General features: G+C 41.1%; 4 protein-coding genes across 8 annotated transcripts in view; all 4 read right to left on the bottom strand.

Moving 5' to 3' along the window:
- Nucleotides 1–3,301, bottom strand: part of LOC140577558 (uncharacterized) — a 24,742-nt gene extending 21,441 nt beyond the window's left edge. The window contains exons 1-2 of one of the 2 annotated variants that reach the window (XM_072716589.1): nt 865–3,301; nt 611–744 (exon numbers count right to left, since the gene is read on the bottom strand). In XM_072716589.1, coding sequence (XP_072572690.1) covers nt 611–744; nt 865–895 — 165 coding nt within the window. In that variant the 5' untranslated portion in view covers nt 896–3,301. Of the gene's footprint in view, nt 1–610 lie in introns of both variants that reach the window. The other variant, XM_023804239.2, reaches the window with a different exon arrangement.
- A 29,890-nt stretch (nt 3,302–33,191) lies between these two features.
- On the bottom strand, nt 33,192–38,780 carry LOC111840616 (claudin-10-like). The gene is made up of 5 exons (XM_023805615.1): nt 38,345–38,780; nt 34,125–34,286; nt 33,957–34,038; nt 33,523–33,630; nt 33,192–33,435 (listed from the first exon to the last, which is right to left on the bottom strand). The coding sequence occupies exons 1-5, from the start codon at nt 38,574–38,576 to the stop codon at nt 33,297–33,299; spliced, it is 723 nt and encodes a 240-aa protein (XP_023661383.1). The 5' UTR covers nt 38,577–38,780; the 3' UTR covers nt 33,192–33,296.
- A 2,597-nt stretch (nt 38,781–41,377) lies between these two features.
- cldn10l2 (claudin 10-like 2) lies at nt 41,378–43,968 on the bottom strand. 3 transcript variants are annotated; one of them, XM_023805613.2, is made up of 5 exons: nt 43,530–43,968; nt 43,147–43,296; nt 42,966–43,053; nt 41,980–42,090; nt 41,378–41,882 (listed from the first exon to the last, which is right to left on the bottom strand). In XM_023805613.2, the coding sequence occupies exons 1-5, from the start codon at nt 43,759–43,761 to the stop codon at nt 41,681–41,683; spliced, it is 783 nt and encodes a 260-aa protein (XP_023661381.1). In that variant the 5' UTR covers nt 43,762–43,968; the 3' UTR covers nt 41,378–41,680. The 3 variants fall into 3 exon arrangements, with proteins under 3 accessions (XP_023661381.1, XP_023661380.1, XP_023661382.1); XM_023805612.2 differs by having other exon boundaries at nt 43,147–43,308; nt 43,530–43,949; XM_023805614.2 differs by having other exon boundaries at nt 41,378–41,864; nt 43,147–43,308; nt 43,530–43,939.
- Nucleotides 43,969–44,188: 220 nt separating this feature from the next.
- On the bottom strand, nt 44,189–49,926 carry LOC111840614 (claudin-10-like). 2 transcript variants are annotated; one of them, XM_072716573.1, is made up of 5 exons: nt 49,591–49,926; nt 48,461–48,622; nt 48,284–48,365; nt 47,644–47,751; nt 44,189–45,084 (listed from the first exon to the last, which is right to left on the bottom strand). In XM_072716573.1, the coding sequence occupies exons 1-5, from the start codon at nt 49,820–49,822 to the stop codon at nt 44,781–44,783; spliced, it is 888 nt and encodes a 295-aa protein (XP_072572674.1). In that variant the 5' UTR covers nt 49,823–49,926; the 3' UTR covers nt 44,189–44,780. The 2 variants fall into 2 exon arrangements, with proteins under 2 accessions (XP_072572674.1, XP_072572675.1); XM_072716574.1 differs by lacking the exon at nt 48,461–48,622.
- Between the last annotated feature and the right edge of the window lie 21,908 nt (nt 49,927–71,834).

Genomic DNA, 71,834 nt, shown 5'->3' with positions numbered 1-71,834 from the left:
ACAATGAATATTTGTCTGGCCAAAGCTTTATTTGATCATTTATTGTAATATCTGAGATTACTGCTTTGCTGGAGATGGCAGCATGACACACTTTATTTATAAGCTTAATGTGATTAGAACAGTGTGAATAAAAATGCTGCATGTATTTCATGAAACTCATAACTTCATGTTCTTTGGCTTTTTATGAAATGGCCTTCCAATTAAAAAATACTTTGTATTTTTTGTATACTGTAATTGTTTCCCTTTACTTGTAAAAGTCTTACTTGTGGACCTTATGCATGAGAGAGGTCTCTATAGCTTCGACTATGAATGAAACATCTTATTTGAGTACAAATAGAGAAAAACAAAGTGACGTTACTACTCTTCATGAAAGACGTTTAAAACGCACATGAGAATCCATATGTTTTTTTTCCCAAATGAGCACAATTGTGGACTACCTAAGGTACAGAGTTTAGTTAGGGACTTGCGAAGGATGTGTAGATAGGCTCATATTTAATATTACATGCATGGAATCAATTTTCATTTAGCATATCTTCTGGCAAATTAAGAAATTACTCTCACTATGAGAGCAAACTGTCAATATTACATAAAGACCTATGTATCCACTCACCAGCCTGGCTTTTTTAACCTGCACCTCGTTGGTGTCCAACATTTTCTTTTTGACGTGAACACCCTTGCTTTCATTCCATATGTCCTTTCCCAAAAGAAACAGGTTTTTCTTTATGACGAGGTCTTTGAACGAATCTGATAACAAGTGTACAAAAAGTTTAGCACAAAAAAGTTTTACACATGCTACCAAAAAAAAGCGACACAATAGCGCAATGAAACACTTAAAAGTGTATAACAGAAATAAAAAAGACAGACCTCCAAAAAGCAGGACTTTTGCAGGCACCATCTTCTCTGGTTCTTTACGTGTAGGCCACTTTATTTCTAGCCAATTATCGTCTCCGTCAAGTACTCTCCACTTTTAATGACTTGTCAAATAAGTAATAAATTGCAAATTGGAACGGCATCGCGTCTTCGTAATGTCTCCTGCTGCTGACCTTCGCGTAGCGCGGGAGCAACGAGCGATGTGAACATCATCTGCTGCTCTGATTGGCTGAATGCACTAAGACACTTGATTGGTCACATAACTTTGGCGCCGATTTTCTGAAAATCAAAGCTGCAGAATCCAGAAGACTAGAGAATAACCTGAAATCATCATGGCATCAAAACGACAGTATAAGACATTTTTGAATTCCGACGGGACTCAACCAGATACACCCAGAACTTCAAAATACAGAAAACTTCAACAGAAACAGGTAAACAAAACTTTTTTTTTTTCTATTGCAGTATCGTCCTGAGACCCAGAAAAGTTTATTATTATTATTTTTTTTAATGTAGTACTTTTTTTCCATATCATTACATTGTTTACAGCATAAAAAACAAATGTAAAAGAGACCACTTTTGGAAAAAAAAATTATTCATGTTGTGTTTACTGAACTGGACACCAGGAATTATTTTATTTTTTATTTGTTTTGATCACCTATCAGTTTGTAGGTTTCAATGTTGTTGTTTTTTTGTATTATTATTTATTTATTTTATTTTTTTAGAATACTTTGTATAAAACTGATTATTATTAATGTTATGAAAGACATAACGGAATGACTTGATATACTATTTTAATATATGCAATATGTGGGCAAAATGGCTATAAATGGGCAGACCCATTTAATAAAATGTATCTAATTTGCATATTATTGTGTTCTTGGGGCAACATGTAATTAAACATTAAGTTTAATATTGGGAGTAATAATTTCCAACATTTTCAAAATAATATGCAATATTTCATAGGAATATTGATATATAATTACTTTCCCTATTCACTTGTTGTGTCCTGGTTAGTATATTTGCCTATTTTGAGTGGTATTTTGAAAAAGAAGTACTGGAATCATCTTTTTTTATTAGTTTTTTCAATGCACACTCTTCTTCATGATGCCATCAAAGCAAACCATGTGGATATGGCAGAACAAGCTCTTTGAAAGTTTGTGTGCAACTTTGAGAAACTTTATGGTGCTAGTAATGTTTCTTTCAATGTGCATTTGTTGGTGCACTTAGCAGCAAGTGTTCGCAACTGGGGACCACTGTGGGCAACATCCACATTTCCATTCGAATCGTTTAATGGAACATTGCTTAAGTTTCGCAACGGAACAACGCATGTGCTTGATCAGGTAGTTAAGAGATTCCTTAGGTGGAGGGCTCTCTCAGCAAAAGCAGGCACTACAATGGGAAATGCAAATGAAAACATACAAAAGTTATTTGACAAACTCCAATGTAGATCTGGCTTAACACTGAAGTCAAAGAAGTTTCAAGACAATGTCAGAGGTTTTGGTTGCCCAAAGAAAAGTACCACATCTGTGCTGCAGAGGATGGCTATTGAAGACTTTACTGGTGACACAGTTAATTCGGGTTTATTTTATGACCGTTTCACTTGTAGCAGTGTGCTTTATCATTCCTGCAATAACACGACTCTGAAAAAGAGAAACAATTCAGTTGTACAGTTACATTCTGTGAAATTATGACCCTGGTGGATTTTACGCGTGAGGATGGGGCATCATCTGGATCCACCAGCAACAGATTCTGTGTTTTAGTTAAAGAACTTGCCAAGAGTGGAGGAAAGTTGTATAGAGATGTTCAGCTGAATATATCCTCAACATTTATATATGAAGTGTCTCACACCAATAATGTGTTTGCTGTCGCTCCTCAATCACTCAAACGTAAATGTGTAATGATTAGGTCTAAGGACAAACTGTATGTCATTCCACTTCCAAACAACATTGAAAGACACTAAAAAAGACTAGAAAGAGACCAAAAGAGACTACAAACTGACTCCTGGGGAACTACTTCTGTAGCTTTACAGATATCAGTGCCAATTGTTGTTTTTCAGATTTATTTCCTAAAATCAATAATGATATGTTGAACACTGATTATGATATAATCTGTTAAGACAGAGTTTCAGTGAAATTCAATTTTTTGGCCATGCAATAGTGTTTACTTGGCTGTACTTGTGACATCACAAACTAGTAGCTGAACTTCCTGTCCAGTAGAACAATTTTTCTTGTGTTCGTATGGTGTGCTGTTGGTATAAAATTATAAATGCATTGATATACATGGACCTCTCTGTGACATTGTATAAATTTATTAAAATACTTAAATCACAATTACAAGAGTAGCCTTTTGTATGCATACACTTCATTTAATAATGTTTTAAATGGGCTTTAAATGCATGTATCATATGTTTTATTACTTTCCGTTGCAAGCATGAAGAAGTACACTTAAAAATTACTCCAAAATTTAACTTAAAGCATACTAACAAGTTCTTTAATAATGTACTTTAAAAGTATACTTTCAATGCATTGTTACATTTCAGCAGACAGTTAAAAATAATACTAAAATATATTTACATAAGGCGCAAATAAATACGCTTTTAAAAACAAACAAAACTACATTTCAAGTATATTTTTAGAAAATATATTTTTTAGAAAATATACTAAATTACAATTATTTTAAAGTGTGTTAAAAGTTGTATTGTGAAAATAGGTAAAAGCATGGTGGTAATACACTTTTTATATATTTAAAGAAAGTACAGTTTTTGGTTAGTATATTTGCCATGTACTATTGAAACAGGAAATATATTACAAATACAATAAAGTATACTTTTTTTTCACTAGGGTAAAGCCCCGGGCAACTTAGCTCCTGGGATCACTGGAACACGCAAACCCCTCCACCACGATAAGGTGTCGGCTCCAGGAGGAATATATACTGTGTATATATATATATATATATATACAGTATATATATATATATATATATATATATATATATATATATATATATATATATATATATATATATATATACACATATATATATAAATAAATGTCCTATGCAGTTTCATTGAACAATATGATTACATAAAAGGACAAGTTGTACTCTATAATAAAATGCATATAAATAAAATGAAATAACTAAACACCATTAACACACTTGTCACGCCCGGCTCGTCCGATCCTCGTGTGTGCCACGGCCACCTCGTTACCCCGTGTTACTTCTGGAATGTGATCACCTGTTGCTTGTTCAGTTCAGCCTTTCTTTCGTATTTAGTCTGTGTTTCGGTTCAGTATTCCCCAGTTCTGTCATGGTATTGTCCGGATGTTTGTGCCTGTCAGTCCTTTCGTGACCATTAAACCCCATTTACCTGTCTATCCGGCTGATCTCGCCTGCTTCCCCGCTCGCCTGCCTGCCGAACGTGACAACACAGGGTGTACCTGTGTCCATAATGAGCGTTGTGCACCCGCATGTTTCTAAAACATTCTTAAATATAGTTTAACAATGCACTACTGACTTTAGATGAGGTTTTTGCTGGTCAAAAGCGCAGTGTCATTTCATTGCCTTAAAATAGCACTTTGCATCACGCTTTGCACCAGTGGAAAACATGGCTCCTTTACTCCCTAGCTAATAAGTTACTGGGTCCTCAAACTACCAGTTCAATCTGAATCCTCTACAACAAAAGTACAACTCTGCATTTTGAAAGCAGACAATTGTACTAGTAAATCCTTGTTCCAGATTTTTTATTATGTTTGTATTGTAGTACCTTTAACAAGCAGAATTAAGTGTGGAAAATCAATGCTGAGATCTTAGCTAATTTATGGATAAAAAATACTTTGACAGTTGTATGTTTCAAAGTTTTAATCTAGAGGTGAAAGCTGGCCAGCTGTGGGGTGGATTTGGGTACCACACTGTAGTTCACTGTGCAATGCAGACAGGTCTCACACTGGGAGTGTCCAATCAGCACATCTGTTTATCCCATAACACCATTGAAAAAGCTAGTGGGGATCTGGTGCGGCATCTGTTCATGCTTGTCTCTCAGGACCCTGGGACACAGCTCAGTGACTGCTGCCCAAACCCACCCATCTGGCTACGCATTTTGCAAAACATATTCAGTTTCTAAGCAGCTGGTATACAATGGAGTATGTGTAGTAGGATGTTAAGGCTTACGCTCCCGACTGCATGATTGTACAGTGGTACCTCAGAACTCGAATTTAATCCGTTCAGAACTCCGGATCGAATCCTAAGAAGTTTGAGTTGTGATCGAATTTTCCTCATAAGAAATAATGGAAAACTAATTAATTGGTTCCCGGCTCCAGAGAATTACACCTAAATATGTTTTTTTTTAGCATTTAAACACAAAATGAACCGGATAAAACAAGACATACTGTACTAAACACATCTAAGCACATTTGTCAAAACAGTATTTTGTAAAGTAAGGAAATAAATGTATCCAAACAATGTGTAAAGTTAAAAAAAAACAATGTGTCCTGCCCTGCTCGTCCACTCCTTCCGTGTGCCACGCCCCCTTGTTAACCCCATGTGGGATCCCCGTGTGATCAGTTGTTTCTGGTTGTTGTCATTAGTCCTCTGTATTTAGTCCGCTTTTCAGTTTGTTTCCCCAGTCCGGTCAATTTATTGTCCGTCTGCGTTTTGCCTGCCTTACCTGTAATTAAACCATGTATTCCACGATGTCTGCCCCTTTGTCTCCATTCCGTCCCTGCTCAGCACGACAAAATTATTATAATTAAATGTATTAATGGTTATTATTAGTATATAGTTAGTATATATAATATTATTATTAATATTAAAACAATGAATAAGAAATCTTTATTTTTAAATGTATTTTATTATATAATAATAATTACTGTTACTGTCTATCATTGTCTAAATGTATTTGTGCTGTCTAAATATATGTATTCAGCTAGTGTAAACGTGTACGATGTTATCACAGTGAATGTGACTCTGAGACTGAAGCGTTACCCTTTGTTTCCACTGAGAAATGTGCCGCGTGACTCATTTCCCCACGCGTACAAGTTATCTTAGGTCGGCATTCATGATTTGACTTCTGAGATTCAGATCGAGTTCTAGGCAATTTTTTTTCGAACTGGTTGGTTCAACTTTTAAGAAATTCGAGTTCTAATGAGTTCGAGAACTGAGGTACCACTGTATCAGCATGCAACTTGCCTCAAGATTATTGACATGATGTGTCTGTTCAGTATTCGGAAAGTGAAGATGCACATGAAGAACAATGGGTCATTTCTTCCACACAGGCTCCTTAAACTTGAGGGCAAGAACATGATTGTCATTTTGATTCACTGCCATTGAGTAAGATGATATCATTGGGAAACATGGTTTTTGCATACAGTTAGGACAGGATCCCATATGGGTAGGAAGAGTAGGGAAAATTATGACTTTTTTAAATTTTATTTTCCTTTATTGGGAATCACGTAACAAACACAGTGTATACAGTCTTTATAGTTAAATGTTTGCAGTGGTGGAGGAAGTACTGAAGCTTAGTACTTAAGTAAAAGTACAAATATCCTGCAAAATATGTACTCAAGTAGAAGTAGAAGTGCTACATCAACAATCTTACTTAAGTGAAAGTACTAAGTACTTACTTTTAAATTTACTTAAAAGTATTTTTTTAAGCAAAAGTACTCACACAATGGTTTGTCTCAATGTCTCGGGTGTGCCATTTTGTAAAAGAATAGTAGATATACTGACTTACGCCTCTACCGATGTCATTGCTCGTAATAATTACAAGGAACTATACAGTATTTGTGTATTGGAAAGTTTGGTGTGCTTATTGTGCGTGCACTCTGCAATACTGTGTGTACCCTAACTTAGAATTATGTGGATGACAAGTTATCTACTAGGTATTACCCACTAATATACCATTAAGATAAATCATGTTGAATGGGTCCATGTTGAATGTCTCGTCTTCTTGAAATCAAGTCAGTCTACCAGCTCCTGCTGCTAATTGACGCACGCTTTGCCATCATTGGAGCTAATAAAACCACCTGAGTGGTAGGAAATGGCAAACAACGCCAGAACGCAATAGGCTAACAATTTTTTCATGCAAGATTTTGAGGAAATTGTGTTCATAAAATTTAACGACTAATGGCATAAATTGTAGAAATGTAGTGGAGTAGAAAGTACAGATAGTTGCTGCAAAATGTAATGGAGTAAAATAAAAAGTATGCATTATTATTTTTACTAAAGTAAAGTACAGATACATAAAAATGTACTTAAGTACAGTAACGAAGTACAAATACTTTGTTACATTCCACCACTGAATGTTTGGGGGGAATATATTTCTTGCACTTCTTCCAAATTTTCTCAAATTTAGTTTCCTGAAGTCTCATAGGGAAAGCAATTCTTTCCATTACATATATTTCATAAATGATATTGTGATCGTCTATGGGAGTCTGGTTTACGCCATCCATCCATCCATCTTCCCAAACTGCTTATAAATTATGTCTGTATTCATATAAATTGCCAATGTGTGTTCACCAGTGTCAAAGAAAGAGGCCTCGAGGGGAGGGTGGTTGCAAAGGCCCTAAAAAAAAGTTGGGAGAACCTTACATCCAAATACAAGGTGAGATATGCACTATACTTGCCCTGGTACAGTAAAATAGTCTAAATATGTCACAGCAATATGTAGGTATGGTCTAAATATGTAGTGCATGTTTTCTCTGGCTGTCTTTTATCTACAGGACATTAAGCATCCCCTTACTGGGATGAGCACAGAGGGGGGTGGGGTGACTGCCGCTTCGTGGAAGTGGTATACCCATATGGATGAGGCAATGAGGAGCAGGCCATCAGTGACACCTCCTGCCCTCTTTGTCTCATCCAGCCGGGAGGTGGCAGTGACCCCACCCCCTCCTATAGAGAGGGGCACTACCTCCACCTTCTCTACCCCAAAAAGACGGCGGGTAGACAGGGTGAAGGAACTCCTTAATGCCTTGAGGGAGAGTGATAGACAGCATGAGGAGGCCATGCAGGAGATGGAGAGGGAGCAGCAGAGGAGAGATGAAGCTAGGGAGAGAGAGGTAAGAGAGGCAGTAGAACGGGAGGAGAGGAGATACCAAAAGCTTGTAGAGAGGGATGAGAGGCGACACAGAGAGGTGGTGGAAAGGGAGGAAAGGTTTTATAGAGAAATGAGGGAAGAGAGGAGGGAGAGGGAGGCAGCAGGAAGAGAGGAGCGCCTCATGGCTATCCTGGAAAAATTGTGTAAATAGTTTAGTGTAAATAGTTAAGTGTTCAATATTTTGTGTTCAGTGTGTTAAATATTTAAAAATATTTCTTTATAAGAACAATTACATTACAAATAAAGAATTATATTAAATATATAAATCCATTTGCATTGTATATCTTTATTCTGTTTACTTACTCAATCTGATGTTTTTTAAAGGGAGTTTGGTTACATCAGACTCTTTTATCCAAAATGACTTACATTTATCAACAATTTGATAAAAATGTAACAAAACACATACACAGACACAAATTTGCCAATTAGCCAAATTATTTATTGTTTGCATATTCTAAAGTAGAAATGATCTGGGGTACATTTAAATGTAGTCGTGATCTGGGGTATAACAGGTCATTGCCATCCTCTGTCTCTCATTAGCCCCAGAGACAGTTCCTGGAGGTGCTGGTGCTTGTCCTGGTGCTGGTTGGTCCACTGCCCTCCCGACATCAACATCAGCATCTGGCTCCAGCAGGTCCCCGTTGCTCATGCAGATGTTGTGGAACACAGTGCAGCAGACGATGACCTCTGACACATACTTCACATCCACCTCCAGGGCCTTGAGGAAGATGGACCTCCATCTGGTCTTCAGGACCCCAAATGACTTCTCTACAACACACCTTGCCTTTGACAGGTAGCAGTTGAATCAAGCTTGGAGGTGGTTGCGGACAGGCTGCCTGTAGGGCGTCATGAGGCAGATGGGCTGGGACAAGCAGGGGTAGCCACCATCTCCAAGGATGTAGTAACCTGGTGGGGGGTAAGACTGCTGATAGTAGATGTGGGGCTGTTCTGCAGGACTCTGGCATTATGAACTGACCCACAGTATCCCACGAGGACGTCCAGAAACCTTCCAGTGTCGTTGCAGATGGCCTGCAGCTGTACTGAGTGGAACAGCTTCATGTTAAAATAACAGGCAGTGTCCTCTGAAGGGGGCTTCACCTGGACGTGGCAACCATCAATGGCTCCTACCACTCAGTTGAAGGCTGCAGATCTTGCTAGACGGGTGAAGCAGGCCCCCAAGCGAGGGAGTTCCTCCACAGTGGGATGGCGGACCACTTGGTAGAGGAGAGCAGCAATCTTTGCACTCACCCTGTGCACTGCCTGGTGAACGGTTGACCGGGGCATATCAAAAGCCCTGGCTACCACACGGTAAGAGGTGGCGCTGGCCAGCCAGAAAAGAAACACCAAGGTGTCGATCTCAGGGCCCCAACCATGGTCACATTCAGTTCCCAGAACAGCCATTAGAGAGTTGAAGGACTCCCTTGCTAGTCGGAAGTCAACCCGCAGGTCACTGTGGCCATCAAAGTACTGTGCCAGCAGTGGCACTGACACATTCATATGGCTGTACCGCCTGGGGTTGAGACGCTGCTGTGGAGTAGAGGGGGAGGCAAGAGAGAATTTTATGTCAATAAAAGTTTGCTGCATCCCTGTGTTTTAGCATCTTCCTTACTTCATGGCACTTTTTCATTGCATAAATCATTCTAACTATGATTTCTAACTATAATTGGTTTCATTTTGCCAATTGTGTAATGTATCAGTGAAAACATCAATTTAGAACAGATGTATATTAATTAAAAGTACATTAATTCAGCCAAGAATTGCACTTTATACTAATAGGTATGGGGAAGACATGCACAGACATATGAATTTGTATGCTGATGGGCTTTTAATTATCAACTGTATAACTTGAAGTAACACACTAGTCCACGGTACTGTGTTACACAAATGCAGACCTTAAAAGGCAATTAATAGCAATAAGTGCCATGACATGCAAAAAACATATATGAACTTTATTTTGATTTGTGCATTTATTTATACAACTTTGTGCAAAGAACTTTGTTGGACAGACACTATCTGAAAAGGTAAGCCTAATACCCGCGTAGCGCTGCCATTAGGCACGCATGCAAAAAAAATATCTCATGTTCAGCCAACAGGACGAGGATCCATGCGTCGACGTTGAATGTGATGCAGTTTCCAGGTGGGGTGTAGTAGGGGGTAAACAAAAGCAAATAAAACCACAAGGAAATTCATTGTAAACAAAACACGGCAGATATTTTGGCGTGCTTGACAATTGCGATCAAATGCTAGTCCATCACTTCCGGTAAGTGCAAAACGTTAGTGTTCCATTTAGGACAGCACTTACCCATGGTAGTGTGCACTACAGAAGGCAGTGCACACTATGCACTGCATCTCGGTGCACTGACACAAGTGCGTGATTTCGGACACACCGATATATATATATGTGAGCTTCACTATAAGGGTCAATAGATCTTTCATTTCCCTATAACACTCCAATGGAAAACCATCCATGGGTTCAGTTATTAATAATTTATTTTGATTGTCTTTGATGAAATCAAGATGGAAGCCCTTTTTGACTGAATAAAATTATCCAAAGCGAGGACTTTGAGTAATTTTATTAGGTCAAATAAGGTTTCTATCTTTCATCCATTTCAGGATATGTATATAAATTTGTATAGAAAGTTTCAAATGATGCCTGAATGTATTTTAATTTACAGTGTGCAGAATTTGTTACAGGATCCTTTATAAATTGTGCTTTCTTGCTGCTTTTTCAGTTTGTAATCAAGTATTTTGGCCGATCTACCACCTACTTCAGAAAAACACTAGAACTACTATCCTGCGCAAATTTGCATAAAATCCCTAGAACTCCCTACAGCTCCTCCTAAGCCTGCGCAGGCCTTCAGCCCCATTGTCCTCCTGCTTTTGTTGTGCAAACGCACCAATTACCTGTGAAACCTGCACTGTAAAAAAAAATCTCGTAAAAAAACAGTAAAATGACTGGCAGCAGCGGCTGCCAAACAAAAACTGTAAAATTACAGTAAAATGTTTTATTTCAAATGAAGTGCAAAAACATTAAATTTACAAAAAATGTCCGTTATTCTTTTACATAAAAACACTGTTATTTTACAGTTTTACTTAATATTATTATGATCAAATACCTTAATTAAAAGGGCAATTCCAAAAGTTCAACAAATAAATACTGTTATTTTACAGTTTTTCTTAATATTATTGTGATCAAATACCTTACATAAAAGGGCAATTCCAAAAGTTCAACAAATAAATACTGTTATTTTACAGTTTTTCTTAATATTATTATGATCAAATACCTTAATTAAAAGGGCCATTCCAAAAGTTCAGCAGATAAATATTGTTATTTTACAGCTTTTCTTAATATTATTGTGATCAAATACCTTAATTAAAAGGGCAGTGCCAAAAGTTCAACAGTTAAATATTGCTATTTTACAGATATCTCCTAAATTCTTGCAACAAATCACCTTCAATAAAATGACCACACCGGAAGTTCAGCAGAGAAATACATTTATTTCACAGGTTTTTTTTTACAAATATATTATCAAGCACTATCAATAAAGCAAAAACATATCTGTAAAAAATATCAGATGACTGGCAGCAATGGCTGCCAAACAAAAACCATAAAATTAAAGTAAAATATAGTAATTTGAATTAAGTGAAAAAACTTAAATTAAGTGAAGTGTTAAAGGAAAATGCCATGTTTTTTTTTTTAAATTAGCCAATTTGCAGTCAACCTCAGAGTTAGATAAGAGGGTGCATACCCTTCTCTTAGCTGTGTTTGCAATGCCCAGTCAGACACTGTTAATCTAGTTTTGCGTAATTCACTGGGAGTAGATGTCTAGCTATAGCCTACAACTCCTAAAAAGGATGGCATCCATTTCTAGTGAATTATGCTAGGCAAATGGTGTCAGACTGGGCATTGCAAAAAGAGAGAAGAGAAGCATATGCACCCTCTTATGTAACTCTGGGGTTGACTGCAAATGAGCAAATCAAAAAGCTGGTGTTTTCCTTTAAGCTTAAGTTTAAACACTTATTTTAGAAGACGAAACCGATAACACCATAAAGAATTATAACAGTGCAATACAAGTATGCCTATGGCACTAAATACAATGCAAAGATTCAGTTTTGTCGAATTAGGCCTACAGTATTGTATAGACCTATAGTTTTTAAACATGGTGATCAAGTGTGTGAGTGGTTGGGAGGGTCCACTGCAAATGCCTCCCGCAACATTATTCAAAGTGTTAAAGTTTGCTTCTTACCTCCCTGTCAGTTGTACCACCAAAATGCAATACAAGTCCGGGACAATGTTGCAGAGGTGTAGCTTGCACAATTTTTTTTTAATAATGTTGCAAGCCCTCCTGACCAAACATACAGTGAAATCGTGAAAGGTGACAGTACATTGTACTGTACCCAATAAAGAGTTATCCTCTTCTAAACTGGCAGTAGTCCACTGGATCCTTGGTGCATCAAGGAGGGGTGGGAGAGAGAAGACAAGAACATTAAAATTTAACATTCAAAAGAATAGGTGAACTAGCATTCAAAGGTTTAAAAAAAAAAACTGTAGAAAGTGTTTCTATTTTGAGGTGAAGAGATGGGTCTCACCCAGAGATTGAGTACTCTGTGACTGAGACTTTTTATACTCAACTGGGTGGTGGAAATGAAATCTTGGTCTGGATTTGTACTCTTTGGACCTGAAATCTCCATCTCTGGTCTCACCTAATACATGTCAGGACATGATAAAAATCATCTGGTGCTTACCTGGTTCTAAAATATATCTAACCACAAGTGCACAAAAATGTAGATTCCACCATTCATTATTTATTAAAAAAAATAAACACAAAGCCAAAATGGATAAGACATGGAAGCACACCCTTGCTGCTTCCCAGGGCTGTGGAGTCGGAGTCGGAGTCAAGGAGTCGGAGTCGGAGACAATTTGGGGTACCTGGAGTCGGAGTCGGAGTCGGCAAAAAGTTAACCGACTCCAACTCCGACTCCTACTAAATTTAAATGGGAATTAAAAAAGTAAGTTGAAATGTCCCAATTCACAAACAGTCATAATGAACTACTTCTCTGCTGTAAGAATAAAGCCCAATGCATGCAGTGCATAATGTTACCACAAAACGAACATGTCAAGTAACCATGAAGCATGCTTTTCATTGACTGTATGCGTCACTATATGGGATGTAATGCACAGGTAAGGTGCGGCACCGCTTTCCATTGTGTCGTGTTCCACTGTTACAGGGAACTGTGAACCTAGCCTAAAGCCCCCCATACATTTACAGATGCATTGCCGATTTTTCGGCCGTTCAACGAGTCATCACGCGTCAAACGCCTGAAAAATCATCTGGTGTGTTCTCAGCCCCATCGGCTCCCCTTCGCTATGCGCTAGTGAAGGGGGCCGAAGGAGCCGAGAACACAGATCTCCCTACCTGTCTCCAACAGAGGCTCGTTCTGCTGATCAGCTGGCCGGTGAGTGACACAATGCACTAAACTTCCGGCTGGCTGACAGAGGAGACAGCCACTGCAGCAGACAGAGGCATCACATTACTTTGGATGGGGGCGGTGGTCGAGATTTTCGGCAAGCTGGATCTGCCCGTCCATGTGGACACCCGCAATCTGCAGCCGCCAATCAATTGCCCCAATTGTACACGCATATCGGTCGGTGGCAAAATCGGCCACGGATCGCTGCGTATTTGGGGGCCTTAACTCTCGCTGATAATTAGGTAAATGTTTTTTGCAGGACTAGAGACACTTGTATAAGTGAAGGGAATATAGTATTATAGTAGAGTGGCATTATAGGCGAGTGTTGGCTTCCTAGCCAGTAGTTCTGTGGTGAAATGACATGTATGTTGCCTTCCTTTCCTTCAATGGATGTAGAAAATACATTAGCATAGTATATACATACAGAGGAGTCGGAGTCGGGGAGTCGGAGTCGGAGCATTTATCTACCGACTCCACAGCCCTGCTGCTTCCATAGGATTTAAATGGTTAAGCAACCGGACAGGGCTCCAGAGTGTAACTATATGCACATTTATGAGGCCAGAATTATTTAAAAAAAAAAATATTTTTTAAAAATAGCTGGCTGTGTACACAGTCTAAAAGGGAACTGTGACATGTTGAAACCTATAGCCTTGTTTTTAGAGGTCTTTGTGCATCATCTGTAGCCAAAAAATAATAATAAAAAAGAAAAGAATTGGTTCAATACTGACCGAGCTGTTGTGATGGACGCCCCTTTGTACCAGATTACGTCCCAGCTGAACAGCACATGGAGATGACCAGTCAGCGTAAATATCTATGAAGATTAAGGACACAGGAGTCTGCATTTGGTCCACCCTCTCAGTCCACTGCTTTATTCTGGCTGTATACAGTTGTGAACATGCAAAGGGGATATAGTCAGAGGCATCACGCCACCTTCAGAGCGCAAATATGCGTTAAACATTCAACATGACAAAAATAGTTAAGCAAATATATAGCAGTCAGGGCTTCAGTTCTCCATACTGGGCATACTTAAATTCTCCAGTGTGTTCAGTACAATCTTATACAATAAAAACAATAATAAATTGATAAAAAAAAATATATATATATCCTGTGATCGTATAAGTGAGATACGCATCTGAATACATTTGCGAACATGCAAAGGGGAAGAAGTCAGAGTCCCCACGTCTTCTCTGCTGTGTGAGGTAACAGAATCATGTGAATACGTTCGTGCATTTACAAAATGTGAATATTTTAGTTCAGTTCGTGCATTTAACTATACACAACATATAGTGTTAGAGAAATTTGTACTGAATTCACGTTTTCAGTTTTCATTAAAAGGCACTGAAGTTCTTACCATGGAAATGCTGTTGGTCCAGGTTGTGCAGCGTACCTTACTCGCCGTCAAATGCTTAAGAGGAGCAGCTGTTCAAAATGAAGATCAGTGGCACGATTTGAAAAGTATGCCAAGGCTGCGGGCTGAGCACTGAGCTAGAAGCGGTTGGGCTGCTGTGCGCATGCACACAGACGGTTGGCTTAGATTTTGAAGCACTGACCCAGAGCTATGATAGCCTGATAGTGTTTTAAGCAATAATCAGTGCAAGTTCACACTTCATGTTAACTAATTAAAAGTTCAGCTCATCGAGGAAAAAATAATAAACTCACGTTCATACTTTACCATTTTAAGTGAGCGCTAACTCATTTTTTATGCCAATATTATGTAATACCTCTCTTTAGTGCATATAAAGAATAGCAACCTATACATTTTACATAGACACACCCACAATATGCAAAAGTTATTAACAAAAAAAAGTGATGATGTGGTCTCATTTTTTTAGATTGTGGGGGGGTGGACTAACACATGCATGGATGCTGAGTATATCAGTCCTCTATATTTACTAATTCATGCTTTTGGAAGACATGGAGCTGATGATCTACATAAACGTGAGGGGCTGCTGCTGCCTCACCTGTGCAATTCCATTCTGGATAATCTTTTTAAAAGTAATTTAAAAAAACATTGGATTTAGAAGTTAAATGTCAAAGTAATGTAAAACTAATAGGATTTACCTCAAAATTACAAAGAGAAATGCTAAATTTCTAGTATGGTCATAAATCTTTAAATTATGAATTACTTTTTAAATTACAATTAAATGTTGTGATTTTACTTAAATTTTTAAATTCCTTTTAAAAATGTGAAATATGTGTAATTTTCCATTACTTGCGTTATGCGTAAAATAAAGGTTGGTTTATTAATTCAGTGATAATTTCTGTAATTTTACAGAGTTTTGCAGACAGCTTTTAAAAAAGAGAAACTACTGTAAAGATTACGGTTATATTCTGTAAAATTACTCTTTTTTTTTTACAGTATGGCACATTTGCAAGGGTTCACAATCCAAGGCAACCCGAACCTGTGTGTGTGACATGGGAACCTTCACTGAAGCTTGTCATATCTATACAAAATATCCCACATGCTGACTGACCTGAAAAATTGAAGACACACATTCACAAAGTATATGGAAACAAGTCTGTTTTATGTATAAGAAATTAGTGAAAATTCAACAAAAGGCAATGAAGACAGAGAGAGACACCACTGCAGCTGCCCTCTGCCCTGTGCCAAGGCCTGTACAGACAGCTCAGTGCCAGGTACAAGAGAGCTGCAACAGAAATTGCAGCAAGTTTGCCTGCGTAAAGTGTCAGAAATTCACCTGCGCCAAATGCAGAGACGATGGTCACTGGGTCTGCAAACGCTGCAAACACAGATTTTGAAACAGACAAACTGTGTGGGAGAGTGGCCACTGAGACAAATGAACCTGGAACTGAGTGTACGGGCACGTCATCAACCATGACTTCACGCAGCTTATGACATTTGTGTACAAACATATATTGACAACTGATGTTTTAGCATGGTTTCAATCTATTCGTTTCAATCTATTAGCAACTTTTCATTCTATTTTCACGCTATTTTCATTCTATTTTTACAATAAAACAGACTTGTGTTTCCATATACTTAGTGAATGTGTGTCTTTCATTTTGCAGGTCAGTCAGCATGTGGGATATTTTGTATAGATATGTCAAGCTTCAGTGAAGGTTCCATGCATGTCATACACATAGGTTCGGGCTGCACTGGATGAGCTAGCAGTCTGAGTATACAAATGCAAATGTGCCAGGGTTCACAGGTAATTGGTGTGTTTGCACAACAAAAGCAGGAGGACAATGGGGCTGAAGGCCTGCAGAGGTTTAGGAGTCCTAGGTATTTTTCACCAGAAAATAAAAAGGTCAGTAGTGTTAATGTTCTTTGAATTGATTTAATTTAATTCCTTCTTTTTAAAAAGACATATGTAATGTCAGTATTAAGTAATATTCCAAAAAGATGAGTTCAGCTGCCAGAAAAAGAGTCCAACATGTTCAGCAGTGGGCTAGGAGGTACACCAAAAAGCTTCTAACCAAGATCACTGTAAACAATACTGAGAATACTGCAGGCTCCAATAATCCCATACCTGTTAATTATTTTAATGAAGAAGTAGACAGTCTCATGCAAAGCACAAATTTCTCACCAACTGAGACCAAACAAATACATTTCCAAAACATCATTGATTCAGATGGTGAAAATTAATTAGGCAATAGTGTTCCATCTACAAAATGGAACCATCCATATAGAAAGCATGCAATTGGTGAAGCTGAAGGAAAATCATATTTATCAAGTGAAGATCATACAGATGATAGTGAAGACACCGGAGTCACATGTAAAAATGCCATTGAGGAATGGGTGAATGAATGTTGCCTGCCACTTACTACAGTTACTAAGTTTCTATCCGTGCTGCGGAAGCACACAAACTTTGACCTCCCAGCTCAAGCAAAAACATTGCATCAGATTACAAAAAGTGTAGCTGTTTCCAGGGCCTGTATTCACAACGCTAAAAGTAGTTCTTAACTTGCCGATGTAGGAGAAACTCCCAAAAATGAGGGGCGTGTCAGTCCTAAATGTAGGACTTCTAATTTTTTTTTACTAAAAGTAGCACCTAAGTCTGGGAGAACTACAAAGTAGTTGAGAGGACTCCTAAATCACGAAGACCAATTCACAAGCAGCAAAATGGCTATTGTCAATCCATGTTGTAATGTCTTGGAAACATTAAACGAATGCTGAATTGCTTAAAGTATATTGCCTCAGTCGGGAGGGAATAATGATTATTGAGCTTGTGAGGGACGCAATAACATCTCCAACAATTCGAAACCACCAAATCAAATATACAGTGGAAACCACTTATAGTGATTATGTCAGGGTGAGGGGCAAGCGAGCCGGAAAGCAGGCGAGATCAGCCGGTAGGTAGGGCAAGACGGAGATTTATTTAAACGACAGCGAACATCGAACATCCAACGTGACACTACAATGATGGATCTGGGGAAGACAGACTGAGACTCGGACTAAATACGAAAGACTATCCAGAAATAACAGGACACAGGTGATCACAATCGGGGATGAACACGAGGTAACGAGGTGGGCGTGGCACACATCAGGATCTGACGGAGCGGGGCGTGACAGAACCCCCCCCCAAAGGCGTGCACACCGGGCGCGCCCGAGAGGAGGCGACGGACAAGATGAGACCGGGGAACAGGACCTGGAAGACAAAAACCAAGACATCAACGGGGCACAGGAAACAGGACGGAGACACAGAACAGGAACAGGGACCAGAAGAAAGACAAGACCTGACAAAGGACGGGGAACGCAGACAGGCAGACCAAGAAGGGAGACACTGGGGGAACACCGACAGGCGGAACAAAAGGGCCGGGAGCGAACGAAGGAACCAGAGGGGGACGAGGAGCAGAGACAGGAGGGACAAAAGGACAAGGAGGGAACGGAGGAGACACAGAGGGAGGAGGAGCAGAGATAGGAGGCAGAAAGGGAAAAGGAGGAGGAACCAGGGGAGCCCAAGGGAACCCCAGGGGGCGAAAGGCGGCAGCAGGAGGAGCCGCGGGCGACCACGAGGCAGGAGCCGGAGGGGACAACGACGGGGCAGAGAAGGAAGCTGGAGGGGGCACCAGTGAAGGCAAGGAGGGAGCAGAAGGGGAACACAGCGAAGGCAAGGAGGGAGGGGAAGCCGTAGCAGGCGACGGCGCAGCCAAAGCAGGCGGAGGCGCCGTCCACCGATGGGGCCAGAGCGGGGAGACCCGCAGGCGAGCGACGAGTCGGAGTGGGGGAACCCGCAGGCGGCCGCCGAGGCGTCGGAGGTGGGACCACCAGTGGCCGACAAAGCGACAGTGGGGGACCCACAGGCGACCGTCGAGCAGGAGCCCAGGGGACCGTAGGCGAGCCGGGGGGCAGGGCGGGCGGGACCCGACCCCTGCGCCTATGTCCTCTCCCTTTCCGGGACACCGACAGGTGGGGTTCCAGTCGGGCTTGACCGCGTCGGGGCGAGGGAAGAGGAGTCATTAGGGAGGTCCCCGAGGGGTCCCACTCGAGCTCCTCCTCCACCAAGGAGGAAGGAGCGGTGGTTGGTCTGTCCGGGTCCTCCTCGGGGACTGGGACCAGGGCTTGGGGAACTGGAGTCAGGGCCTCCAGTGAGGCAGCAGGCGTGGCCGCAGGCGGTGCAGCCAGGGCCGCGGGCGGTGCAGCCAGAGCCGCAGTCAGGACGGGAACAGGCGGGTCAAGAGCAGGTGGGTCCGGAGCAGGCTGGACCAACGAACAGGGCTGGATGGGTCGAACAGGCAGAGCCACGGGCACAGCGGCGACCTCAGGCAGAGCCGTGGGCAGAGCGGATGTGTGGCCAGCAGGGGGCGGGGCAGCAGGCACCTCGGGCACGGCCAGCAGGGGGCGGCGCAGCAGGCACCTCGGGCATGGGGCCAGCAGGGGGCGCCGCAGCAGCCACTGCTCCAACAGAAGCCTCGTGTGCAGTAGCTTCAGGCAGGAGGGCCTCAGGCAGGACAGACGAGACAGGCAGATCAGGCACCGGCAGGACAGGCGAGACAGGCAGATCAGGAGGGGGTGCCTCACTGGCCGGGAGAGAAGCGGGGCAGAGAGAGGTAGATCCCAGGAAGATCGTCGCTGTGTCATCTGGGCTTCTCTCCTTTTGCCTCCTCTTCTTTTTCCTCCTGCTTTGGCTGGTTAGCTGAGGCGGGGTGGCCTTAGAGAGAGCGAGTGGCTGGAGCCGCTTCTCTGTTACTCTCTCCACCAGCTGCTGGAGCTTGCCATGCACTTCCGCAATGACGTGCGCGTCCGTGAGCGTGGTCATCTCCTGCAAGAGAGTCCCACTCCGGCTGGCTAAGTCCCGCAGTTCTGGGTCCTCACGGACCTCTGGCATGTTCAGCCAGTACACAACCTCTTGCAGCAGACCGAGCCGTTGTTGCTCGGTCTGCTGCGCTGTGCTTTCGGCGAGATCCGTCATTCTGTCAGGGTGCGGGGCAAGCGAGCCGGAAAGCAGGCGAGATTTATTTAAACGACAGCGAACATCGAACATCCAACGTGACACTACAATGACGGATGTGGGGAAGACAGACTGAGACTCGGACTAAATACAAAAGACTATCCAGAAATAACAGGACACAGGTGATCACAATCGGGGATGAACACGAGGTAACGAGGTGGGCGTGGCACACATCAGGATCGGACGGAGAGGGGCGTGACAGATCATTACTGCAAAAGGTACTGTCGCACCACCAACATCTTTTTCACTTGTTCAGCCACAGTAATTTAAATGATGTTGTGGCTGCTGATCTGTTCCTTCCTTCATCACAACTTCAGTGCTTATCGCTTGTGTCACATGTGGCGTGCTCTGTTAGCCAAATTTATTAAGCATGAGGATACGTGAAATTTATACAGATTACCACAGTATACATCTCATTAATATTTTTCGGCATACTACTAATCTGCTTGTTGAATTGTGGATGAAAATAATGTCCAAAAGCCGGCATACATTATCTAAAATCTATCAATGTCATACAGTGTCACGCCCCCTCATTACAGATCTCCCGAAAGACGCAACGCAGCAGGACGAGGACATCTGGCTCGTCCTGCTGCATGAGGTAGCGTACTGGAGAGAGCAGCCAGAAATCCAAGACGACCCAGCTCTGTACGGCTTGGTGGAACAAAGCTGGGATCTCCTCTAAGGAGTGAACCCCCAGACAGAGGAACGCATCATGGCAGAGGTGCGTTCCCTGCTACAGCAGCTTGTCCGCCGGTTCGAGGAGAAGCGGCTCCAGCCGCTCGCCTGCGCGGAGGCAACCCCGCCTCCTCCTACAGGTTCCGGGCGGCGTAAAAAGAAGAGACGCTGGGGAAAAGGGGAGGAAGCCGCCCCGACGCTCTTCCTGAGGGCGTGCTACCTCGCCACAGCGCCTCTTCCAGCGGAGGTTCAAGAGGAGCCCCTCCTGCTTCAGCAGACCCCGGAGGTCTTTGCAACCACACTGCCCCAAAAACCATCCACCTCGCCACTTCGGGACGGCTGCCTGGAGTGTGCAGAGACCGCAGCGGTGTGGGATGCCATCCCTCGGGTCCTGCAGACCCTTAAAGGGACCTCGCCATTTCGGCAAGCGCCTGAGGCTGACACTCTGCCTGAAGTGCCCGACCTTCCGCCTACTGCAGCTGCTGTCCAGCCTGACCAGCCTGCTGCTCTGCCTGTGGCTGCGCCCCCTGCTGGCCGCGTGATGGCGGCGCCCGCCGAGGCGCCCCCTGCTGGCCGCACGCCCGCGGCCCTGCCTGAGGCCGCTCTGCCCGCGGCCCTGCCTGAGGCCGCCTCTCTGCCCATCCAGCCCGGCTCTCCCATCCAGCCCGGCTCTTCTGACCTGCCCGCGGCTTCGGCTGCTCCACCTGCGACCACGCTCGCAGCTCCAGCCACGCCTGCTACCCTGGCTCCGTCTCTACCTGACCCTGTCCCTATTCCAGTCTCCCCAGCACCAGTTATGGTCGCCGAGGAGGTCCCGGACTATGCGACTGACACTCCTTCCTCCGGAGAGGAGGATGAACTCGAGTGGGACCCCTCAGGGACCTCTCTAATGACTCTGGGTCTCTCGTCACGGCATGGGAAACCCCACCTGTCTGTGTCCAAGAAGGGGAGGGGACATAGACGTCAGGCCGGGGTCCCGCCCGCCCTGCCCCCTGGCTCCCCTGGCTGGGGCTCCGGGGCCGCCTGCGGTTCCTTCGGCTCGGGGTCGGTGGTCGCCTCCGGGTCCCCCTCCGGTGCCTCGGTGCCGGTTCTCGGTCCGGCCCTTGGCTCCGTGTCGGCCGCCTCCGGGCCCCCCTGCTCTGCCTGGGCGTTGGACGGCGCCTTCCCGGGCTCCGGCTTCCCCTGCGCCTGCTCCGGCTTCCCCCTCCTGCCTGCCTCCGCCGGTGTTCCCTCCTGCTCCCTCCGTATCCCCTCCGTCTCTCCCTCGTCCCGTTCCCTTGGCCCCTGTGTGGTCCCCTCCTGCTCCCTCCTCCCTCTCACCTGCGGCCCCTCCGGCCGCTGCCCGTCGCCCGCCTGGGCTCCCCCGGGCTCCCCTTTGTCCCCCTTCTGTTCCTGTCTGGTCTCCCCTGTCTGCTCCTCCTCCTTTCGTCCCGCCTGTGTCTGCTCCTTGTCCCTCTGTTCCTCCTCCGTTCACTCCTGGCCACTTCGTGTCGCCTGTGGGTGTTCCTTCCGTGTCGCCCTTTTCCGTCTGCCTGTCCGCGTTCCCCGTCCTTTGTCAGGTCTTGTCTTTCATCTGGTCAGTTTAGTCTGTTCCTGTTCAGTGTTTCTGTTTTGTTCCCGGTTCCCCGTTGATGTCTTGCTTTTGTTTTTCAGCTCCTGCCCCTTCGTCTCGTCCGTCGCCTCCTCTCGGGCGCGCCCAGTGTGCGCGTCTTTGGGGGGGGGGTTATGTCACGCCCCGCTCCGTCCGATCCTCGTGTGTGCCACGCCCCCTCATTACATCACGTCAATTCCTGATTGTTCCCACCTATTATGCTGCTATATACAACACGTAACAACACCACCGGGTCCCTGAAAGGAAATTAACACACTACAGTCCATGTCCACCAGTGCTGTGCAATTTATTGTGTTTGTCCCGCTAACCTAAACCTACACATGTAGGAAATAAAAGTCAAACCATAACTCCAGGGGTAAGCCAGGCCAAAATAACAAACATAATCCCAAAATATCTCCACCCCAACACACACTCTATACTTACCTAACCAAAAGAAAGAAAAGAAAAGACATGCATCTGCCCTATCTCCCTAACTACACAAAAACAAGAACAAAGGAGAAGTACAAATGAGATGGCGCTTACCCCCTTCCAACAATGATGGGCAAAAACTAACAAAGTACAATACAACACAAATATGTGCACAGTGTCACAGTCCAACACTGGGGGAAACGCTCACAACACAATAGACATAAAGTACCAAAGCACAGCAGAGAAAACAAGCACAATCCTCTCTCCTCGGTCTTCTTCTTCTGACCTTTACCATCTCTCTCTGGACTTCCTTCCACCACACCTCCAGATGTCATATCACCCCCTGCAGGACAGGAGAGGAACAGGTATCGAGGAAAAGAAGGAAAGAAAACAACGGGCAAGCCCGTAACACCACCTGTGTCTAGTTAATTCCAGCCTGTCCTGTGCACTTAGTCCGCGTCCGAGTCCAGTCCCGTCAGATCTGTCATTGACGTTAGTTGTGTGGTGTTGCCCTGTCCGTTACTGTCTACCCTGTTTACCCCCATTAACCCTTAGGAGTCGGCGGACCCGCCGGCGGGGACACTTGCATTTTTTTCTGGTAACCGTGAAAAGAACTTAAAATGCGTCGTCATGTTTGATCATACACGTAAGTGTAGTACATCATTTTAATCTGTAAATGGTCTACTTTTATTCATGTATACTCACAATATCCACGAAACATTGTGCTTTTGTCAAATAAAGAAAATAAACAGGGTGCGCTTTCAGCTGTCTCAGTCTCCGCGAAAATCTTTTTGAAACACGTCACTAAAATGAACTGAAACTCCGCGAATACTGCAAAGACAGACATGAGAAATATATCTATAGAAAGCTTAAAGTGTCTACTTTTAAATAAAGCAATTTAAATTAAAAATAAATATTTTCAGTTTATGTAATTCATGTGAAACCAAGGAGAGGCACAGAATTTCTGTCGCACTTCATTATCTGCTAATGACCCGAGGCAGGGCACGCCCACAGCCATTCACACGGAAAACAGTCCGGGCAGCATGCGTATAAGGCCACGCCCCCCGGCTTAAAAACACATACAGTCTAATGGTGCGTTCGTTTTTCTCTCGGATCTCGGAAATTCTGAGTTGAGTGACATTATGGTGCGTTCGACTATTTCTCTCCAAGTCGGAACTCGGATGAAAACGTCACGAAACGTCAAGAAAAACGTCGCTTCCCGTCGGAAACAAGCCTCTTTTATGACGTTGAAGTCGGACAAGATTTGCCCCAAGAGCCTGTCAGCCAATCAAAAAAAAAGAAAGGGTGTACACAATAGCCAATCAGAAAATAGGACTATTGTATCTGAGTAAAATACAATACAACAACCAATGAAAAGGCATCCTGTGGAATGTCACTCTTGCCTGTCTTCAAAACTTGACAGCCCTGGGGTAAGTTATTAAGTCTTATATAACTCTTATTTTGATAATATTAAACTAATATTAGTAAATATTTTCCTCACTTCAGCTAGCTTTTGTCAGCTTATGTGAAACATTGGCTTTCAATGCCATTTAGGTTAGTGTAGCATGTAGATAACTCTGCTAACATGCTGCCTTATGTAGCAAACATGTTGTTTCCTGGTGGCTAAGATAATGCCATATGGAGTTTACAGATGTTTGTAAATGTTCTAATGTATTTCACCTTGTTTTGGATAGCTTTAGATTATGGTTGCTAATATATATTTGGCTCCGTTTTGATTAGCCTATAATACTGCTATCGGTAATGTTATTTAGCACAAACATTTCGGGTGTAAATGTTTGAGATGCTAACATTTTTTTATTTATTTGTTTTTAGGAATGTGTCTGCATCACCCTTGCCTTCACCAGCACCTCATATCGGGGCATGCATGCTAAATAAACCACAAACCAAGAAATATGTTTCTGTCCTCAAATTATTTTCTTGTAGCACTTTCCTCTGTCCCATACCTGACTGAAAGGGGTAATTATACAGCTCATTATGCAGGTCTTTGTCTTCTCTGGTGTGAACTACAGCATTATTCATGAGCATTCCCACCTCCTCGCATATGGCCTTTCTAAACAAAAAGTGTCTTAGAAAATTTAAATTAATGTATTGTTTTCTGTAAATGAGTGAGTGAGATGATTGTCACATCATTTTGAAGTAAAACCTCTACACTACAAGATCCAGGTCACAAAAGTCTTGTACACAAATATCATGAATGTGTTTTGTGGTCTAATTTCAGTGACTTATTTTTTTGTTGTTTTCAATAATCACGCATAACAGTTTTTTTCTCCAATATAAAGACTTGTACATACATACTGCTCATATATTATTGTAACCCAGTTTCTGCTGAATACAATGTTATCAGACTTTAGACATTTATATGTTTATAAGTAACTGAAAAATGCACAAATGTCAGGACATGTCAGAATCTCTTCAGGGCTCCAAAACACCTTCAGACTCCTAAGGGTTAAACCCCGTTCTTCAGTTCAACCTGGCTGCTATTGCCTCTCTCACCTGCTCGTCACTAGCTGAACATTACATACAGTTTATTGTCAACTTAAACGATTTTCTGGAGGAAAATTATAATCATTTAAATCATTCGACCAATCGATAAAATAGTCAATCTATAGAAAAATTGTTGTTAGTGGCAACCATAATATGGTTATAGATCCCATTAAAGGTGGGAAAAGTTTTGAAATTATTTGCATGCTCTTATTTTTTGCATCACAAAAACCTGGCATTTTAACAGGGATGTGTAGATTTTTTTATATCCACTGTTCCCAAACACTTTCATTGGATGGAGTGGTTTTGGAGCTAGAGCCCAGGGGCCTCATGTATAACGACGAGCGTAGAATTCACACTAAAACAAGGCGTACGGACAAAACTAGGAATGTGCGTAAGCAAGAAAAAATCCAGATGCATAAAACTGTGCGTAAGCACAGATCTACGCACATTCCCTTTATAAATCCCAATGAGCGTGAAATTTAACGTACGTGAACGAGCCCACAGCCACCCCCCCGACCCGCCCATAATTATGAATATTTGCATATGTAAATCTGTATAAATGCCCGCTTTGTTCTATGTTTTTCTTAAACAACAATGAATAAACCATGTGGGAAAAAGAAGTATTTCAGTGAGTGCGAAGTGGAGGTCATGTTAACAGAAATCGAGAAAAGAAAAGTGATATTATTTGGTGGTATAAGTGGCATCAGCAATAAACGAAAGTTGACGGAGTGGCACAGCGTGGCAGAGTCAGTTAAAAGTGTTGGTTCTGAAAATGGCACGGTGGCCAAAATTAAAAAGAAGTGGTCGGACATTAAAATCGACGTGAAAAAACAAGTGGCCGCTCACCGTAAGAGTCTTAAAAGCACAGGCAGAGGTTGCGGAATTCCCGGTATCACACCCTTTGAGCAACTAGTTGCTGCGATGATTGGGGACACACTTTTATCGGGTGAGGGGGACGCCGATGTCAGCGCGGGTGATTTTTTCTCGTACCATACTTGTTTGAATTACTTGCATGTTTATGAATAACACGTAGGGCACAGATGCGGTGTTACTTTAGTTTATTCTCTTTGTTTATTCTTACAGACAATAGTACAAGAGGTGCCCCCAGTGCATTAATAGAGTACATTAATAAAGTGAAAGTGCTTTCTATTTACATAAGCATAAGCAAATTCGTTCTCTGAAGGTGACTTTATAGCAATGTGCGCGCAGTCGATAATTCGACTACATTTGGAAAACCGGACATCGCTGCGAATTGCGCTTTAATGTTTGCCTGTTCACCCAGTGTAGGGAAAATTTATATATCTCGATGACAAGCGGATTATGCCATCCCATACAGCTGGCATGGCACGACTCAGTGATGACTGAGAAATGCCTGATCGGTCCACAAGTTCACGCTGAAAAGCACCTGTGGCTAAAAATCCGAGGATGGAGAGAACTTGTACAAGTACCGGTAAGGCGCAATTTCTTGCAGTCTTCCTCCGTAAAGCTGGCTCCAGTTCAGCACACAGCTCCAAGAGGATAGCTCTTGGAAATCTGAATCGACTTAGTAACCAGTCATCATCATGAGCCAAGAAATCACTGTGATCCCTGAATACGCGCTCTCTTCTGACTCTTCCATTTGCAATGTCCTCTAACAATGCAAGAGCAGCCATGGTTGGAATATTTTTTGTCTTTCCCTGCACCGTTTTATTGTCACAGATTGATTACGATCAGGTGACCGATGGCCAATTAATTTCGGTGTATTTCATGCAGACCGCGTCATGAATGCGAGTGTGACACAGTGAAACTGCAGTAGCGCTCTTTTGCCAGTAGATGCCTCCATTTTGCCAAATCGAGCAGAAACTTGCGTACGCCTTGTCTAGGGTTGCCGTGAGAATGTGCGTGGCGGTACGCCAAGTTTAGTTTTTATACATCTCGACGTGAGCGTGGAAACGGGCGTGTGCAACATTTTTGTGCGTAAGCACCGTTTAAACATGAGGCCCCAGAGCACTCTCTTGATATTTAGATCGGTGGAGGAAGGAAGCTCCAGACCTTTTATTAGTAAATTTTACACAAAAGAAATGCTATCTTCAGCTCCCTCTTTTATCCCATGTATTCCCATGCATGCCCACATACAGTAATATACTTTTGTGGATATTTCATCAATTAAAATGCTTTGTTTTTAAAGATATCTCTGTCAATTATGATGCCTGTGTTTTTTGGTGCATTGCATATATACTGTACCTTTGTGATAACTCAGTTTGTGAAATTTCTCCCCTGCTTGATATTCCACGGTAAACTATAAATGGCATTATTGCAAAGTGGAAGTGTTTGGGAACAACAGAAACTCAGCCACGAAGTGGCAGACCACATAAAGTAACAGAGCGGGGTCGGAGAGTGCTGAGGAGCACAGTGTGTAAAAGTCTATAACATTCTTGACTCAGTAACTATAGAGTTCTAAACTTCCTCTGGCATTAATCCCAGCACAAAAACTGTGCAACGGGAGCTTCATAGAATGGGCTTCCATGGCTGAGCAGCTGCATGCAAGCCTTACATCACACCAAGGGCAATTCCAAGCATTGGTCTGTCTGGCAGTCTAATGGATGAATATGGGTTTGGTAGATGCCAGAGGAACATTACCTGCCTAAGTTTGGTGGAGAAGGAATATTGGTATAGGCTTGTTTTTCAGGGCTTGGGCTAGGCCCCTTAGTTTCATTGAAGGGAACTCTTAAAGCTTCAGCATGCCAAGACATTCTGGACAATTCTATGCTTCCAACTTTGTGGGAACAGTTTGGAGAAGGCCCTTTTCTATTCCAGTATGACTGTGCCCCAGTGCACAAAGCAAAGTCCATAAAGGAATTTGAGTTTCGTGTGGAAGAACTTGACAAGCTTTCATACAGCCCAGACTTCAACCTCACTAAACACCTTTGGGCTGAACCAGAACGGAGATTGCAAGCCAAGCCTTCATGTCCAACTTCAGTGCCAAATGACCAAAATCTTGTGGAAAGCCTTTCCAAAAGAGTGGCAGCTGTTATAGCTGCAAAGTGGGAACCAACTCCGGTTAGATGCTTATGGGTTTAAAATGGAATGTCATAAAAGTTCCTGTAGGTTTAATGGCCAGGTGCCCCAATACTTTTGTTCATATAGTGTATGTATGTGTGTGTGCGTGCACACGCGTGTGTATACATACATACAACTCTGGAAGAAATTAAGAGAAAAGAGCAAAATTTTTTGTTTCACTCATTTCTCAATTTATGGGTATGCTTCTGTGTAAAATATACATTTTTTTGCAAACTCTAGCATGGCTATTCCCTACTTCTCAGTGATGAAGGGCTTCTTACTTGCTTAAAGGGTTTTCAGCCCTGCTCTACGGAGCCTGATACGAACAGTGCACTTCACACCATTTAATGTTTCCCATTCTTTTTGAGGGTCACTTCCCTGATTCATAAGGCACTGTTGGATAAGTCAACGGTCATCTCTGGCATTAGAACATAAGAGCTATACAAACGAGAGGAGGCCATTCGGTCCATCGAGCTCACTTGGGGAGAACTTAACTAATAGCTCAGAGTTGTTAAAATCTTATCTAGCTCTGATTTAAAGGAAGCCAAGGATTCAGCTTGCACTACGTTATCAGGAAGACTATTCCATACTCTGACTACACACTGTGTAAAGAAGTGCTTCCTTAAATCCAGTTTGAAATGTTCTCCCGCTAATTTCCACCTATGGCCACGAGTTCTTGTATCTGAACTAATGCTGAAGTAACTATTTGGTTGAACAGCATCCAAACCTGTTAGAATCTTATAGACCTGGATCATGTCCCCCCTCAGTCTCCTTTGCTTGAGGCTGAACAGATTTAGCTCAACTAACCTTTCCTCGTATGACATTCCTCTAAGACCAGGAATCATTCTTGTGGCCCTACGCTGCACCTTTTCTAAGGCCGCAATGTCCTTTTTAAGATATGGTGACCAAACCTGCACACAATATTCTAGGTGAGGTCTCACCAAGGAATTGTATAATCTTAGCATTACCTCCCTTGACTTAAATTCCACACACCTGCCTTTTACTGTATATATTGCTGTCCATATCATTTATGTAAATTAGGAACAATAGTGGTTCTAAAATTGAACCCTGCGGTACCTCATTATGAACGCAGGCCCACTATGAAATTGTGCCTCTTATAACTACTCACTGCTTCCTATCTGTAAACCAGTTATCAATCCAGGTCGCTACAGTTCCTAAAATACCTGTCGCTTTGAGTTTAAGTAAGAGCCTCTTGTGGGGGACAACATCAAAAGCCTTTTGGAAATCTAAGTAGATGACAACATCATCAACTTCCTGAGTAGCTTCCTCAAAAAACTCCAACAGATTTGTTAAACAGGATCTACCTGTCCTAAATCCATGCTGGCTATCCCTCAAAATGTTATTTGAGTCCAGGTAATCTACCATTTTCTCTTTGATTATGGCCTCTATAACTTTTTTATACAAGTTAGACTGATTGGCCTATAGTTTGGCAAATTACTTCTATCCCCTTTTTTGAAAATGGGCATTATGTTGGCATGCTTCCAATCAGAAGGTACCACACCTTCAGATAAGGATTTTTGAAACAGGAAAGTTAAGGGTCGGCAAATAATATCCCTCATCTCTTTTAAGACTATAGGTAAGATGCCATCAGGGCCCTGTGATTTATTTATTTTGAGCTTAGCTAGGCTTTGCAAAACATCAGCTTCAGTTACATATATATTAGTTATAGACGATGCTGGACTAGTAATAAGAACTGGTAAGTTACTACTGTCCTCAACAGTGAATACCCGTTTAAAACTATCATTGAACTCATTTACTATATCATTGTTGTTTTCAATTATAAGACCCTTAGTATCCTGCAGATTAGTAATTTCAGCTTTTAGAGCTTTTACAGTTAAAATAGTGGAAGAAACTTTTAACGTCATCCTTAGCCTCCAATGCAATCTTCCTTTCGACATTCCTTTTAGCTCGTCTAATGTCATTTTTTAACTCAGCCTGTAGATTTAGATACTCTTGCTTTATTCTGTCACCATCAATTATTTTCCATTTCTGGAACAAAGCCCTTTTCCTCCTTACTTTATACTTTATTTCCCTAGTAAACCACCTAGGTTGCAATTTCCTAGATTTATTCTTGCTGGAAACAGGTATGAAGTCCTCTTGCACTTGCAATAATGCGCTTTTAAAAAATTTCCATGCCTCTTCAACAGTTTTGTTATTTAACTCCATCCAGTTCACAGTTTCTAGTTTTAATCTCATACAATTGAAGTTAGCCTTCCTAACATTATATATTTTTGATTTGGACTTTGCTCTTCGGGCACTAAACTTAACCTCAAATTTAACCATGTTATGATCGCTACTGTAAAGTGGTTCTAAAACGTCTAATTTACCAATCCTGTCCTGGTTATTAGAGAAAACAAGATCAAGAATGGCATCTCCCCTGGTAGGGGTGTTAACAAACTGAGTAAAAAAACAATCCTGTACTAATTCCACCATCTCCAGTTCATTTTCAGAAGAGCCAGCGACAATGTTCCACTGCATCCCCGGTAGATGAAAATCACCATAACTACCACATCATTTTTATTGCTCATAATCCTAATATCACTGTATAACAATCTGCTTTCCTCAGCAGCTACATTAGGTGCTCTGTAACAAACACCGACAATTAGGCTATTTGAGTTTTTAGCATCTAATTTTACCCATATAGCTTCCGTAGTTTTACTTATATCAGTAAGATCCCTTGCCTGCAAGTTTTCTTTTACATATACTGCAATACCACCTCCCTTCTTACCTATACGGTCTTTACGGAACAACGTGTAACCATCCATATTATATTCTTGTCCATCCTTTTCACTCAACCACGTTTCAGTTATTGCTATAATATCATAAGAGTCTGATGAGATAAGAGCCTCTAAATCATGAATTTTATTCCTAATACTCCTGGCATTTAAATACAGACAACAAAGGGTAGGCCTATTACGGTGCCCACTTATAATATGATTCTTTGGGGCTTTCCGTTTCCCCTCACTTACATACTTAACTAACCTCCCTGCCCCCCCAGTCCCTAGTGTAAACATTCCTCAACTACTCTACACATACACCTTCCCAGTACACTGGTTCCCCTCCGGTTCAGATGCAACCCGTCCGGCTTGCATCTGCAGCTGAAACTGATTAACAACCCCCTCTGCTACTTAACTGATCAGATGAATATCCAAGAAGTTTAGTTTACTTGATGCTATACTCTGATTAATAAGCATTCCTTTAATTTTTTTGAGCAGTATATATATATTATGTGTTTGTGTGCATGTATATATACACTCACCTAAAGCATTATTAGGAACACCATACTAATACGGTGTTTGACCCCCTTTCGCCTTCAGAACTGCATTAATTCTACGTGGCATTGATTCAACAAGGTGCTGAAAGCATTCTTTAGAAATGTTGGCCCATATTGATAGGATAGCATCTTACAGTTGATGGAGATTTGTGGGATGCACATCCAGGGCACGAAGCTCCCGTTCCACCACATCCCAAAGATGCTCTATTGGGTTGAGATCTGGTGACTGTGGGGACCATTGTAGTACAGTGAACTCATTGTCATGTTCAAGAAACCAATTTGAAATGATTCGAGCTTTGTGACATGGTGCATTATCCTGCTGGAAGTAGCCATCAGAGGATGGGTACATGGTGGTCATAAAGGGATAGACATGGCCAGAAACAATGCTCAGGTAGGCCGTGGCATTTAAACGATGCCCAATTGGCACTAAGGGGCCTAAAGTGTGCCAAGAAAACATCCCCCACACCATTACCCCACCACCACCAGCCTGCACAGTGGTAACAAGGCATGATGGATCCATGTTCTCATTCTGTTTACGCCAAATTCTGACTCTACCATTTGAATGTCTCAACAGAAATCGAGACTCATCAGACCAGGCAACAATTGTCCAATTTTGGTGAGCTCGTGCAAATTGTAGCCTCTTTTTCCTATTTGTAGTGGAGATGAGTGGTACCCGGTGGGGTCTTCTGCTGTTGTAGCCCATCCGCCTCAAGGTTGTGCGTGTTGTGGCTTCACAAATGCTTTGCTGCATACCTCGGTTGTAACGAGTGGTTATTTCAGTCAAAGTTGCTTTTCTATCAGCTTGAATCAGTCGGCCCATTCTCCTCTGACCTCTAGCATCAACAAGGCATTTTCGCCCACAGGACTGCCGCATACTGGATGTTTTTCCCTTTGCACACCATTCTTTGTAAACCCTAGAAATGGTTGTGCGTGAAAATCCCAGTAACTGAGCAGATTGTGAAATACTCAGACCGGCCCGTCTGGCACCAACAACCATGCCACGCTCAAAATTGCTTAAATCACCTTTCTTTCCCATTCTGACATTCAGTTTGGAGTTCAGGAGATTGTCTTGACCAGGACCACACCCCTAAATGCATTGAAGCAACTGCCATGTGATTGGTTGATTAGATAATTGCATTAATGAGAAATTGAACAGGTGTTCCTAATAATCCTTTAGGTGAGTGTATATACACTGTATATATTGTTGTGTTACAAGTGTACTTCATTATTTCGTAGAATTGAGAGGGTGTAACACTATTAGTTTTCTGCTAAATCTTCAACTTTATTTTTGCCATAAATCATAAATACCTTTTTTTTTTATTAAAATGTTTTTGCTTTTGCACAAAATACATTATATAGATAATTAATACTCTGGTTTGTATGACAACCAGTAGAAAATGTGCTCATACAGAATTATTCTTATTAGTGTTTTTCCCATCCTTCTGTCAATCTATTTCTCTTCACTGCTTTTGTGGTGTACAATTTATTTTAATTTATAATTCAAAAAACACTACTGCCTTCACGTTTTGGCTGCAGCTGAGCAGATCATTCTAACACTAGTCACATGTTTCAGTTTTGTCTCGTGGTTAGTTTGCTTGTCACCTGGATCAGAATGATACAATAAGTTCACACAGTTTGTCAATAATATGCTATTAACTAAACAGTAACAGTAAAGAATAACCTGTAGCTCAACCCCAAAAATCAAGTCTGATTTTACACTTTATTGCTACATATAAAAGGGCTAAGAGTTTTGTACACTAACATCCAAAATGAAGGCATTTTTCTCTGCTGATAGTTTTGATAAGTATCAATACATAGTGTTTATATAATTTTATTGTGTATGCCTGTTTGGATAAATATGACTGCATAGAGAGCCTTTTGGGCTGACTCAGCTGACATTGAGTGGCACCTGGAGACGAGTTACACGTAAGCATCTTTGCTGAAACAGTGATTAGCCCTGGTCTGTCCGATCTCTTCATCCTTTTCTGGCAGCGACGAGGGGACAGGCCTTTGGATGGGGGCGATAATGTAGGTGGCCGGCCTGCTTGGAGGTGGTGAGCTGAAGACAGAAGAAGACCAAATGAGTTGACAATAGCCACCTAGGTCCCAGTGACAAGTGACATCTTCTGGTTAAGATGCTCGGTACCTGGAACGCAATCCCTCTTTTCCGGCAAAGATGCTATAGATGAGGCCACCAGTGATCAGCAAGGACGATCCTCCCCAGCCAATGAAGACAGCAGCACCGATTTCATACCTGCAGTCGCAGTGAACCACATGACAGATGTCAGGTGATGACTGTCAATTGTCTGTGAAATGCTGGAACTTCTACCTGCAGGCCTAATGATTAGGGAAGGTCACGTATTCAAATCTCTAACCAGCAAGATATCACTGGAGTACCCCAAGCATGGCACCATCCCCACTCACTGCTCCCACAAAGCTAAAAAATAGTGGCCAGCTGTTATATCAAATATGGGTTATAAATGCAGAGGACATTTTGTTGTGGTGTTTCATCAATGACAATAAATCACTTTCACTTAGTGAAATTTTCTCTGCTTACAGGTTAAAAGAGTGTTCACTCACTTCTGGGCTTTGAAATTAGGGTCTGAATATTCCTCTCGTATTTTGTTTCCATAATAGGAGAAGGCTCCCATGCCACAGAGCCCTGAACAAAGACATGATGACCATAAGGAGCTGACTCCTAGACAGAACGGAACATGACTGGAAAGATGACAAGGTGGGAACACGTACCGGAGATGAGGTAATTCATTCCTGCTGCAAAGGTCACCCTTGCATTGGCTAAATCGGACCCGCCAATCTTGGTGCATTTCATACCCACCAGGGCGAGGACACTTCCAAAAAAGCCCAGGATGATGGAGATGATAACCAGGGCTCGACATACATGGATGTACACTGTTCATCCGGGGGGAGGAATACATACACAGGTTTTGTTTAGGGGCATCACTCAAACCTGTTTGGATTTTGACTAATTACTGAATCCCATTGTACACTGTAAAAAAGAAAAAATTAAGACAACTTAAAATTTCAAGGCCACTTACTGAACTAGATTTTTGAGTTTTGAGAGCAACTCAAACTTCCTTGTCAATAAAAGTTTTTAAGAAAACCATGTATTGTTATGTCGAGTAATTATTTTTCATTCAAATAATTTGTCTTTCATATCTATAAAAACTTCAAATTTTTAGTTTTACATACTAAGAATTCCTAACAAAAGTTGTTCCAACCTATTGTCTTTTCTTAAGATTTATCTTTTATATCTGTAAAGACTTTAAAATTTGAGTTTAGCATACCTAGGCTTCACCCATTGCAGTGCCCAGGGGTACAAAAACAGTGCCCAAAGATGTGCTAGGCTGGGCTTGAACTGGCAATCTTTGGGTCAGAGGTACAGAGGTTTTATCTAATGAGCTGCATACTGCCCACTAGGGTTAAGATGTGGCCAAAACTCTGAACAGTTATAAAACTGTAAACAGTGTTTTTGTGTTAGCACCTTATTCAGTGTATGTTCTGTACAGTTGAGCATGTGGCTCTGTGACCTAAGCCTCTCTACTCATTGACTAAAGGCCACCAGTTGAAGTCCAACATCAGCACCTGTGGGGGCCCTTGAGTAAGGCCTGTGACCCCCAGCTTCCTGTAGGTACAACAACTGGTAGCTGCCCTTCACAGTCATGTTTGCTGTCATTCACCACAGGGATCCTCAAAATGTGTCCACTATTATTTATTACTATCGTGTTTAAAATAAACATGCTAATTGAACTTATTGAATTTATCTTCATTTATAATAATTAGTTGGCACATATTTTGCAGTTTTGAATTCTTAACATGTTTAACTCAAATTTTTACGTTTTTACGCATATGAAAGAATCTGAACAAAAGAGAATAAGTTGCCACAACTTTTGTTGTTTGTAAAACTAAAAATCAGAAGTTTTATTAGATATGAAAGATAGATTACCTGAATTAAAAATAATTAGTTGTCACAATTATAATTAGTTTCCCCGTAGCGGTGCCACCGGCAGAGAGACCCGATATCCCCAGCAAGCTGAGAAGGAAGAGACGGGGGTGTGGGGCCGGGAGGGAGCGTTATCACCCAAAAGGGAGATGATACAGACCATCTCTCCCTTCCATCACTATGGGGAATGTAAGATCTCTCCCCAACAAGATGGGCGAGCTTGCGACGCGAATCTTGTACTAGACTAAATTCAGGCAGTGTAGCATAGGGTGACCAGATGGGTTCGGCTATAAAGGAGGACACCGACAGTCAAAAAGGAGGACAAAAATGACCAAATATATTTTCCAACTTCATAGTTACCATACGTGACATATAGCGGTTACAATTTAGTGAGCAACCTAAAAAACTGAAACTCGAATATTATCATTAGATAACATAAACAGTATGTTATGTTTTTGCAGTGTCAGAGTCTGCAAACAATAGGGTGACCAGATAATCTATGTCAGGGAGGACACTCTGAGCTAGGACAGGAATTGTAAATTACCATTTCAATTAAAAGGACCTGGATTTCACTTGAGTACTGAGTTCTTGCTGTGTGCTGATTGGTCAGTCTCCTATAATCATGCATGTGTCACTAATGCTAATATGAAACAGCTGGATGAGTCTTTCAGTCAAGGAAACAAACCAGTCAAAGCACAAGAAGAGCTGAACTATTTAGCCGAGCACAGGAGCCTTTTAATTTGAAAGTAGTTTGTAAAACCCGAAGTAGCTCAAAGTGTCCTCCCTGACATGGATTATCTGGTCACCCTAGCAAACAATGTGTGCATTAAGCCAGCAGTACAGTCTATAGACCTATAAGACTGATGATGAGCAACAGTATAAAACACTAATGTAGCTTCAGCTGCACGCGCCTTTTTGTCAGCAGTTTGAATGTTTCGGCTCAAAAAACGTTGTCATTTTGGCATTTGAATCGTACGTTCGTACAGTCTTTCAATGTCTCTCGCTTTCAATATGTCATTGTAAATCAAGCGTTCCTTTATTAGCGACGGACATGTAGGAATCGCACACCCTGCATTTCGCTTTGGTTTCATTTCGTCCTACTTCAAAAAACAGATATTTCGACTTGTGACGATCAGAAAACTTGCGTTTTCGGTTTTAGACTTTTCTGTTTTTGTTGACATTTAATTTTTACAAAAACTTCTTAGTTACCACTTTTTTTAGACAATCATTTTTAGACTAACCACTGTCCATTGTGCTGTCGGGCAGAAATAGAATATAAAACAGTGTTGCTGCTACTTGATGTTACAATTATTGATAACGTAACGTAATGTGACGCGGATGAATGGAGGATGGCTGAAGGCTGCTCATTCTCGGTATATATCATATGTAATTAGGCAAAAACGGTCAACTCTTTTCGTGATTCTGTGAAAGGAGGACATTTTAACGAATTTTTGGAATGCCTGGAGGACGGAGAAAACCATGTTAAAAAAGAGGACATGTCCTCTTTTTGGAGGACGACTGGTCACCCTAGTGTAGCATCATGTTGCTAACAGAGACCTGGCTAACACCGCTAACTACGGACATGAACGTGGTGCTGCCCGGACAAAGGAGAGCGGTAAGAGGAAAGGAGGTGGCTGGCAGTGTTTGTGAACGACAGATGGTGTAACCCTGGGCACATCGCTGTGAAAGATCAAATATGCAGTAGAGACATCGAGCTGTTAGCAGTTAGCATGCTGTGGCGAGGGGAGAAAAGACAGGAGATCACTACTGGGGCAGCAGCATCTCTGCTGGGGATGGAAAGAGACTGAACAGGCTGATCCAGAGGGCCAGCTCTGTTCTAGGATGCCCTCTGGACCTGGTGGAGGTTGAGAGTGACAGGAGAATGGTGGCTAAACTGTCATCCCAATTGGATAACATCTACCACCCCATGCAGGAGACTCTGACAGCAGCTCATTTAGTGGCAGGCTCCTACATCCATGATGTGGGAAGGCAAGATTCAGAAGGTCTTTCCTTCCAACCGCTGTCAGACTCTACAACAAAGTCCTTGCAGCTGACCACACGCACTTTGACTAACAAACACACACATTCAATACACCATGGTAGTTTCTATGTGCAATATTTCTTAGGTGCAATATTAGTTCTTGTCAATGCCTGTCACTCCATTGCATTCCTGTCCATATATATATTTCTTCAGTGTTGTACATATATTTATATATCCACTCTGTACATAATATGCATACACTCTATTTATACATACATACATATATTTATCTAAGTTTACATATACATATATATACATTTATATTTTTTAATCACTCATCCATATTGTTTAGTGTACATTTTATACTGTACTGTTGTTACAGTTTTTATTCAATTGTTTTTAAAAAATTTTCTGCTCTTGTACTGTTCACTTTCTGCCATGAGGATGCAAATTTCCCACTTGTGGGACTAATAAAGGATTATCTAATCTAATCAAACAATAGGTGGTTTTCTTCAAAACTTTAAAGTTCGAGTACTCAAAACTCAAGAATCTAGTGCAGTAAGTTGCCTTGAAATTTTAGGTCGTCTTAACTTCTTTTTTACAGTGTACTTGTACAATGACAATAAAAGTTTGTTAGTCCAGAACTGTTCTTGACAGAATGAAAATGTGGCCAGTGGAACATATAAGAAGACAAAAGTAACCACAGATATTGGTCTTAACTGACAATGTATCAAAAAAAACCCAAAGCTCTACCTTATCACCTTTATTGAGCTGTATGTGTGTTGCACTGGCTCTCCCATCTCCTGGTGTTTTCAAAATCTCTGGATATTTAGAATGCAAATATTTACCAGCTCTAACTGACTGTGTTATGGAAAAGGCAGTCTGGGTATACTATACACCTGCTGCCTAAAAGGCGAATGTCCAGTGTTATTTGGATATCTAAGATATGAAAATTTAAGGAAAGGAATTAAATATGTTTTAAAGCTGTTCCTTCATGTCTGTGAGACGGGAAGCAATCAGACTTACTTTCTAGCCCCAGCAGTGATGGGAACTCCTTGCAGTCCGACATCCCCGTGGAATCAGAGATGCAGTCTTTCCAAAGGTTGGAAAAGTAGTTGGCAGTGGTCAGCACGATGCCCTCCACTGTGGAGAAGTTCCAGTATTCTGTGGGCATGGTGGAACAAACCAGAATCCAGCCAGAGATGCACACCACGAAACAGCCGATCTCCGTGTACATCATGACCACCCTGTACTTCATGGCTGGCACTCAGATCCAGTCTAAGAGGAGCCCCTTGTCAGTGACAACCTAAAAGACCTGATAATTCAGGAAACTGGAAGAATCAGATGTGGGGTCTGCTGTCCGAGATGCTCTGAGCAGCCAAGGTGGATGATAGCTGTTGTGGTCTGAGCCCTTACGGTTCTCCTCCATGTAGTGGGTTGCCAAGTTTGTCTCCCTCGCAACCCTATTCCCCTTTATCTTTTGGCCAATCAACAGTTTGTTTTCCAAGAACCCTGTCCCTGTGAAGGTCATGTGACAAGCAAGTAATGGTATTTATTTGTGTTCCATCCTCGAAACATTCATTCGTCAGCTTTACTACATAACACTGAAGATCCTGTGGGATCATTAATGATTAATGGGGATAAGGATTACGAGGATAATATTTTTGACTCAAGTAACATTGGTCCTTGCTTCAGCAGGTTATTCCAAATGTATAACAAAGTTTAAATGTATAACAAACTATTAAACCAGCAACAATATTAAAATCTTTGTGACAATTCATTTTGGGGAACTGACATTGTCCTTTGAAAACAAATGGAATAAACCCTCACATTATTTTGTTTGTACAGATAATAATAATAATAATAATAATAATAATAATAATAATAATCTGCTGCAGATCTCAAAGGTGGTCTTTTGGTATCAATTCCCTGTACAAATGCATAAATAGAAGATATTCTCTAAATCTTTATATCATATATTTACATTATGGCCTCTATTTTGATGACCTAATGCAAAGTGTAAAGCGCAAAGTGGAACTAACAGTTATGGGCGTGTCTAAATCCATTTCACTATTTTGATGGTAGAAAAACCAGACTTTGCACCAGTGCAAGGCAAAAAAAGGTTGTCGTAACTCTCTTAATTATTCAGAGGTGTGTTTTGGGTATAACAAGCAATAAACCAATCGGAATGGTGCATCACCTCATCTCACCATCACCAGCAGCGCATGATCTGCTGCAGATTGCTATTACAATGGCGCATTTGCCCGGCAAGCCAGATTGCTTTTCGCTTGAGGAAATGGACGTGCTCATGCGTGAAGTGAAAATGCATGAGCATATCATTGAACAGAAATACCACTGTTCAACCAAAGTCTTTTGAGGTGAAGCAGGCAAGGGATAAGGTTACAGTGAGCATGTCCTCATTTTCTGGCATTTTTAAATCACTCATACAGTGCTGAAAGTAGTATCATGATGTCAGAAGATGGGGAAGCTCGCTGCTGAATGAGAGAAGTGGCTGGGAACAGGGACTTAATTATGCTAGAATGTTTTATTTTAATTTTGGATCTGCAGTTCACAAAATATTGATAAAAGTGCGATCTTTGTTCAGATAAAATACAACATACAGTTTTTAAAGTGTTATAAAATGTATGTTCAAATAAAAGGCAATAAGGCTGTTATTTTTCTACTCTCACAATTTAAATTTCTTTCCAGGCTACAGACTATTAGACTCTTCTGGCAGGTGATCCCTCCTTGCCCATGCTGCTGCCAGCGTGCAGTCCTTTGTTGGCAATGGCATATGCATTTCTGCACTGCGCCTTCTAAAGTCCTCTAATGTATCCTCATTGATGTCCAACAGACAATGATCACGCACGGTAATGTTATGTAACATATAACATGCCGCAAAGAATGCTGTGACCCTTTGAGGGCTGTATTGTAATGTTCAACCTGACTTATTTAAATATCTGAAATGCATTTTCAGCAATCCAATGTCCTTTCAATTACAGTACATGCTTTATTCTTATAATTAAATTATTTATTTTTAATTATATGGTTTTTTATTCTTTACATAATACAGCACCCTCCATAATTATTGGAACCCCTTGTAAAGATTTGTAAAAAGGGTTAGAAAAAAAAACCACCTTTTGGTAAAGCAGCTTCATGTCACACTGAAAAATTGAGAAAAATCCAACCTTTCATTAACATAAATTTATTCCAAGAAAAAAAACAATCCATGAAGAAATAATTATTTTTAACAAAAACATATGTGCCACAATTATTGGCACCCCTGGAAATAATAGTGAACAAAATTTAACTGAAGCATGTTTCCCCTGTATATTGTATCTTTATCTTTGAGTTAAGTGGAGTGAATAGGAACCTTCAAGCTCTGGATAACTAAGGGAATTTGGGCTCTGTGTCATTTTCATATCCCTGGTAACCAGGAAGTCATGGATTACAGCTTGAAGGTTCCATTTCACTCCACTGAACTCAAAGATGTACAATTTACAGGGGAAACTTGCTTCAGTTACATTGTGTTCACTATATAGATCTTTTTCATATGGTGTTTCTTTGAACAGTTTTGATTATGTGAAAAGACCAGTTGAACTCTGCAATAGAATGTATATAAATGAAATAAAGTTAAATAACTTAATATCAAGCGCGTATCTGTGTCAATAATGATCGTCGTGCACTTTTTCTGCATTTCTGCCAAATGTAATATCAGACTTATGAAATGCAATAGGCCGCTGGGAAGATCTTGCCTCAGACGACCCTATTTCTTGCCTTATACTTCAATTACAGTGAGTTCACGGTGTAATAACCTAAAGACCCTATTCAGAGCCAAAATCATAAAACCCATACTTTGTCTGTTGGTACCAAACAGGTCCATAAAGGCCCACTATCTATAACTGTAAACTTTTATAGCTCAAGAACTGCATAAAGTACAAACTTTGATTTGCATCACCTATGTAAATGCACTTTAAAGATAGAATATGAAAAAATGTTAAAGGACACTAAAGCTTTCTTTTATATTTGCCCATCAAAGAGAAGAAATAAGTCACAGACTCAAAGCCATCTGTTTAATGTAAAGTGTGTAATGTTTCCACATTATAAATAGAACATCAAGTTCAAGTACAATTGGTACAATAAATAACATGTATCAGCTCAATTAATGACACTTAAGAATTGAATGTTTGAGTCATTAAATTACTTTGTAAAAAATAAAATCTACAATATGGTACTTGGTACAGAGACAATCCCAAAAACTCAATCTTTTACTTTATTTAAGCAGTCCAAAATTCAATTTAGAACAGTACCTGTTATATTATTAGGTCAAACAGAGGAGATTAATGTCTGAAAGGACACCAGTTACACAAAGGCATCTCTCTCCGATATCTTCCTGTCCTCAATCTGGGAGATGGTAGACACCTGCGAGCTTTTGGAGACTCCAGACTTCATGGAGTGCCTGGATAGTCTAGACTGTGACTGTCTGGACTGTCCATAGTATCCAGCATAGAGGGTTCTGCTCCTGGACTGTTGGTTGGTGTATGGTCTGGAATTATAAAACTTGCTGAGGACAGAGGTGAATCATTTACTGACTCCTAAAATTCACAGGATGGTCAACGTGATGTCAAACTGTGAAATAGAAACACGTTCTTTTCTTTTACCTTTTTTCAGGGAACAGAGATTTCATGACAGCGATGGCATACAGGATGGATCCCCCAATGATAAGGAAGCTCCCCACCAAGCCCAAAAAGATAGGAGTTCCTAAACTATACCTGTACAGAAAAAGAAAAAAGATCAAAATGAATCAAAAATACATTCACTGGTCACTTTATTAGATGCACCAGGATAGTACCAACTAGGGCTCGCTTTGTTGGAGTCACCTATCTAGTACTGGGTAGGGCCCAATTGATTGGATACACCAAGCTAGTACTGGGTAGGACTCACATTTGATTCTACACCTGCTTCAAGCCTTTCACAACACTATTGTACTGCATTATATTTGCACTTCTGACCTTCTTGTTATATTCCCCTCTAATTTTTGTGTTTTAGGCCACAGAAATACTGACTGACTGAATGACTGAAAATTTTTTGTTCATCATACTCTGTAAACTTTAGACACAGTAGTACGGAAAAATCCCAGGAGACACCTATCTAGTACTGGGGGAATGGGAAGTAATGGGAAGTAGGCCATTTCCGAGATGGCAGAACCACCACATCTGGCACCAGCATTCACACCACATTCAGAATAGCTTATATAAATGTTTTAGCTGTTCTAATACTTAGTCAGACAGCAAGTAAACCTCCTGACCTTGTCTGTTTGATTATGTATTCAGTTGTAGCCCCATAATTTACAGTTTGGTGGAGGATGCTGCTTGCATTAGCAAATGTATACATCATAAACTGGCCACTGAGAGTATAATATAAGAAGGGATTGTAACTTCCATTCATAATGACGATGTTTTTGTTAACTCTTAAATGTTCCTGTTGTGGGATGGCATGTGGCACAGTGGTTAGCACTGTTGCCTCACACCTCTGGAACCAGAATTATAATGTAAGGAACCCATATTTAACGATAGATTTGGACATAAAACATCAAAGCAGTATGATTCATTCAACAGTGGAAACATTCGAGCCATACAGGGCTTACCTAAGAGCAGTTGGGTCTAATTTTGGGTTGTAGGCTGTGATTGCTATTCTGTTGATATACAAACAGTATCCGGCAGTATCCAATGCACCTGCATCGAGGACATTTTAGGGACACTAAGACATTGGTGTGAGAGCAGGTTGCGGCTGAATTATGATAAGAGCTGAGGGGGGTTCATACTCACCGCCTAAGAAGTGGAAAACAGCAGCTGCAAACAATACTTTGTTGTTGGTCCGCTGGCTGCCGCCAATGTACGTGCACTCCATTCCCACGAATGCCAGGATGACACCACAGAAGCCAAAGGCCAATCCTCCCATCAGCAGCCCACGGACACCTTGGATGTACGCTTCCCAAGTGAGATGAGTCACACCATTGGTATCTTGGTAGATTTGAACAAAGCTCTCTAACATGGGCTTGGTTCAATCTGAGTTAGTAACTGTCTGCAAAACTGAACAAAGCTAATGAGCCCATATCGACAAAGGTTTTTATCCTCAAAAGAATCTCTGGTTTACTGCCTCATCTTTAACTAACCAATAAAAAAAAACAAATTGAGAGACAGATACTTACGTGTGACAGACCACAGTACACCATAGTCCCTGCAGTTGGTCACAGCAGTAGAGTCAACAAAGCAGTCTTTCCATAGGTTAGACCAGTACCAGGCCACCTTGATGACATAGGATCCTCCAAGGCCTCCAAGCTGAGATTCTTTCCAGCTGTCCATGGCCATGGTGCAGGACACAAAGAGCCAGCCGAGGGTGGACAACAGGAAGCCAGAGATCTGAATTAACCTCTTCTTCATCTTGAAGAGACAGGAAGATGCCCAGATAGTTGGAGCAGTGAAGATCCTGCTACTGGTGTGGCATCTCTGCGGGCAGCTCCCGGGGCATTTGTCTGATGGTGGATTCGTCGTCACAGGTGCATTTTCAGTGGGAGGCGTCTCAAGTCTCACACGCCACAGCACTTGGGCTCAAACACACAAAAGTGGTTGAAGGGGGCTAGTGTTGTGTAACTAACCAAGGGAGCTGTTTACTGTCAACTATGGAAAGTACAAAAACAGGTTGTACCTTTAAGACACACCTCAAAACAGTTTTTCTAAATCCTAATTTTGGGGATTTTTAATAACACCCATGGAAAAGTAGGAAAGTCAGACACTCCATTAAGACTTAGGTCATTGTGCATGTTTTTGACTGAGTCTCCTTTATAAAATTATGTAAAGCATACGGATTACCTCACTAAGGCTGTTTCAAGGGGAAACAAAAATTGAATCATTCAATAAATGCTCATGGGGTCTGACAGTAGTGTATGAGATCCTGCACAGAAAAAGCAATTTAACTGTTTAAACTCAGCACTGGGCCTGAAGAAATCATATGGTGAAGGTATACAGTGCATATGATCAGGAAAGACAGAAGCTTAAGAGCCTTTTTAACAGGACAAAAAGAAGTTATTGACATAATATCCTACTATGGCACAGCAAAGTATACAGAGGAAAGCAACGGTAACTAGCCTTCATCGACTCAAGAAGATCCCTTATGCTCTTCAAAGCACATAATCACACTATAGTTAATGTATGGAGCAGCTTCTAAATGCAGATGTTGCAACCTCTACATCAGAGGCATCTTCGGTCACTGTACTGTGGGATATTTATACATTAAGCTGTAAGAAAACGATTGAGCCCATTGTTGATTTATAGTCCAGAGGTACTTTTTGTTGTCATTTGTTGCTGTAGTGTACTGGGGCAATGTATTGTTAAATTTCTTCAGCTCACAGAATTTTGTAATTCCTTAGAGTCTTTGGCTTGTTCATTGTGTCTGTTACATGTCAAACGTAGGATTTCTTGCTTTGCTGGTTCACTGCTCCACTGGCCCTCGTGGGGACAGAGAGCTGTGGCACACAGCTCAGTTCAGAGTTGGGGTTGAGCTGGGACATGGTGGTGAAATCTGATACCAAGGCCACTTTGGCCTTAGAAGAGGAAGCCACAGACTTGAAGGAGATTTCTGACTTCAAGGAGGTCTTTGACTTGAAGGACAATTCGGACTTTGAGCATGACCTGGACTTCTCATTCAGTTTGACTTCCTCAATCTCTAACTCCTCTGGTATCAGGTCAGTAGTGGTTTTGGGCTGGCTATAGGTAGAAATTGGAGATGGGTTGAGGGAATACAAGTCATTAGAAAGTTTGTTTTCACCAGTATACTTCCATGCCACGAAAATGCTGACATATTTGCATATGACTCCCTAGTGCCTATATAATCTATGGCAGAAAGTGGCTGTATGACATCACTAGGTTTCACCATGCAATTCAATGTGTCCCCTAAAACACATCTGCTTTTATGTCATTGACAGTATTTATATATGACAGTATTTATGCACATTATTATCTCACTGTTTTTACTTATTTCTGCACATAGATATTACTAATTAGCATAATACCAGATCAGCTTGGATCAGTGTTATTGTACTTTTGATTTTTAATTTGCATAGTTTGTTTTATTTTCCTTTTTTTAAAACCCAATTTAGTTTTAGCTAGTTTTCAGTATTAATATTTCTATTTTATTTATATTTCAGTTTAAGTTTTTTAATATAATTTTCTTGGTAGAGTCTCAAGGTTGTAGAACTATTTTACAATGGATTCAGAAAGTATTCAGACCCTACTTTTTCACATTTTGTTATGATGCAGCCTTATGCTAAAATTGGTTCAATTCATTTTTTCCCTCATCTGTTCACACTCAATACCACATAATAACAAATTGAAAACAGAAACAAACTGAAATTTCTGCAAATTTATTAAAAAATAAAAAATTTGAGCATCACATTGAAATACACTACCTGGCCAAAAAAAATTGCACAGTTTATTATTTTTAATAGTTAGTTTGTGGTGCGCATTCTTTAATGCATTGTTTCCATATGCTTATGCTGCATCTAAAAAAAAATTTCATCCAGATTTGCATTAATTTCTCGTCAAGATCTTCTATTTATGATAGGTGAGTTGAACCACTCCGTAAAGTCTTCTTCATCACATCTCAAAGACTTTCAATGGGGTTAAGGTCAAAACTCTCTGCTGTCCAATTCACGTATGAAAATGATTCCTTGTGCTCCCTAAACCACTCTTTAACAGTTCAAGCCCTATGAATCTTGGCATTATCATCCCGGAATATCTCTATGCCTTTAGGTAAGAAAAAATCCATTGATGGGATAACGTGGCCATTCAGTAGATTCAGGTATTCAACTAACTTCACGTTATTGCTGCATAATGTTGCTAAGCTTTAATAAAGATGCTATCATTGGCATTTAAGTACCTGCTGATTTAAATTCAAGTAGTAACTTTTTTTTTGGCCAGGCACTGTATGTATTCAGACCCTTTGCTATGTCACCTGAAATTTAGCTCCGGTACATTTCCATTGACCATTTTTGAAATCTTTCTAAACATTTGCATATCATCTATGGTTAATTTAATTGATTGAACATGATTTGGAAAAAACACAACTGTCTTTATAATGGTCCTACAGTTCACAATGTATATCAGAGCAAAGACCAAGCCATGGGATCAAAGCAGAGCTTAGGTACAATATTGTGTTGAGGCAAATAATACCCAAGAAGATTCAAGGGTGTAATCACTGCCAAAGATGCTTAAACTAAGTACTGAGTAAAGGGTATTAATACTTAGTAATTTTATAAACACTTTAGTAATTTATAAACACATCCATAACAAACAATAATGCATTCATAAAGCATTATAAACATGGATATAAATAATTATCAAATGCCATACATTATAGCCATGTGTATTATGCATTATGAATGCTTTAAGAAACTTTCATCTATAATGCTCTTTAGATAATAATAGATACTTTATTGATCCCTGTGGGGAAATTGTTTTTATGCCTCCCTCAACTTGCTCTTTGTAGAGTAAGTTGTCTGTGAAGGGTAGCCACCTGGTGGGGCACCCAGGGAGCTGGGGGTTAAGGGCCTTGCTCAAGGAGCCACAGACATGCTGAGGCTGGGTTTGAACTGGTGACCTTGTGATTACAGGTACACAGGCTTAGCCCACTGAGCCACACGCTGCCCCTTTGTATAATGTATAATGCATTATAATGGCCGGTATAAGTACTTAGTAATGCTTAGCTTAATTTATTTAAATGTATTTTATTTAATTTTCATATCTCATTTTATTCTAGCTTATAAAAATGTTGGTAATACTTTACTTGAGGGGGCACAAGTAATTTAGTAAATGAGTTACTAGTCAAGTACGAATCATTAACAAATATAACGAGTGCATGAAATACATGAACTGTTATGATTCATTGATTAATGATGAACGAATATGAAATCAGTATGTAACACTTAGATTCTGGTTAATTAATACATTAAGTAAGAGTGTACTACTACATCATTTGTGTTGTGTTGCCAAAGTGTTTTCTTATACATTATTTTTAGTCAGTGATAATAATACTGGATTGGATAATAGTGATTCTAAATTTAGTCTTTATTTTGTTCTGGGTAGCCAATATGCATTTTAATTTGTTGGGGAAGCCTTCTGAGGGGTGGATGGGGGTCAAAGGGTGCTTGAGCCCTTTTCAACTGATGATCATGCAAAAACTCCCGATTTTCACTGCTCCTGAGAGCTGCTCTTCCCTGCAGCGCCAAAAAGATCTGCTTACTTCCGTCTGGCCAGTCTTGTACTCACCTTTTCTGACAGAGACGTTTGCAGACTGAGACGCAGTGGAAGGTGCCCCCTGTGATCTCAAGCATTGAACCCACCCAGCCGAGGAACAGAGGAGTTCCCAAATCAAATCTACAGACAGGAAAAGTGAGTCAGGCCCAACACTTCTGTTGAGAGGGGTCAGGCGACCATGTCCATTAACCACAAGACACACCCAAACTATAGGAAAGTATTCAATTAAACAGACAGAAGTTTTCCTGGGTTTGAACCCCTTAGCCCTGATGCTGTGAGCTGACAATGCACTCACCAGTACTATGAATTATATTTTCCTGCCATTCTCTGTGATCTTTCAGTCTTTCAATCTTTAATTTCTTTCTTTTATTTCTTTTCAAATATCTTTAAAGCACTGTTTACCCTGTGGCTAAAACAGTGCTATATAAAAATGAAATTTGATTAGTCGATTCATTGTTTGATTAACTAAATCATTAATCATTTTTACTGAATAACAATACTAGACCTGATTTCTGGAGTTGCCAAAGTAACTTACCTGAAGTGCCAGCATTAACAAAGGACAACACAGACTTATTTTATGATACAGGTCATTTTGCATCTAAACACTTATTTTTAAACTTTAGAACATTGTGCCATTAAGTGACATACTTACTTCAGTCCCTCGAAAAGGGGATTGAAGTACTCAACAGAGACGTGGTTTGCATAGAACACATAGCCAGTGAAGGACAGCATACCTAAGACAAGAGAGAGGATCAAGAGGAGCCCTAAGGTAGTTTTGGAGTCCCCAGGGTCACCCCCAGCCCAACCCCCTACAGATGTGTTCACCTACCGCTAATAATGTGGAAGAATCCACCTGAGAAGAGGATCCTTTTTTTCTGCCGCTCCTGTCCGCCAATGTAGGTGCACTCCATGCCCATGAAGCTCAACATGAAGGCCAGGATCCCCATGCTAAGCCCACCCATCAGCAGGCCCCTCACCACCTGGATGTGGTCTGGAGATCCCAAACCAGCACTTCAGCACGTGGTGCAGGATCGAGGTCCCAAGATCCATCCCCCACAACCCCAAAAAGGGAAATCCCATTCATTTCATACCCCATCCCTGTGTCAAATGGTTCTGCTCTTGCTTTCAAGCCTTGAATGCTCCTTACAGTATCATCATTATTAAAAGCTTGATTTGAGACAGAACATTTATAGGTTCTTCTTTTGAAATGGATTGTATGGTTGATTTCACCTTGCAAAAGCTCAGCACAATAGGACAATCATAACATATGAACGTATAAGGCACAGTCATCCTCCAAGGTAAACGTGAATATGTAAAAATGTCAAAACCTCTCAATGTAGATGAGAGAGGAATATTGCGGTTATTTCTCTACATTTTCTAAAAGTACAAAAAAAAGCTAATTAAGTTAAAAAATTAAGGATGATTGCATTTTGCAAAAAATAAAATTGCAATCAATCACATCAAAAGATGAAAAAAGGAAAAAAATGTCTGTACATGTACACATCACTTTATTCACATGGATTCATTCTATTGCTTTGCGTTTGCCAAATTCTAGTTTTGCTTTTTGGAACTTTCTGGATTTTTTTCCTAATATTTGAATCTGTGTTTGATTGAAGTCACAGATGCGGAACCCGTGAATACGGAGGGCCGACTGTACAGATGCTTTTCTCGAAAGACATAGAAGTGAGACAAATAGTACATTATAAAAAAACAGCTGACAGGGGGTCAACTAAATAAAGTAATTAAGTAAAGTTTCCAATGAATAGTACAATGGTACAAGTGTAAGTAGTACTGGAGCAAGTGCAATATCTTTCAAACGAAGTAAAAACCTAGCAAGACAACTGTTCAAACAACAGTCAAAGTGCAGGAGCATTCAGCAAAAACACAGTGTGGTGTAGGCCAGTAGAGGTATTCCTAGAATAGATGAGTCTTGAAAATGACAAGAGAAACAGCACTCACCTTCTACAGACCAGAAAATGGGAAAATCGATGCAGTTGGTGATGGCGGTGGAGCCAGTGTAGCAGGACTTCCACAGACTGGCCCAGTACCAAGCCACCTTCATGACACTGGAGCCACCCTGGCCACCAATGGAAGAGATCTTCCAGAACTCCATGGCCATGGTGCATGCCACAAAGATCCAGCCCAGCACGTTGAAGAGGAAGCCAAATATCTGCATTACGCGGATATTCATCCCAAGGGATTTTTTTTACTCAAGTTTCTTCTCTAGGGAACCTATCGTCGTTACTTGTGCACGGTGGACATCTCTACTACTGTAATCATGTGTTGCCCCCCAGATGGATGCCTGCCCAAAGAGTCCTTATATTAGGAGTGGATGAGGGGAGGCCCTTTCCCACAACCTGTTCCTGGTGAGAAGCAGTAACGTGCACTTTTCCCAGAACTTCGTGTTGATATGGGAGTATAATAGTGTCAACCTCAGCAATTTCTGTCCCTGCATCTCCCAGGGTTGTACCATTGCCAGGAGGGTGCATAGGTCCATAAGGGTTTCATTCAGCCTCATGTAATTTTGCCTTGACCCAACTTTAATGCCTTGACTATTTAGTGCTCCACTTGTTTTGTTGCCATATCTCTCTAGCATGGAACCACAAGTAATCTGTTTCCCATAAAACATATTGCCAAGTCTTTGATTTATTTATTAACTTCATTAATTGACCTATTTACCTGCTTATTTTGCAGGACCAAATGAAACTGCTCAATTATCTGGTGGAAAAGGGGCCTGCATCGAGTGGACCCAGTCCAACCAGTTCAGCTCCACACTTTCCTTTCTGGAAGTGTCTCACACTGATGGTTGTTGATGGTGGAGTTTGCCTGCATGATAATGCTGATTGGGGTACACTGCAAGCAAAGGCACAATAGAGCAGTTACAACTTTCTGTGTGATGTGTGACACATATGAAGGGTAATCATAAAAATATTACTGTGATATTAATAGGACTGTGATGTTAATATTAATCTTAATCAGTTTGGGTTTTGTATGGTTTTCAAGTTACTTCATTTCTGTAAAGGTTCTATACTATTATGCCATGTACTGTACATGTACAAATTATTAATTGACTTTTCACTGAAATTATGTTTCATGGTCAGAAACATAATTTCAGTGAAAAGTCAATTAAATTACTATTACTTTATAAAAAGTACTCTTTCATGCAAAAGTTAATACAAAATTTGTATACTCGTGAGAAATTGAGAGCAGCTCTTTGCATGCACATTATCTGAACATCCTTTTCCTTTAATGCAGCATCTGTTTCTAACCGATTTGAACATGCCTTTTTACTCAAATCTATGACATATTGAGACTAGAGCTGTTTCATTACTGCTTGGATATTGCAAGAACTTTTTTTAACATCCTCTGGTGGTTCTTTTAGATACAAATCCACAAGTCTCATGGCATCAGTTTGGGTGAATAACGATTTGTGACGGAGACCCTTTTTTCCTTTGCATGTGGGGGGACCCCTGTGTACACATATTAAATAAATGGGTAACTTCTCCTGTGACAAGGTATTGGAGTTTTAATTAATCCGTCCAAAATTTTTGACTATTGTAGTTCATGTTCGGAGCATCTGGCAGAGGCCTCTGTACGGGAGATTTTGAGCTCACACCATTGGCAGAACTTGTCATGCATCCCAAGGGAGGCTGGAGCCCAAAAGGGCAATGATCCAGGTCTTCATTGCTGAGATGGCTCTGCAGAGATGTAGTTGTAAGGTTCTTAGTGCCAGTCACAGTGGAAATCCCCAAATCTGGTGGTGGAGACCAACAGTGAAGGGACTCGTCAGGCTGAAGAGGGAAGGCCAATGGCTAATGGACCCCAGTATATCATCTCCTACAAAAATAATGTATGTCTTAACTTAATGTATAACGTGTATTTGATGTAATATACATTCTTCACAGATCCTACTTTGTTCCTGCCTTTATTTGTGGTTTGTGGCTTTGCCAAAGGCTCTGTAGCAGTGGTGAGTATCTTTCAAATATGTCTTTTCTATTCTATGTAGTGTAAATGTTCAATATATACTTTGTAACCAATTTTTTTTTGCATAGTAATCATGGGGTGTTCAGCATATTTTTCAAGTAGTTCAGAATTTTTAAATCATTATAAGCTAAAACATCCTCAATTTGGACACACCACTCGTTACCCCAGTACATATCTGAACTGTCCATGCAGTTCATATACAGTGATATACAGTGGTACCTCAACCCATGAACAGTCCTGTTCACGAACAAATCGGGTTACAAACCAGATGTTTGAAAATTTTTTGTATCGGATCGTGAACCGTGTTTCAGGCTGCGAACACACAAACATCCACCAAAAGTGCCCCAAAGACCCACCCGAAACACGAAGAAGTGTACATTATGCCCAAGAATGGTTGTGGTATGTATAAAAAACTTGTTGTACATGTATTCCACGATTATACAATTCCGTGGTAAGACCCCACCTAGAATATTGTGTGCAGGTTTGGTCACTATACCTTAAAAGGACATTGCTGCCTTGGAAAAGGTTCAGCATAGGGCTACAAAAATGATTCCTGGTCTTAGAGGAATGTCTTATGAGGAGAGGTTAGCTGAGCTGAATCTGTTCAGCCTCGCGCAAAGGAGATTAAGGGGGGACATGATCCAGGTATAAGGTTCTAACAGGTCTCGATACTGTTCAGCCAAATGTCTACTTTAATATTAGTTTAAATACTAGAACTCGTGGCCATAGGTGGAAATTAGCGGGAGAACATTTTAAACTGAATTTAAGAAAACACTTCTTTAACTACACGCTGTGTAGAGTAGGGGATAGTCTTCCTGCTAGTGTAGTGCAAGCTAAAACCCTGGGTTCCTTTAAATCAGAGCTAGATAAGATTTTAACAACTCTGAGCTATTAGTTAAGCTCTCCCCAAACGAGCTTGATGGGCTGAATGGCTTCCTCTCTTTTCTTATTTTTTCTTTCTCTCATTTCTTATGTTCTTAAATGGTAGCAGGCAAAGCACAGCAACATCTCTACTTTCTGAAAAGGCTAACTGTTATGGCGCAGGCAGGAAAAAGGTAACGATCCACTAGCGGCTCCAAGACAAAAAGGGGTTTATTAAAGAAACAGAACACACTGGGGTAAAATACTAAACAAAAGGACCAGGAGGGGTCCAAAACAAGCTGGGAGAAATAAGAATGAACTAAAGAAACCACTAAGTAACACAACTAAGGAACTGGGCTTAAACAGGGAGCAGGAAAAGTAAACCAAGCAGTTCACAACTAACAGTAACCATGGACACACATACACGAACATGACAATTAATCAACTGGGACAGAGCAACAAGCAACAGGTGTGAGTTACAACAATGAGCACAGAACTGGGGATTTCTAGCAAACATGGAAGCAAGGAAACACTAACCACACTAGGAATTACTACACTAAAGTAACATGAAATCAAAATACAAATAGGAATGGAGGTGAACAGGACAAAGGCAGGGCAAACCTATAACTGGGAAACAAAACAAAGTAACAAACACTTGGGAAACAAAAACAAGAAATACAAATAAAAGAGGTGAGAATGGCCCCTGGCTAGCCTCAAACCCATGCCCAGAGAGTTACAGTCTCTCAGCCTACTGAGCTAAGCAGCAGTTTAGGAAATAGGCACTAGGGATTAGACACACTGGGGCTAAAAAAGGCAAGTAACAGAGAGGAGACACAAAGAGCAAGGATGGAAGGGCACTGACCCTGATAGCCAACCTCACTCAGAAGCTGTTGGTTAACTTTCACACTATATAGAGAGCATCTTGACTAACTGCATGGCAACGTGGTACAGTAGCTATACCAAAGCTGCTAAAAAAGCCTTGCAGAGGGTTTTAAAAAAACAGCACAAAACATTGTTGGCATTGAATTGCCATCACTTGAACACCTACTGTGACAGAGATGGGCTAAAAACATCATGAAGGACATCACTCATTCTGGATATATTTTGCTTAAACTGCTCCCATCAGCCAGGCACTTCACATCAATCTGCACAGACTAAAAAATAGCTTTTTCCCAACATCCATAAACATGCTGAACACTGAATCCACTCAGTCTGAGATAATCTCTAATGTTATATATAAGAAGTTACATTATGTTGGTAATAATAATCCACTCGTTCAGTCACAGACATGAGTTCAGAACAACCGCTCCATCTTTATTATTTTCCTTCCCCCACATTCCCATAACTTCCTAATTTTTGCTGTCCCCAATGCATGTGTGCCATCTAGTGGAAACAACAATACATGACATCCCCCCTTACTTGGCTTTATACTCTATAAGTACACCATTTAAAGTAGACTGTCCTCCCATTCGTGGCTAGAATCCTAAAGAAACATAAAATGCTTCACTATGGACTACTCAACACAAAGATGTACCAAACTATACATCTCTTTAATTATGTATATCTATATATCTTATATATGTCTTAAATTGAACAGGCACTGGTTGTCAACAAAACATCTTTTTTTCATCATTTCCCTTGTTTTTACATGACATTAATCTGAATTTTAACCTTAATATCCATCCATTTCCCAAACTGCTTATCCTTCTGGGTAGTGGAGGGGTCTGCTGCCTATCCTGGAAGCTACAGGCACGAGGCAGGGAACAAACCAGGATGGGGGGCCAGCCCATTGCAGGGCACACACACACTATTTATTCACATCTACGGGCAATCTAGTAACTCCAATTAGCCTCAGCATGTCTTTGGACTGGGGGGGGAAACCAGAGTACCCGGAAGAATCCCCACGACGACATGGGGAGAACATGAAAATTCCATACATATGGAACCCAGGCAGAGACTCGAACCCTGGAGTGAGGCAACAGTGCTAACCACTGCACCACCATGCCACCCCCTTAACCATCATATTACTTTCCCATATAACTACCTGTTATCAATCATTGTATGACATAATCAAACAGTTTTGGTAGTAGCTTGATCTTCCGGTGGGGTCTGTCCCTCTTTTGCATCAGGTTTTCAGCCTGTGGTGTCTCAGCCAAGCCTGTTGGGGCAGGTGCATCTCTGTTCTGTACTTCTTCAGTCCATGCCATTTGTGTTGTGTTTGTTGACTGCGGTATTGGGTCTTCTTGTTGGAACTTCTTCACAAATGTTGTATTTCTAGTGTACATGGCTCCTTTTGGAGACTGGACCACAACACTGTTTCCGACTTTGCTCATGACTCTGTGTGGCATCTTCTTGAATGTCGTCGAGAGATTGTCTGTCTTGTCCTGTCTCAGGAGAACCTGGTCCCCCACTGACACTGGTGACTCCGCTGCTCTCCTCCTAATATCAGCAGCTATCTTGTACTTCCCTTTTTGTTTTGCATCCATGTCCTGGGCCTCCAGGTCATCCTGTGGAGTGCTTATGTCCAGGAGTTTCCAACTCACATTCCTCAAGAAGAGCAACTCAGGTGGACTGCGGCCTGTGGTGGAGTGGTTAATTGACCTGTAACCAGTCACATAGTTTCGTAACTCTTGCCTCCAATCAAGGCCTTCAACCTGTGTGATGCATATTTTTTTCATGCATCATTGATGCATTTTGTCTCTCCATTTCTCCGTTAGCCTGGGTCCAGTTTGGTGTTGTTTTTACACGTCTTATTCTGTTTGTCTGACAGAAATCCTGGAACTGGTATAACAGAAACTGTGGGATCTGAGTATAATCAGAAGGCCATGTCGACTGAATATCTCTTCCATGCAGTCAATTACCTTGTGTGTTGTGGTTGACTGCAGGATGGCATATTCATAGAATCTGCTGTAGTAATCTACTACTACTAATATTGAGTGTCCTGATGGCAAGGTCCAGCCATGGTCCCTCTGGTAATGGGTTTGGCTTTAAGGGCTCGGGCACATTGGGTCGTGCTACTACTTGGCATGCGTGATAGGATTTTACATGTTTTTCTGCCGCATGGTCCATTCCTGGCCACCATGCCTTGCTCATAAGATGTTATTTGATGTCCATAATGCAGGAATGTCCCTCGTGAGCCAAGGTAAGAGCTCTAGCTCCCAATTCATAGGCTAACACAAGCTGTGTCCCCCTCAATACCAGTTGTCCCATCATGCAGAATTCATTGGCTATTGGTGCATATGCCTGGCACCTGTCATAGCAGTCACTCTGGATTGCCTGTCTTGAATACCCAGTGTTGCTGCTAATATCTGAAACACAAATACAGTGGTACCTCAGAACTCAAATTTAATCCGTTCAGAACTTGGATCGAATCCTAAAAAGTTTGAGATCTGATCTAATTTTTCCCATAAGAAATAATGAAAAACCAATTAATTGGTTCCCGGCCCCAAAAAATTACAACCAAATATGTTTTTTTTTAGCATTTAAACACAAAATGAACCGGATAAAACAAGAAGGGCATATACTGTACTAAACACATCTAAGCACATTTATCAAAACAGTAATTTGTAAAGTAAGAAAATAAATGTATCCAAACAATGTGTAAAGTAAAAAAAAACAATGTGTCCTGCCCCCATCGGCCGCTCCTTCCGTGTGCCACGCCCCCTCGTTAACCCCGTGTGATCAGCTGTTTCTGGTTGTTTTCATTAGCCCTCTGTATTTCGTCCGCGTTTCAGTTTTTTTCCCTAGTCCGGCCATTGTATTGTCCGTCTGCGTTTTGCCTACCTTACCTTTAATTAAATCCCGTATTCCCCGATACCCTGACGTCTGCGCCTTTGTCTCCATTCCATCCCCGCTCGGCACGACAATATTATTATAATTAAATGTATTAATGGTTTATTATTAATATTAAAATAATTAATAAGAATTTTTTATTTTTACATGTATTTTATTATATAATAATAATTACTGTTACTGTCTATCATTGTCTAAATGTATTTTTACTGTCTAAATATATATATTCAGCTAGTGTAAACATGCACGATGCTATCACAGCTGAGACTGAAGCTGTACCCTTTGTTTCCGCTGAGAGACGTGCCACGTGACTTATTTCCCCGCGTGTACAAGTTATCTTAGGTCGGCGTTCACGGTTTGAATTATGAGAATCCGATCGAGCTCTAGGTAATTTTTTTTCGAACTAGTTGGTTCGACTTTTAAGAAATTCGAGTTCTAATGAGTTCGAGAACTGAGGTACCACTGTATAATGAACATAAGAACATAAGAACTATACAAACGAGAGGAGGCCATTCGGCCCATCGAGCTCGCTTGGGGAGAACTTAACTAATAGCTCAGAGTTGTTAAAATCTTATCTAGCTCTGATTTAAAGGAACCCAAGGATTCAGCTTGCACTACGTTATCAGGAAGACTACTCCATACTCTGACTACACGCTGTGTAAAGAAGTGCTTCCTTAAATCCAGTTTGAAATGTTCTCCCGCTAATTTCCACCTATGGCCACGAGTTCTTGTATTTGAACTAATGCTGAAGTAACTTTTCGGTTGAACAGCATCCAAACCTGTTAGAATCTTATAGACCTGGATCATGTCCCCCCTCAGTCTCCTTTGCTTGAGGCTGAACAGATTTAGCTCAAATAACCTTTCCTCGTATGACATTCCTCTAAGACCAGGAATCATTCTTGTGGCCCTACGCTTCACCTTTTCTAAGGCCACAATGTCCTTTTTAAGATATGGTGACCAAACCTGCACACAATATTCTAGGTGAGGTCTCACCAAGGAATTGTATAATCTTAGCATTACCTCCCTTGACTAAATGTTTAGGTCTTCCTGCTTCAGCAGCCTGTGAAAGGTTATTTAGCATTGCAGGACTTGCCTTCAGCCCTAGAAAAGTGAAAAACAACTTATTTTGAAGATGAACAGCAGATTTTTCATTTTCCAGTAATGGCCATTGAAATTAATGGGGGGAGGAGGAGGGAGGAAGCCCATGGTTTTGAACATGAAGAGCATTTGTTCAGGGATAGAGTAAAGAAAGAATCCAGGGAGGGATTGATTGACTGAGCGAGGGGATAAATGGAGGAAATAATTAACAAAAGTATAACCGCTCCTAATGTTTTTCTTCTGTCAGAAATTAGATCACGATTCAACTGATGTCCAACACGATATTTTAATTTTTTCTTCCATCGACGTAACAAATCACACCATGAAACACCGTAAAAAAATTGAAATAAAGAAATATTACCATTACAACTTCATTTTTACAAAATTCTTTCACCATTATATATACAATGATCATTCGCGGGTCTTAAGTAAGCAATCTACATGTTTCTACTGCGTTTTCAAGACAGCGCAAAATCACTAACATACATATTAAAACAAGAAAAGGCAAAACAGTGACATACCGTGTGCTCCTTCTGACAAGAGTTAGGAGACATTACTGCATTATGACATCTTTCTTTCAATCCTTTTTGATTTTCTTTTCTTAGCCGTTGTTCACTCCGCTTGCTAACCTTCCCTTCCTTCCGCTGCTCATTACGCTAGGTCATGTGGTTACGTAACACTCTATTACAAGAAACACTCTAAATTAAACCTTTTACAAATAATATTGCAAATACTGACATGTTGCCAACAAAATGAAAAAAAATACATTCACTGAACAAAATACAAATAAATATTAAATAAATGCATAAGCACCAATTTCCTGGCGACAGCTACAAGAAGGTAATGTGAATTTTGTTGTTTGGATTTTTAAGTCTTCAATGCACAATAGGCTTCATTTACAGTTTTTTACGATTGTTTACACTCTAAAATAAAAATTTCCACACAATTTGCAAAATTCTACTCCAAGGAGCAAAACACCGCCACAGATTTGCACAACATTACACACAATGTCTGCTTCACTCTTTTTGCAAAACATTACACACAGTGATTTGTAAAACTCTACACACATTTCGACACCTTACACACAGAAAAGGATTGTGAGGTTACTTCCTTGTCATTACAAAGCCCCGGATTGCCAATGACCACACTAATGAACGAATTGGATAATCACATCCACAAGGTGTGGAAGCACACATGTGCTAATTTGAAAATGCAGCACTCAGGTGTGCTATAAAAGGCAGCAGGTGAGTTCACCTGTATTCATCAAAAATGGAAGGAGCTAGAAGAAGGGTGAGAATGAGAGGGGGAGCTCAAAGAGGAGAAGAAGGAGGTAGAGGAAGAGAAGGAGGTAGAGGAAGAGGAGAAGGAGGTAGAGGAAGAGGCCTAGGAAGAGGAGGAGGAGGCCCAGGTAGAGGAAGAGGAGAAGGAGATAGAGGAAGAGGCCCAGGTAGAGGAAGAGGTACAGAAGGACTTGAAGAGTTGATAGAACCTGAACAAAGAAGACGAGGACCAAATTTGACTCAAGAAATCCGTGCAACACTTATTGACCATGTTATCAACCATGGACTGACACTGATGGAAGCTGGGCAAAGAGTTCAACCAAATCTCAGCAGAAATACTGTTGCGTCAGTAATTCGGACATTTCATCGAGAAAACAGGTAAGCTAACCACACAGTACATTGAAACTTAAGCTTGCTGTACTTATCATCAATATTGTTTACTGTGACATTTGACAGTAGGCTGCATGTGTATTTTTTTATATATACAGTATATTTTTCACATAGGATTGAGGGTCGAGGACACCAAGGTGGAAGGGGCCCTACAGTATGTTCACCCATGCACAAGAGGCCGCCATTGTGAACATGGTTATGGCCAATAATTGTATCAGGCTGCGAGAAATCCAAGCCAATATCATCAACGATGACCGTATTTTCAATAACATCCAACGAGTCTCTCTGTCAACATTAGCTCGAATCCTCAAGAAAAATCAAGTACACATGAAGCAACTGTATCGGGTACCATTTGACAGAAATTCAGAGAGAGTGAAACATCTGCGCACTGAGTATGTGGAGGTATGTATTGTTCATTTTACTGCTATGGTGTGGTATTGTGCACTGCTCATAATGTTCTGGCACAAAAAAAAATGTGCAATAGATATTGAATAGCATCCTATTGTCTTTTACTGTGTTTCAGAGAGTCTTGCAAATGGATGCAGAACAAATTCAGCATGAATTTATATATGTGGATGAGGCTGGATTTAACCTTGCAAAAACACGAAGACGAGGGAGAAATGTAATTGGACACAGGGCAATCACCAATGTGCCAGGGCAGCGAGGGGGTAACATCACCCTCTGCGCTGCTATCACAAAAAATGGGGTCCTCCACCACCATGCAAATCTGGGACCCTATAATGCAAATCTAATACTTGCATTTCTTGACAGATTGCACGAGATTGTCACAGCATTAAACCAAGTGGACCAGATGCGGTACATTGTCGTTTGGGACAATGTCTCATTCCATCGGGCTGCTCTGGTCCAGAATTGGTTCCATGATCACCCTGAATTTGAAGTCTTATACCTTCCCCCATACTCCCCCTTCCTGAATCCAATCGAAGAGTTTTTTTCAGCATGGCGGTGGAAGGTATACGACCTGCGGCCCTATGACCGTTTGCCCCTCATTCAGGCCATGGAGCAGGCATGTGATCAAATCGAAGCAGCTTCTGTGCAGGGGTGGATTCGTCACTCAAGGCGATTCTTCCAACGGTGCCTTGCCAATGAAGACACAGCCTGTGATGTGGATGAAATCTTATGGCCTGATCCAGCCAGACGGAGAGATGAGGAATAGTTATAGTATTTCTGTTGCTTTTTTTTTTCAGAGTCAAACTGTATGTACCTCATGCAGTAATTTTTATTTGTCTATAGATTTTATTTGTTTCATTGATTTCATTGTTTGTTGATTCCTGTAACTGATTATGGTAAGAAATACTGTATTTCTTGAATTGAAATAAATACTTGAAATATTCAGTCTGCAGCATCAGTGTTGTGCAGTGCTTGATAAGTTTATAGTAGGCCTATTTGTGTACATTCTCCCTATATCTCAAACTAATCATGAAGAATGTTGTGGGTTTGTCACTATTTCTTTTTATTACTGTTATGTATCGAAATGATCCCTTACATAACAATGTCTGCCCAAAAATCTAGCACATGCTACTTCCTAAAATTACTTTTTTTACAAATGTGTTTTTTATTTATCACAGCAGTGTGAAACTGTCTGCAATAGTGTCTGATCATTGAGGACTGTGTTGGTTAAATGAAAACTAATAGCATTTTCACAAATATGTGTGTATGTTTTGACTGAAGTGTGTCATTTTGCAAACAATCTAGGAATTCTGCAAATTGAGTGTGGTTGTAGGAGCCTAAATGCTTTTCATATGATAAGGAGGGCGGGGACACGTGGTTGGAGAGAGAGAGGTTAGATTGGAGCGAAATAGTTTTTTGACCTCCTGAAAAGATTGCTCTCGAATTTGGATATAAATGTATTTATTTTATTTTGGGGATAAAATTTTATGTTTGTAATATTTGTTAAAGGCTCTAAGTAAACAGTTAAGTTTGCAAAGCAGTTTCTTGGAGTTTTATGGAGTGGATTGGGACGGGAGAATCTTTCGAGCGTCAAGCTAAGCTTCATTAGGAACACAAGAACCTACATTTTTAGTCAAAAAACTCGCTCTTCAAGGATTACTGTATTTGGAAAGGATTGGCTGGATATAGAGAACGATTGCAAGGAAATATTTTATCGACTTGACGACTAATTTGGAAACAAAGGCGACGGGCGTAAATTGCAACGGATTGGCCGCGCTGCTACTTGCTAACTCGAACGGTAAGAAAAGGCTTTCTTTCCTTTCTACTTATATACGCAGTAAAAAGGTAAGCGCTAGCATTTCAGCTAATTATTGTGAATGTGGAACGGTTAACACAAAACGTAAAGAAGCCCGGTTGACATGGAACAGCAAGAAGAAAAACGAACTGTAAAAATGACCGAAAAGGCTATGGAAGAGCGCAAGTCCAGACAAATACAAGCACGTAAGAGCAAGCTAGCCCAATTAACTAACTAGCATGATGAGACAAATTGAAGAATTAATGACCGATGATGCAAACGCTGACGTTGTTAAGAATAAGCTGCGAGTCGAATTCAGTGGTTTGCAGCAACAATTCACGGATTTAAATGATATATTACAACGTTTCATGAGTGAAGAAGAATTCTTGGATAATCAGAAGAATTGGTTTGAGCCGAAGCATGCATCAATGAATGATTTCTTTTGGAAATGTGAAAACTGGATGAAAGGTGTCATGGAGCGCACTGAGCGTGCTAAGGAAAATGAAAGGGTTCGAACTGATAAGTCTGTGTACTCAAAATCATCCGCTAAACGCTCTAAAAGGTCCAGTTCACAATGCACTAGCGTGACATCAACGTCTTTAATGAAAATTAGAGCAGAAATAGAACGTGCATCCTTAAATGACAGCCACAGCCGCCAGAAAAAGTTTAGCAAATCCGCCGGTGCTGGCATGGTGAGTCCAAAGGTGAATTATTTTCAGGACACCCGACCACACAATTTTCTGACCATAACCCTGCATGAACATGCAAAGAGATTCCATGCAAGACAGGACATGCAGACAAAGTTTTAAAACATTGTTATTCTTCAAAACACCTTCATACTGAAATGCTGCGCATTTAATATTTGCCTCGCACATTTTTGGGCTGTGTGCCTGTTTGAAAGCATACTGACAGATTCATGAGTGTGATCTAGTTTGCCTCGTGACAGGTTGAAAAAACACATCACTGGAACCTCAGGTGTAGGTTCAGAGTGTGATATATACCACCCCCTGTCTTAACCAAATGACAATGTACCTCACAGCGCAAAATGATCCCAGCAAAGGGGGGGGGATGGAGGGTGTAGCACTTTTTCCTCGGTTCCTTTGCATGGAGTAAAAGACGGGTGGTGTCAGGAGCCAGCAAATCAATGCAGTCTACAGAAAGTGGTCACTGTTAACACAGACCAAACTCCATAGCCTGACAAATTAATTCAAAAAGAGAAGCAGGACTGGTGGGAGGGGTATGCAAGCATTCTCAATAGGGGAAGAGGCAACAAACAAGCCAATCAGCTCTCAGCTAAATATTATGTTATCCTACTGACATGGTGGGGTTATGTACATTTCTGGACTGTAGCGATCTTTTCGGTCACATGCCCTTAAACTCTTTTCTAGTTGGAAATAGGGGCTGTTCTGCTAACAAAATCCAGGACTAGATGGCTATGTTGTTAGATGTGATTATCCCACTAGATAACAAAGGTAGAGGAATTGCAAGTAAGGCCGAAGGCCCAATGATACCAAACCAGTTCTGTATAAAGAGAGATGCTTTGCGACCACTGAATGTAAAGTCCTTGGATGGATCAGAACCACTGACAAGAGCATGCAATTAATACAACAGCATTGCTAACATGCAACATAGTTGCAATTTATTCAAAATGGAGAAGTTTGGTATTAGAAAGTAGCAACATGCATGTGCAACAAAAACATATTAACACAGTACAATGGTTTGATTAAACAAAAAATTCCAAAAAATACATACATACACACAGTATGAGGCAGGGAGGGGACCTGTAAGACAACAAGGAAATTATTTCTTGGAATGAAAGGCCTGTCAAGCCCTACGTAACACCAGCAACAAAGGGACAACCTCAAAGGAGCTAGGGCTACCCAGAGGGCATGAGCCTAAGGAGCAGGAATGAACACGCCCATGATAATTAACGTGATGACTTGAGCACAGTAACTGACAAAAACAGAGTAGTGCAGAAGTCCATTGCATGCCTCCAGGGTGGGGAATGCCTTTCTCCAAGAATGACTCCCTTTTAATACCCTTTCCACATGTACAGTTGGAGGTGTCATTGAAGGTGTTGAAGTAAAATGCCATGGGTCACAGCAGTACCTTGCTGTTGGAGATATGAATGCACAACCTTCTGACAAACTGGGAGCACACAGACGACTCAAGGCCCCCCTCGTTCCATCCTGGGTGGATGGGCTGCCTCTCTACATGTGTCTCAAAATCTGGGAGGGTACTTTATATCTCTTATATTCAGCCAGTCAGTCGGGGAGAGTGACACCAGAGGTCTCACTCACCAGGGCTGTCCTCTGCCCGCAATGACTGCTGATAACATGACAGCTTCTAAATAGTGGCACCATTCAAGAGACCCTTTATTTCAATGCACAACAAAAATGATTTTATAAAAAGCAAGAGAACACCTGTAGCACCCCCCCTCTCTCTGAACACATCCTGATATGACGGCAGGCTGATGTGCACACTCCTGAAACACGCAGGTCACAGAACTTAGGCTGCAGATTAATAGCCTAGGTGTCCACATTGAGCAGGCTGATGTGATCCTCACAGCAAGCAGCCTAGATTCCAAGGAAAGAGATCCACCAGCTAAGCCACAGCCCCCCTGCAACAAGACTGTTTGCTCAGAACAGATACCTGAAGCACACCTGTATGTCACGCCACCACTGTCAGGTCACGAGGAACTCTGCTGAATCACTTACAGCCAACACAACATCCTTTACTAGCTATAATGCTTCAGGAGAAACAGGATTGGGATGAATCACTCGAACCTAATGACCGTGTTATTTATGCTGGAAATAGGCATCTGCCAACTCTAACGTTCAGAGACCAGTCTTATTGTTTCAATACAGACAACAGTTAATAGGATGGTTGCTGAACTGGTCTCTAACCAGCATATCTCCATGACCTGAAGGTGGAAATACTGGAATAGCCCTTCAGACACATCATATATTTTAACATCAGGTCATGTCCAGAAGAATTTAAATGAATACAGATTTGCACTTGTCACCTTATACAAATGTACAACATCAGCAAAAAAAAAAAAAACACAAGCACAGGGCCTGAGAACAGAGCTGCTGCAGTGTTACAGTGTTAATGCTAGGGGTGGCACGGTTCACAAAACCCACGGTTCGGTTTGTATCACGGTTTTAGGGTCACGGTTTTCGGTTCTCTACGGTTCTTGTTATTTTTTCTTTTAAACTTTAACACTCCAGAAATGTACTTCAGCATATGATATAGCCCATAGCTTAATTATCCACAAACTAGGATACAGTATTAAAAAAGTTATATCATGTAATCATGCATAAACTGAATTTGACTTGACTTAAAGCAAATTATTAAAATTATTAAACATTATTAATCCCAGAACAGTAATAAAATAAAAGTCTTGCCTTAACATAAATGCTAAAAGAATAGATCGCTTTAATCGCTATTACAGTTGGGTATGGGCACGAGGTCTTATTTATAAAACATACAAAAAGAGACGCATATAATGTTTAATCATTCATTTTGTATTTGTCCGGTCCATGGGGTTAATTTAATTGGGGATCGTTAAAATGATAGATCACCTATCTTGATTAAGCCTGATTCGGTTCGTTATATTATATATATATATATATATATATATATATATATATATATATGAAAAATTGGTATTAATTATATTTAATGTCCTTGAGTAATCGATAAAATCAGTTTCTGTGTATGTACAAGACATCAATCTGTAATAGTGCAAAATATGTCCAGTTGATATGTCTAGTATGATCATCTGGCAATAGCCTGTAGGTCTGTGTGGTCAGACACTGTGCAATAAACAGAATTTTTAGGAACATGGTAAATGTTCACATTGCTCACTGTTACAACGCTGACCGGGGAAGCAGAGGCGAGGAGACCTAGGATCGGGGGAATGCGGGGTTTAATGAGCAAAAGGAACACAGACGAGCGGTAAAGCAGAATTACAATATAATGACCGGACTGGAGAAAGAAACGGAAACGCGGACTAAATACAATAGAGTAATGACAAATTTGACAACAATCAGGAACAGCTGGTAAACACGGGGAATCCACACAGGGTTAACGAGGAGGCGTGGCACACGGAAAGAGCGGACGATCGAGGCATGACACTCACTGGAGTGCTTTGTCACAGATAACTTAATTTTCTTTAACAAAGTGCCTAACCGCACATTAAATAAAGTCACACAACAAAGGTGCACAACAGTGTTCAGATGTTGTGCTATCGGTTGGCTGAAATTTAAACGTTTTCTTCAGAGACAGGGTGGTAACGCCGAAAACACGAACTAAACGCAGCAAACGAAAGGTTACCGGAAATTACTTAGCTGGCTGAACTTTTACCGGAACTACGTCACACCGCTCTGTGCATATAGCCTATTCTTTCGCGCGAAAGGGAAACACACTGACGTCACATACGGGGCACGAAGCTACATTGCGCATGTCATGAACCGTCGAACCGTGCGATGCATGCATGCTCCGAACCGAGACAAGCGAACCGAACGGTTCGGTTTTTTTTCATGAACCGTGCCATCCCTAATGATTACATGATATAACTTTTTTAATACTGTATCCTAAATTGTGGATAATTAAGCTATAGGCTATATCATATGCTGAAGTACATTTCTGGAGTGTTAAAGATTAAAAGAAAAAATAACAAGAACTGTACAGAACCGAAAACCGTGACCCTAAAACCGTGATACAAACCGAACCGTGGGTTTTGTGAACCGTGCCATCCCTAGTAAACAGAATGAGAACATGGATCCATCATGCCTTGTTACCACTGTGCAGGCTGGTGGTGGTGGTGTAATGGTGTGGAGGATGTTTTCTTGGCACACTTTAGGCCCCTTAGTGCCAATTGGGCATCGTTTAAATGCCACGGCCAACCTGAGCATTGTTTCTGACCATGTCCATCCCTTTATGACCACCATGTACCCATCCTCTGATGGCTACTTCCAGCAGGATAATGCACCATGTCACAAAGCTCGAATCATTTGAAATTGGTTTCTTGAACATGACAATGAGTTCACTGTACTAAAATGGCTCCCACAGTCACCAGATCTCAACCCAATAGAGCATCTTTGGGATGTGGTGGAACGGGAGCTTCGTGCCCTGGATGTGCATCCCACAAATCTCCATCAACTGCAAGATGCTATCCTATCGATATGGGCCAACATTTCTAAAGAATGCTTTCAGCACCTTGTTGAATCAATGCCACGTAGAATTAAAGCAGTTCTGAAGGCGAAAGGGGGTCAAACACCGTATTAGTATGGTGTTCCTAATAATCCTTTAGGTGAGTGTATGTAGTTTACTGACATTCCGCACTAATACATACAGTACCCGTTCATCAGTTAAACTTCTCCTTCAGCCTCCCACCACATGCACAGAACCGAGGAAATCCGCCTTTTGTTATTATGCACCTCATGAGTGGAACACATTACAAAATATTTTGAATTTAAACTCCTTTCCTTTTCTGAATGTGTTTAAAAATCTCAAATTCTGAACTTAAAGAACAGTGTCATTGTTTTGTATAAATTAATTTTACTCTATGTATAGTTTGAGTATTTGTATGTGTTTTCGTCTGTGTTCATATTAATCATCTCTGTATGTATGTATATGAAACTTTTGTCTTTTTTTCTTATTTACTGCCATCTTGGCCAGGACTTCCTGGAAGAAGAGATATTGTATCTCAATGGAACCTTCCTGGTAAAATAAAGGATAAATAAAATAAAATAAATGTAAACGTTTAGTCGATTTAAACTTCAAACAGATGATTTATTAACTAGAAATCAAATGTAAATTCAATAGCAGGATGATTACATTTTTCTAAGAAAAATGTACATTTCGATAAAACAGAATTCACAAGATTTTCCTAAATTAACCATATAAATTAGGCATAATAAAATGCTACAGTATACAATTAAAATATTACTGTATATTTTACAGACTGAGAAAATTAAGATTTTTGTACCATGTTAAAGTGCAATGATGAGTATAACTTTTTTTTTTTTTTTGCAAAATTTTTATATAACTGCTCCCTAAATGCAATCAATATATTCATCCATAAAGTACCACTCAAAATCTGGACACCCTTACCCAAAGAAAAATATATTTGTACTATTCTCTACATTTTAGAGTATTTATAAAGATAACAAAACTATAAGATAATATTTATGGAATTATGCACTGAGCAAAAAGTATTAAACATAAAAAAATATTTTTATTATTTGCCAGTTTCATGGGGTGGCTTCCTGGGATGTTTGTCCTGAAGGAGATCCCACATATATGTTGAGTACTCATTGGCTTCTTTTCCCTCACTCTCTAGTCAAACTTCTCTGAAACCATGTCTACTGTGTTTAGGTCAGGTGGCCAGGTCATATGATTTAACACTATCACTCCTTTGAAGAAAGTTGGCGTGTCCAGACTTTTGACTGGTACTGTACGTCTTAATTTGTTATATAGTATAGCCACTCCTACGATATGAAAACCATTACATGTGAAACTCAACAAAGAGTTTCACATAAAAACTAAAGTAGGCATCACAACTGAACAGCTTTTGTTTAACACCTTTACAAACATGAATGCAAAAAGACTGGTGCTTCATTCTTCATTCAAGTGCCAGTCTCCTCCACCTGTTCCATGTCTTAGCTAAGAATGGTTACACAGGGTCAGCATATATCTACTGAGTTAGTTAAGCTACAAGCACTACTATTTTAACAGTCCCTCTGTTTCTCAAGGATATTGCCTGTCATTAGCTATACCAACACAATCATCCAACACAATCATCAAGTTTGCTGATGATACCACCGTTGTGGGCCTGATCAGCAACAACGACGAGACGGCCTATAGAGAGGAGGTGAGACTCTTGGCAGAGTGGTGTCAGAACAACCTCTCTCTCAACGTCAGCAAAACCAAGGAGATGGTTTTGGATTTTAGGAGGCAGGATGCAGCTCATCCCCCTATCTGCATCGGAGGAGGTGCTGTGGAAAGGGTCAGCAGCTTCAGGCTCCTTGGGGTCACCCTCAGTGCCAACCTCAAGTCCTCAGTACATACAGCAGCGGTCACCAAAAAAGCCCACCAACGACTTCACTTCCTCAGACGCCTAAAGAAGGCTGGGGTTTCCACCTCTGTCCTCACCAGCTTCTACAGGTGCGCTGTGGAGTCCATCCTCACAGGGAGTGTTGTGTCTTGGTACGGCAGCTGCACTGCTCAGGACAAGAAAGCTCTACAGAGGGTGGTGAAAACAGCTCAGAGGATCACAGTCACACCACTACCTGCAATAACGGACATTTATAACACGCGCTGTCTCAGGAAAACTAAGAGCATCCTGAAAGACCCCAGCCACCCTGCACTGGCACTTTTTACTTTTCTGCCATCAGGCAAGAGACTCAGGACAATTCACTCACACACAATTCGATTCAAGAACAGTTTTTACCCCAGTGCCATCACACAGTAACAGCAACTTACTCCACACTATGCACTGACACTTTACCTATTTATTATTTATTGCTGCTGCACTACTTTGTCTTGTATGTCTTCTGTGTATTATGTCTTATGTTTTGTCTGTGAAGGAGGGGTTTTCAAGTAAGAATTTCATTGTGCTCTGTACGCTGTACTTTGTACATATGACAATAAACTTCAAACCACTGTATAGCAGTTGTCAGGATAAAATAGTAGTGATTCAAGTACACCAAGCTCCTTCTGAAAGCTATTGTGCAGAGGTGGATCTGTGTTTGAGATTAAGGCATAGTGATGGGGTCTGACCTTCCGTGGTACCAGTGTTGGGGAGTAACGAGTTACATGTAACGGCGTTACGTAATTTAATTACAAAAAAAATTTAATTGTAACTGTACGTTACAGTTACTAGAGAAAAAAGTGTAATCAAATTACAGTTACTTATTGAAATATTCATGATTACAATTTTAGTTATATTATAAGTTATCCTGTCGCTTCTACATTTGCAGCCAGTTCTGCTAATTAACTTGCCGGAACGGTCTGAGTTTCTGTTGCAGGCAATGGCAGACAGGAAAAGGAATGCATTCCATTGCTGGAAATATAAAAAACATTTCCGATACATTACGGAAAAAGGCACAAATTTAACTGTGCAATGCAGTGCGTGTTTACCGGCTGTAAAGATGTTGTCGACATCTAAACAGTCCATGTCCAACCTAAGGAAACATCTAGAGGTAATAATTAATTTTTTAATGTAATGTCGTCAGGGGTGGTGGGGCCTTGCCGTCACCGTCCTGGGTTGGGGGTGGGGGGGCTGGGTTGTTGGGGTCCTCTGGTGTTTCTCTTGGCTGAGGGCGCGTGGTCAGTGTCTCTGGGTGGCCGCTGGCCTGGCCTGTTGGGGGCGGTGCGGGGGATGGGGGGTTCTGCCCCCCCGGGGTGGGTGGCGCGCTGGGGGGGGATCGGGGGGTGGGGCCTCTGGGTTCCGCCTGGGCCGCTGCGCTGGGGCTGCTGCTCCGGCTCCCGGGCAGGTGGTCGCCCACATGCTAGGGGGCCTGGTCTGCCCAGGCCCATTGCCTAGTGGGGGCGGGTCGTTGACTGCCGTTGGCGATTCCGGCGTTTGGCCCTCGGGCGCTGTGGGGTGGTTCAGGGGGGGGCGGTGGGGGGAGCCTCTGCCTCGCCTAATACACAGAAGACATACAAGACAAAGTAGTGCAGCAGCAATAAATAAATATATGTTTTGCATTTTTATAGTAGGCAGATCACTTTGATTTAGTCATTTATAAGTAGCTCGCAAGCTAGCATACCTTCAGAGCGTGTGTTTAGTATGGCAGGTGACATAGGATGCCATGCTCAGAGCACACAATCTCTTGAACACGTTGACCATTTAATTTTTCTTTTAAAAAAAACTCTCAAAGTAGAATACTGACATACTAAATCAAAGTGATCTACCTACTATAAAAATGCAAAACATATAATTATGTTAATGTAGTTTTCATGAACAGTGCGAAAATGCCACTCCACATTTCCCTTCTTCGGAATAGCAGTAGTAGACTGACAGATGAGGCAAAAGCACTTTGAATATGACATGGTGGAAAAAAAACAGTGGTAGGTTTTTGGCTTCTTACTTGGTCCAGCTCCCCCATTCATTTTTATACCCTTTCTTAAGTTTAGTAGCAATAAATTGGAGGCTAACTAGGCGACGAGGACTGTCCAGTCCTCGTGTGTGCCACGCCCACCTCATTACCCGTGTGCAATAGACCAGTATATCGCGATCGACGTATTGGCCACCCCTGGTGTAGACCATGTATACGTCAGAGTGGATCATAAAAACAATACTAGAATAGACGAGAAAATAAAAACGCATGTATCGATATTTATGCGGTCACATCGATGCATTGGATCGTTTGCCATTGAATCGATATATCGATACAAATTAGATGTATTGTTACACCCCTAGTATATTATACGGCTTGGCGATGTGCAATATGTTATGCACATTTATACTACAGGACCGTTGAATGCTTGAATCTGATTGGCTGACGAACGTTCTGAGGTGTGCAATTATTTTCAGGGAAACGCACGGCGAACGTAGTTCCAGGCAGCTCTCTTGACCGCATTACAGTTCCATATCACTTCGCATAGTTAACTGTAATAACGGAAATTAGCATACAGTACCTATACAGCACACAAGACTAACAAAAACAACAACATGACAGACGATTTTCCGAAAGTAAATTTTAATATTTACGGTGAATATGAAACTTTCAACAACTGGGCTGCAGCAGTATTAGACAGTCCAGATGAAAAACAACATAAACGGAAGCGGACATCAAAGGCAGCCAGCAACAACAAAAGACATAAAACGATCAGCCAAGAACAGCTAGACATACTCGAGGGAGAAAAACACGAAGAAAACACCAAAAAAACAACAGCTAATGACGTTTTGGAACTAGCAAAAGAGTCGTCGGATGAGATGCGGAAGAAATAATCCTACTCACAATAGCGATTTAAGTAGAAAAACCGGACGAATCCCTTGAAATATATCATCTGATCGATGTCTTGAGGTGTGGCAACCGTAGTAAAAGCGGAATAATTGACTCCGGACCGTTGAATTATTAGAAAAATAATGCACACTCCGCTTCGCGTCGTGGCCGCATCACCACCTCGGGTGTGCATTATTTTTCTAATAATTCAACGTCCCGTCGTCAATTATTCCTTACACAATCGCTAGTCAGCTATATTAAAATAAGGCTTATTCTTACTTCTGTATGGACATATAGCGCAGGAAATTAAAGTTTTGCTAAAATATTTTTACTCTGTCATAGGAAAAAAACATTTTCATTATTCCTTTTTTAGATTCTTATTTGTCTATAAATCAGGTTAAATAACACTAAGACAGGGTTATGAGGAATTTATTAACTCCTTTTTTGTTTTATATATACCACAATATTTATTACAACTAAATCACATCCCTAGGGCAGCACGCTATATACATGCTGCGTTGGTATATTCAACAAAATACTTTTTCTCATCCTCTCTTTTTTCTTGTCATGCCATCTGGATCTTTTTGTTATATATGTTCTTATGACCAAATTGAATATTTTTTTTTTTTTTTACTT

The sequence above is a fragment of the Paramormyrops kingsleyae genome, chromosome 1 (genome assembly GCF_048594095.1).
Source record: "Paramormyrops kingsleyae isolate MSU_618 chromosome 1, PKINGS_0.4, whole genome shotgun sequence".
Taxonomy (NCBI): Eukaryota; Metazoa; Chordata; class Actinopteri; order Osteoglossiformes; family Mormyridae; genus Paramormyrops; species Paramormyrops kingsleyae.
This window is presented reverse-complemented; position numbering and strand designations above follow the sequence as displayed.

Excerpts from the sequence above, each read along its gene's own strand:
- LOC111840616 (XM_023805615.1), bottom strand. The coding sequence starts at position 38,576 with ATGAAGTACAGGGTGGTCATGATGTACACGGAGATCGGCTGTTTCGTG. Across the intron at positions 33,631-33,956 it reads CCTAATTTCAAAGCCCAGAA|GTATGAAATCGGTGCTGCTG; the intron begins GTGAGTGAACAC and ends CTGCGACTGCAG. Across the intron at positions 33,436-33,522 it reads AAAGAGGGATTGCGTTCCAG|CTCACCACCTCCAAGCAGGC; the intron begins GTACCGAGCATC and ends TTCTGTCTTCAG.
- cldn10l2 (XM_023805612.2), bottom strand. The coding sequence starts at position 43,761 with ATGAAGAAGAGGTTAATTCAGATCTCTGGCTTCCTGTTGTCCACCCTC. Across the intron at positions 43,309-43,529 it reads TGTACTGTGGTCTGTCACAC|CGTACATCCAAGGTGTCCGT; the intron begins GTAAGTATCTGT and ends TCACTTGGGAAG. Across the intron at positions 42,091-42,965 it reads TTAGACCCAACTGCTCTTAG|GTATAGTTTAGGAACTCCTA; the intron begins GTAAGCCCTGTA and ends TTTTCTGTACAG.
- LOC111840614 (XM_072716573.1), bottom strand. The coding sequence starts at position 49,822 with ATGAATATCCGCGTAATGCAGATATTTGGCTTCCTCTTCAACGTGCTG. Across the intron at positions 48,623-49,590 it reads CATTTTCTGGTCTGTAGAAG|ACCACATCCAGGTGGTGAGG; the intron begins GTGAGTGCTGTT and ends TGGGATCTCCAG. Across the intron at positions 48,366-48,460 it reads ATTCTTCCACATTATTAGCG|GTATGCTGTCCTTCACTGGC; the intron begins GTAGGTGAACAC and ends CTCTTGTCTTAG.